This window comes from Emys orbicularis, chromosome 9 (genome assembly GCF_028017835.1).
Source record: "Emys orbicularis isolate rEmyOrb1 chromosome 9, rEmyOrb1.hap1, whole genome shotgun sequence".
NCBI lineage: Eukaryota > Metazoa > Chordata > Testudines > Emydidae > Emys > Emys orbicularis.
In genome coordinates this window covers 101,703,809-101,765,734 of record NC_088691.1, presented here as the reverse complement: position 1 = coordinate 101,765,734, position 61,926 = coordinate 101,703,809, and the positions used below count along the sequence as shown (strand labels likewise).

The 61,926-nt window shown below is 51.9% G+C and overlaps 1 protein-coding gene across 1 annotated transcript; it reads left to right on the top strand.

Annotated features, from left to right (window-relative positions):
* The first annotated feature begins 24,803 nt into the window (after positions 1 to 24,803).
* Positions 24,804 to 57,290, top strand: B3GNT7 (UDP-GlcNAc:betaGal beta-1,3-N-acetylglucosaminyltransferase 7). The gene is made up of 2 exons (XM_065411439.1): positions 24,804 to 24,871; positions 56,096 to 57,290. The coding sequence occupies exons 1-2, from the start codon at positions 24,804 to 24,806 to the stop codon at positions 57,288 to 57,290; spliced, it is 1,263 nt and encodes a 420-aa protein (XP_065267511.1).
* Positions 57,291 to 61,926: the final 4,636 nt, after the last annotated feature.

Below are 61,926 nucleotides of genomic sequence, written 5' to 3'. Positions count from 1 at the left end.
CTGTATTAAAAAGAAGAGTGGCCACCATCTATTTCACTGTGTTAATTAAATGTGCCTGGTAAGTTGTCAGGTGGTCCAGGGTTACAGTTATTGTCTAGTTAGGCTCTTGTATTGTGACCCTCACCATCGTATCTTGATTGCCTTCCTGAGGTTTGTTAAGAGAGCAGGGCAGGGGGAATGAATTGTAAACGGCTACATGATCTGTGCAGAGATTCATTTTAAATATAATCATTAAACTGCGGGAGTGAGACCTCCATCCTTGCAACCCAGAGCAGAATTGGAGCTCAGTTGGTGCTTTACACTTTTACCCTGATCAAAAGCCTAGGAATTGCCCTTCCTGATCAGACCAATGGCTCATCTAGTGAAGTGTCCTGTTAGTGGTCAGTACCTGATGCTCCAAATGAAGATTTTTCCTAATGCCAGGAAGTTAAGGATTGTTTTATTCCCCAAAGTATGAGGGTTTGTGTTCCTTATACATTTATATCATGTCTAATGTAGGATCCTGATTCAAACTGTTTTCCTTTAAGGGTCTCATGCCTTCCAAACTTTGGTCTGATGGGCACATCCTAGGGCTTCAGAAAAGTTTGTTACTTCCTCCTCCATGTTCCACGTTCCACCAGCACTTCTTGCATGTGTCCCAAGTTTGCACAATTCCAGAGTATTGATTTACACCCGCGAACGTGAAAATCCTAAGGCACTAAAGGTAAACGTGAGGAAATCCACCTGATACCATGAGATGCCTCCTTTGTGTTTATGGAGTGGAAATGCTCCTCTGTTACGATTATCAATAAATGTACACTACACAATTCTAGGGAATGTAAATTATTTTATTCACTGTGAGGCCTGACTTGTATGAAGATGTATTTAATTAAAAAAAATGACTTGCACATTGTCTTGAAGTTTTTCATCTTAAAAAGGACAGACACGTTTCATTTGGTTTGTTATTTAGTGACAATACCTACGATCATTTAATTTATAATACTGCTGAATAAAGGGAATGAAGCCTTAGCAGATAAATAATCATGAGGATTATTACTGGCAATAATACTTCCCTTGGGAATGTCTGGAAGAATATTCTTTCATTAGGAAGTATTGTAACACATTTTAGACTGTAGCCTAAATGAAAGACTTCAAATGGGAACTGAATGCTCAGCGCCTCTAAACATCAGATCACTTATTTAGGGACCTAAATAGATGGAGGTGGCTATTTTTACACATCCTCATTTGAAAATGTTGGCCTTTGTACAGACAGGCATCATTTCACACACCAGTGAAATGCAGCCACTTCTGGGGCAAGAGGGAAGTAGCCAGAAACACAACTAGCAGACAGCAGCCTGTGTAATAGTCAAGGGAGAGGAAATTTTAGCCAGGACAAATCTCTATTTTTTCTTTCTAAGTGGCCTGGGATCTTTAGTAGTGTTGAGCGGGCACTATCTGAAAAATCCACATGCAGCAAACTGCGTGGAACTCAGTCATATCTACCGAGGATGTCTGGCGGGGTGAGTTCATGAGTTCAAGTGATTTGATTGAATTTTAAATAATTGTAAATAATGCGGATCTGAACTGAAGGGCCACGTGGTCCCTTAGTCATGTCGGTTTTGCGATACGCTAGAGATCAGACTACAAGATTTGGATCTGGGTCTCCGACACCCCAATAATGTTTGCGCTTAATAATTTTCCGCATAGGGTCAAAAACCCCTAGTAGCTAAATAGCCAACACACACATCACAATTTAAGGCCATTCTTTACAAGGGAAGGGTGGAACCGGACAAGGATCCGTCTCTCTCTCTCTGATGGGGGTCATCACCACAGTGATTCTGAACCATTTCTGTCTGCGAAGATGCAACCGCTCTCTGTACTCACATTACATGCAGTCTGGCTATTTGACGGAGGCTGTTGCTGAACAAATCACTGCTCCCACTGAAATCAGTAAGAGTTGCTGGTGTCTAAAATCTCTGGCTCGCTATCTATGATATCTAAAGCGGAAGCCAGCACATAACACCTTTATCTAAAGAATGTGTCAGTGTGGCTTACGCAACTATTTACCACTTGTAACATTTGATAAGGTGGTTGCACCAGTTAGACATGGCTTCCACCTGCAGACTGTCTGCCGGGCGGTTTTCAAGAACCAGTGTCCTGCTTTGTTCCTTGTTAGGGGGCTTGAAAACACTGAGCCTTGGGGTGGCTCTGGGAAATCAAACTGTTGCTTTGGTGGGGGTGCATAAAAACCCTGTGGGCACAAAAAGGCAGTTACACCTTGTGTAAAATTAATATGGCTAATATAATGTTATGGAGGTTAAACTATTTCCCAGGACATGTGCAGTGTATATTGGAAAAGGGGTAAAAGAAATGCAAACGAAACATGGTACTTAATTAAAATCCTGTTAGGGCTCCAAAAGGAGCCATAGTAGATTGTGCTTTCTTTTTCAGATCTGTGTGTGTTTTGGAGCAGGAGATTCATAGATTCATAGATTCTAGGACTGGAAGGGACCTCGAGAGGTCATCGAGTCCAGTCCCCTGCCCGCATGGCAGGACCAAATACTGTCTAGACCATCCCTGATAGACATTTATCTAACCTACTCTTAAATATCTCCAGAGATGGAGATTCCACAACCTCCCTAGGCAATTTATTCCAGTGTTTAACCACCCTGACAGTTAGGAACTTTTTCCTAATGTCCAACCTAGACCTCCCTTGCTGCAGTTTAAGCCCATTGCTTCTTGTTCTATCCTTAGAGGCTAAGGTGAACAAGTTTTCTCCCTCCTCCTTATGACACCCTTTTAGATACCTGAAAACTGCTATCATGTCCCCTCTCAGATGAAAGTGAAAAGTAATGAGAACTCTGGTGGAAGTGGAATGTGTCCCTTTTAAGACTGTCTCTGAGCTGCTAATAGCTTTGAATCCAAAAGCAAGCCAAGAAAGCCTCTGTGTGAATGCAAGTTACCTAGCTGATGGGGGAAGGAGGAAACTAGCAGAAATCTGAAGCTGTCTCTCAGCTATTACCTGAGAATAAACTTAAAGCTTGGTACAGCAAAGAAACTATTAAAAACCTGGTCTGTTGTACAAGAGGGGAAACTGAGGCACACCACCTCATAAATTTCATAAATGACCAGTGAGTGGGGTAATTCACTAGCCTGACTATAGAACAAAATAAGGACAGCCTGGAGGTAATTCTTCTGTTTTTTCTGCAATTAGCAGGAAATTTGTAAAAGGAATTGGTATTATTATTTAGCAATAATCTGTCCGCACCAGAGGGGGTGGAAATTGTTTCTTTTGTTTTTCAGACACTCTACAAGCATGCTGGCGCCAGCGAAAAAATAACCCAGAATACCATGAATCTATGTTTTGTGTTGTTTGTCTGTGGTGTTTGTCTTGTTGCTAGCATGACGTGGGTGGGGGATGGCTTCAAAAGGCTGACCTGGGGTGGGGGGGAGATGTGTACGGGAATGCAAAATGCTCAACTAGGAGACCAGCACCTGTGTAATAGCTACCATGGTGCCTGGAAATAGAATGGCAACTAAGATGGGCCCCACAAGCCCTATGGGAATAACAAGAAGGGGAGGAGCTCGCTGGGAATCAATGAAGGGGTGTGTAAAATGGTGTAAATCCAAAGAAGATGTTTGGATGTGCCCGTCTCCTGTGACTATGGAGGAGCAGGATCAATGGCCTATGGCAGGGGTCGGCAACCTCTGGCACGCGGCTCGCCAGGGTAAGCACCCTGGCGGGTCGGGCCAGTTTATTTACCTGCTGACGTGGCAGGTTCGGCCGATCGTGGCCCACACTGGCCGCAGTTCGCCGTCCCGGGCCAATGGGGGCAGCGGGAAAACCGCGGCCAGCATATCCCTCGCCCGCGCCGCTTCCCGCCCCCCCTCCATTGGCTCGGGACAGCGAACCTCAGCCAGTGGGGGCCGCGATGGGCCGAACCTCTCATGTCAGCAGGTAAATAAACTGGCCCGGCCCGCCAGGGTACTTACCCTGGCGAGCCGCGTGCCAGAGGTTGCCAACCCCTGGCCTATTTGTTTTGCTAGAAATGTACATATTACTGGGGGACACAATTACACCAGCCCCTAACCAAACTACACACATCTACACACTGCTATCTGGACTTTGGAGCACAAATGGATCTGTAAATCTTATTGCTGTAAATAATCAAACCGGGGCATACTGCCTGATTCCATACCAAGTGGTTAAGTTGGTTTAAACAATAATAGGGTTACCATACGTCCGGTTTTTCCCGGACATGTCCGGCTTTTGGGCAATCAAACCCCCGTCCGGGGGGAATTGCCAAAAAGCCGCACATGTCCGGGAAAAATGCCGGCCGGGCACTTCCCCTCCCGCTGCTGCTCTGCTCCTCCCCTGACTCTTCGGCTCTGTTTAAGAGCTGAGCCGCCCGAGCGCTATGGGCTTCAGGCAGCCCCCTTGCCTCCGGACCCCAGCCGCCAGCCGGGCACTTCCCCTCCCGGGCTCTGGCGGCGCAGGGTCCGGAGGCATGGGGGCTGCCTGAAGCCCGTAGCGCTCGGGCAGCTCGGCTCTTAAACAGAGCCGAAGAGTCAGGGGAGGAGCAGAGCCTCTGGCCGCGGCGGCTCTGCTCCTCCCCTGACTCTTCGGCTCTGTTTAAGAGCCGAGCGCTACAGGCTTCGGGCAGCCCCCATGCCTCCGGACCCTGCGCCCCCGGCCGGGCACTTCCCCTCCCGGGCTCCGGCGGCGCAGGGTCCGGAGGCATGGGGGCTGCCCGAAGCCCGTAGCGCTCGGGCAGCTCGGCTCTTAAACAGAGCCGAAGAGTCAGGGGAGGAGCAGAGCCTCCGGCCGCGGCGGCTCTGCTCCTCCCCTGACTCTCCGGCTCTGTTTAAGAGCCGAGCGCTACAGGCTTCGGGCAGCCCCCATGCCTCCGGACCCCAGCCGCCGGAGCCCGGGAGGAGAAGCGCCCGGCCGGGGGCGCAGGGTCCGGAGGCATGGGGGCTGCCCGAAGCCCGAGCGCTACCGGCTTCACGGTTTGCCGGGCAGCCTCCAGACCCTGCGCCCCCGACTGGGCGCTTCCCCTCCCGGGCTCTGCTGCGCTGGGGAAGCACCGGCCGGGGGCGCAAGGTCTGGGGGCTGCCCGGCAAACCGTGAAGCCGGTAGCGCTCGGGCAGCCCTTTTCGCGTGGCTGGGAGTGGGAGGGAGGAGGGGGCGGAGTTGGGGCGGGGATGGGGCGGAGTTGGGGCGGGGCTGGGGGTGGGAAATGGGCGGGGCCAGGGCCCCGTGGAGGGTCCTCTTTTTTTATTTGTTAGATATGGTAACCCTAAACAATAACCCATTTCTCTGTGAACATGCAATGGACTTATAATGTAAACAAAACCATGCAATACCTGCACGGGCAGCTTGTTGCAACTGCCAGCAAATGGACACATTAAATTCTTAACTCTGTCGAAGGAGGAGAGGCAGTGTTTTGGTGGTGGCTCGAATATTGGACCATACTGCAGTGGTCAGGACTCGGTGTTGCTGTAAATTGTGTATTGTTAACTGTGCTTGTGTTATGTTGCATATAAAAATAACCTATAAGTAATGTAGTAAGCCCTCTTCACCCCGCAGTGTGCAAGACAACCCGGACCCAACCTTCTCGGGCCCACTATAATGGGAAGTCTGGAACACTAATTAAAATAGGTGTGGTATGCCCGTATGAGAGAAGGTGCAGGGCACGGTACTACACAAGGGGCAGTGAAACAAATGAAGTATCAACACCAGGGCCGGCTCCAGGCACCAGGCAACCAAGCTGGTGCTTGGGGCGGCACCTGGAGGGGGGCGGCGCGGCGCTCGGGCCGCCGGGGAGAGCGGGGCCACAGCCGGGCTCGCCGCCCTGCCCCCGGCGCTCTGGCCGCCCTCCCCCCCGCTCCCTCCCCCCGGCGGCCGGGGGGAGAGCGGCGAGCCCCCGCCGCCAGGGGGAGAGCCGAGCCCCCGCCGGGGCTCGCCGCCCTGCCCCCGCCGGAGCTCGCCGCCCTCCTCCCAGGGCTCCGGCCGCCCTCCCCTCCGGCGCCCTCCCCCCGGCCGCCGGGGGGAGAGCGGAACCCCCGCCGGGGCTCGCCGCCCCCCCCCCCCCCCGCGGGGGGGGGGGGGGGGCGGCGCGGCGGAGGCTTTTTTGCCTGGGGCGGCAAAAAAGCCAGAGCCGGCCCTGATCAACACCTTCCACCTTGATGCCTGGCCCTATCAGAAAATGTGTCACCATATGTCCTATGCTTTTCCAGGGATACCTGGACAGGAGGATCCCAAAAGAAAAAGAAAAAGAAAAAAAAAAAGGGTGGAGTGTTAGGATATAGATATTCAGGCCTGTCTGTAAAGGCCTATACTTTAAGAATTTAGGTGTATTCTTATCACTAAGCTAGTTATAGAGGTATAAAAGAAAGACAATGATTTTGATTCTATCTGTGTCTCTCACTGTGACAGTCTGAGAGAGGCTCTGTTCTTAGGCTAAGGCCTTTGGCTAAGCCGCAGAGGCAGCCATAAGCTGAGAAGTGAAGGGTCACATCCTCACATTCCAAACTAGTCACATGGAAATAAGGTGCTATTGGGCTGTTAGGAAGCCAATCCTGTCCTGATATTCCTGTCACCTCCAGAGAAAGGAAATAGCCTAGAAGATGTAAAAGGAAACTTAGGTTGATAGTTTTCTGTCTGGTAAGAACTCACTTATCAATAGACACAGCTGGAAAACTCTTATGTCTGTATAGATGTAGTTGTGAAATCCTCACTTCTGTATTGTTTTGTATGTTTATTTGCATGGTCTCTGTCTGGTTCTGTGATTGTTTCTGTCTGCTGTATAATTAATTTTGTTGGGTGTAAACCAATTAAGGTGGTGGAATATAATTGGTTAAATAACCATGTTACAGTATGTTAGGATTGGTTTCAGAGTAGCAGCCGTGTTAGTCTGTATCCTCAAAAATAACAGGAGTACTTGTGGCACCTTAGAGACTAACAAATTTGCATCCGAAGAAGTGGGTTGTAGCCCACGAAAGCTTATGCTCTAATAAATTTGTTAGTCTCTAAGGTGCCACAAGTACTCCTGTTATTTATGTTAGGATTGGTTAGTTAAATTTCAGTAAAATGATTGGTTAAGGTATAGCTAAGCAGAACTCAAGTTTTATTATATAGTCTGCAGTCAATCAGGAAGTAAGGGGGGGAATGGGAACAGGGAATGGGGGTGGGGAAATTGGGATCATGTTTTGCTAAGGGGGGAATGGGAACAGGGATGGCTCTGTGGTGTCAGAGCTGGGAAGGGGGACACTAAGGAAAGAAACTGGAATCATGCTTGCTGGAAGTTCACCCCAATAAACATCGAATTGTTTGCACCTTCGGACTTCGGGTATTGTTGCTCTCTGTTCATGCGAGAAGGACCAGGGAAGCGAGAGGGTGAAGGGATAAGCCCCCTAACATTCCTGGCTAATGATTTACTGTTGCTGTTGTTATTAATATTCCAGTAGCAACTAGAGGGCCCGACTGAGATCAGGGCACCATTGTTCTGAGTGCTGTGTGAACACCTAGGGTAAGGCAGTCCTGGCCCCAAAAAGCTCACAACCTAAATAGGCAAGTCAAAGGGTGGGAGGGGAAACTGAGGCACAGAAAGGGGGAATTGACCTGCCGAAGAGCACCCAGCAGGTCAGTGACAGAGCCAGGGATGGAGCCCAGGTCTCCTGAGTGTCAGACCAGTGCCTTAGCCATTGGACCACGCTGCCTCTTTGGTTGATCCATCTGTCAGAATGTAAGACTCTTTTCCTCTTTCATCTTCCCTCCCGGCACTCCTGCTTCTGCAGTCTTTGTTTTGATCAGAGCAAGTTCACGCCAGGGCATGTGCTTCTGTTCAGTCGGGTGCAGGCGGAAGAGAATTTGCTCTCCGCCTGTCAGATCCTGCAGTTAAGGCTGGACTTTCACAAGTGCTCACTGTTTTTAATGGGAGCTTCTGGGTGCTGAGCTCTTGCAAAAATCTGGCTCTTGGTTCTGTAGTGGAGTCTTTGCTGAGTGCCTCCTTCTTGTTCATTTCCTGCCTCCACTTCACTCCCCCTCCTCTCACCTTTATGGTGGGAATCATTCTAGGGAGCTGCATCATGCTGATGTGCCCAGCACCTGGGCTAAGGATAGTTCAGAAGTTGTTCGCTATGACAGAGTTGCCTGGATCCCACCAGAGTGGGGTGCTTAGTGTGTTATTTGCATGCACCAGTACCCAACATGCAATCCAGCTCACACCTATTTCACAGCAGGGCTGAGATCTGAACCCTGCATCATCATACGTAACTAACGCTTTTCTATTTCAAGACAGAATTGTGCAAGATTCTCCCCCACACACTCCTCCTATTCTTCATTCCTTTATTGTGCTTCTCCAAAGATAGGAATCTCTCATTAGCCTTTGTTAATCTCTGACGCCAGCATTTGATTGAAAGACATTTACAGCACCTGTTTTGAGTCACTGAATATTGTTTCTAAAGCCTTGAGAAAAACTTAGCAGTTCAATCATTAATCTTAAAATGATACATCCATGTGACAATGGCTGAGGGAGACCTTAGCAGTTAGACACTAGCCTTAGAATGACGACAGACAATGTAGATTCATAGATTTCAAGCCAGAAGGGACCATGGTGATCATCTAGTCCAGTGGTTCTCAAACTTTTGTACTGGTGACCCCCTTCACATAGCAAGCCTCTGAGTGCGACCCCCCCTTATACATTAAAAACACTTTTTTATATATTTAACACCATTATAAATGCTGGAGGCAAAGCATGGTTTGAAGTGGAGGCTGACAGCTTGCGACCCCCCCATGTAATAACCTTGCGACCACCTGAGGGATCCTAGGGTGACCAGATGTCCCGATTTTATAGGGACAGTCCTGATTTTTGGGTCTTTTTCTTATATAGGCTCCTATTACCCCCCCCCCCCCCGTCCCGATTTTTCACACTTGCTGTCTGGTCGCCTTAAGGGGTCCCGAACCCCAGTTTGAGAACCCCTGATCTAGTCTGACCTCTGTAGAATACAGGCCGGACAACGTCCCCCAAATAATTCCTGGAGCAGAGCTTTTAGAAAAACATCCAATCGTGATTTAAAAACTGTCCATGATGGAGAATTCACCACGACCCTTGGTAAATTGTTTCAGTGGTTAATGATGCTCCCCGTTAAAAAAGGTACACCTTATTTCTGATCCGAATTTGTCTAGCTTCAACTTCCAGCCATTGGATGGTGTTAGACCTTTCTCTGCTAGATCAAAGAGCCCATTATTATTGGTTCCCCAGGTAGATACTTAGCCTGGGATCAAGTCCCCCGCCTTAACCTTCTCTTTGTTAAGCTAAACAGATGCAGCTCTTTGAGTCTCTCACTGTAAGTCATGTTGGCTAAGCCTGGGACCCGTGGCACATATCCATGCGTGTGGTACCATTGCAGTGTTTGCTCCCCTGGTTCTCCTCTCTCTGGCACAATCTTGCTTATTTCTTTCTCCCTAATCACCTGTTACCTTGTCAGGTGAGTCATAAAGTCAAACGACTGCCTTTTCTTTGCTGTGACACTAATTGGCACAGCTAGCTGGCATGGCTACCAGTGTCATTTGCCAATGCAAAGAACGCTGGCACTGCCTTGAGAGTGACCTTCCTGTGCTCAGAGGGTGTATTATGTACCTGGAATGCATTGTGTGTCCTTGCTAGAAAATCAGGTCCTAGGAGCAGGGGGAAATACCATCCCCTATTTGTACAATGCAGGGAGTATGCTGAGGGTGCTCAGTAAATAATGTGGAGGGCTTGTCAGTCCTGCGCTGTGGGGGACAGATGGTTTTCAGCATGATTGAAGGAGATGGATGGGTGGTAGCAGCGTCTATTGAAATGCAAACTGGCGCAATAGCTCTCTGGGTCGCTGAGTGCAAGCAGTGGAGGGCCCTGGCGTTATGGAAAAAGAAATAAATGTTCCACTGATTCAGCCTCCTTCAGTAGGGCCCTGAGAGGACATGTCTTCACTCTGTTCCTTTTACACTGACTCTGAGCATCAGGAGTTATCACTTCCCCAAGTCCTACTGCACTGTGACGGGCAGCACAGCTGATGGTGCCCCTCCATTTCTAGCGAGGCCTCCAAAACGCATATCTGCCCCCCTGAGCAATTCAAACAGCAGGTGTGAAAGGAACCTCATCCAGCACCTCTGAACAGGGCCCTCTGGTGTTTCCATTCTCTGAGCAAAGCCGGGACAGCCTTTCAATCTGCCATTCGGCATCTTGGGGGGATTCATTTCCTTGTTCATTTTGTCCTATGGTTGGGGAGAAACCAAGAAAAAACCAAGTCAAAAAGAAACATCAGTGGAAAGAAACTTTCCAGCAAAGTTCAACCGAAAAATATTTCCACTATTCCATCAACTCTTGTCTGTTCAGTCTTCTATCTATTCTTGTCTTCCCTGGTTTGCTGGAGGGCTGACATGTGTTCTTCTTCAGCCCTGAGTTGCAGAGGCAGAGTATTGAAGAGAGGTTTTTCTCCTGAATCTTTGGCAGGAGTTGGCGCTACAACAAGGACAAGTCTGTCTAAACCTTCCTTCACTCACAGTCACTCCATTTTCAGTCTTTTGCTGTGCCACTGTCTCACTAGTTCTCCAGTCCTCCACAGAGACCTCCAGCTCTCAACCAAAAAAAAAAAAAAAAAAAGGGAAGTCAAAAGACCAAATTCCTATCGGAATGGCTTGTCTGCATGGAAGTTGAGCTTAAAATGGTCTGTTAAACAGATGCAAATTTGTGTGCGGACTCTCTTATATTGGTTTAAAATTGATTATATTGGTTTAGCTTGCACATCTGTGAATTTACATGCATAAGACTGCTGTAAGGCAGGTTGCAAGCAACGTAAGTGTCTACACACAAAAATAAACTGGTTTAATTTAACCAGTATAAAATCACACCTTTAGTTTTATGGTACAACTTTGTGTGTAGACCAGGCCTAAGAAGCCAGCAGAATAGAAATCTTGAAACACATAGAATATTAGGGTTGGAAGAGACCTCAGGAGGTCATCTAGTCCAACCCCCTGCTCAAAGCAGGACCAACACCAACTAAATCATCCCAGCCAGGGCTTTGTCAAGCCGGGCCTTAAAAACCTTTAAGGATGGAGATTCCATCACCGCCCTAGGTAACCCATTCCAGTGCTTCACCACCCTCCTAGTGAAAAAGTGTTTCCCAATATCCAACCTAGACCTCCCCCACTGCAACTTGAGACAATTGCTCCTTGTTCTGTCATCTGCCACCACTGAGAACAGCCTAGCACCATCCTTTTTGGGACCCCCCTTCAGGTAGTTGAAGGCTGCTTCAAATCCCTCCTCACTCTTCTCTTCTGCAGACTAAATAACCCCAGTTCCCTCAGCCTCTCCTTGTAAGTCATGTGCCCCAGCCCCCTAATAAGAACATAAGAATGGCCATACTAGGTCAGACCAATGGTCCATCCAGCCCAGTATCCTGTCTACCGACAGTGGCCAATGCCAGGTGCCCCAGAGGGAGTGAACCTAACAGGTAATGATCAAGTGATCTCTCTCCTGCCATCCATCTCCACCCTCTGACAAACAGAGGCTAGGGACACCATTCCTTACCCATCCTGGCTAATAGCCATTAATGGACTTAACCGCCATGAATTTATCTAGTTCTCTTTTAAACCCTGTTATAGTCCTAGCCTTCACAACCTCCTCAGGCATTTTCGTTGCCCTCTGCTGGACTCTCTCCAATTTATCCACATCCCTTCTGTAGTGGGGGGCCCAAAACTGGACGCAATACTCCAGGTGTGGCCTCACCAGTGCCGAATAGAGGAGAATAATCACTTCCCTCGATCTGCTGGCAATGCTCCTACATGCCTGACTCTTTCTCCCTTTCCCCCCACCCCCTCCAAGGCCGCCTTTATAAATCATAAAAAAGCCAAGAAGAGTGCAAACACTTCGCCCCCTCCCCCCCCCACACACACACACCCTTTTTGCTGGTCACTTTTAAGTAGAGGACAGACTACATGGTGAGACAATTGTCTCAAATGCAAATACTCCTTTCAAATGCAATAGGTTAAAATGGCTCCCATTTAGTTAAGCCCCAGGCAGCCTGTGTATAGCCTGGAACCTGGCTGTGGCTGGGTGTGCTGACGCTGGGATCCTCTCTGTACATTGGGAGGATATGTGAACTGTGCCTTGTAAATCTGTAGCAGGAAGCCAGGGGGTAGGGTGGCCAGACAGCAAGTGTGAAAAATCGGGACAGGGGGTGGGGGGTAACAGGAGTCTATATAAGAAAAAGACCCAAAAATCAGGACTGTCCCTATAAAATCGGGACATCTGGTCACCCTACCAGGGGGATGGGAAAGATTCTAGGCACACAAGCCCTGCACAAAAGCAGATAGGGACATAGTGGAAGGGATAATCCTGTTTTAATAAATCCGTGTTCTACTAAAGATCCTTGTTCTGTGTTCGAAGAAAGCGACTCTTTCAGAGATCCAGCGTTGGAGTCCTGTCCAGACCGGTGCTTGTGTAACTTGTATCGCTCAGGGGGGTGATTTATGCCAACGTGAGCTGTAGTGGAAACATAGCCTCAGTGCTACGACTGCAGTATGGCCAACCCCACAGGTTCAAAACTCCTAAGCCAGACCTTGCCAAATCAGGAGACTGGCTTAAAAATCATGAAATTTCTAGAATCACCAAGGTCGGCTCCTGTCCATTTGCCTTCTGATTCTTGAGTTTAAGGATCATATTTTCAAGCTTTTATTCCTGACAACGAGGGCTAGAAACTTCCTTTTCTTTTTTAATGAAAGCTGCGAGTCTCTTGTAATCACCTGACTCCAGGGAGCTGGGGCTTTCAGAAAAAAACCCAAATCGCATGAGACTGGCGGTCCAATAGCAAGAGTTCGCGGTGCTGCGTCCGTGTAAGCGTAGCCGCTGTCTTGTCCCTTCCTGTTTGCTATCCTCAGGTAAAAATAGACTAGCCCTAAAGCCAGACCCCCAGGTGGCATAAATCAACATCGTTCCTCTGAAGTCAATGGCTCTATGCTAGTGGCTCTCAAACGTTTGTACTGGTGACTCCTTTCACGTAGCAAGCCTCGGAGTGCGACCCCCCCTTATAAATTAAAAACACTTATTTATATCTTTAACACAATTAAAAATGCTGGATGCAAAGCGGGGCTTGGAGTGGAGGCTGGCAGCTCGTGACCCCCCCCCATGTAAGAACCTTGTGACCCCCTGAGGGGTCCCGACCCCCAGTTTGAGAACCCCTGCTCTAGGCTGGGTTACACCAGCTGGGAAGCTGGCCCTTCCACTGCATCTATTCATTGGGGGGGATAGCTCAGTGGTTTGAGCATTGGCCTGCTAAACCCAGAGTTGTGAGTTCAATCCTTGAGGGGGCCACTTAGGGATCTGGGGCAAAATCAGTACTTGGTCCTGCTAGTGAAGGCAGGGGGCTGGACACAATGACTTTTCGGGGTCCCTTCCAGTTCTAGGAGATAGGTGTATATCTCCATATAAAAAAAAAAAAGAAAATGCTGGGACTGCTTAAGCTCCAGGAGGTGACTTTTCCCCCTTCCTCAGCCAACTGGAGAGGAAAGGATACAACAGAACTGCAGAGGATGCTTTCCTCACCCTTGCACAAGGAGGACGCGTGTCTGGGGAAACAGTGCATTTTTGCTCACCTGGGCAGTTGGCAGAACCTCTGATAATTGTCGGGATTCAGCAGACATCCTGAGGCATGTTGCTGGGGGATTGTTGAAATGATACAAGGCACGTGGGAGCTTTTCCTTTCCACGGGGCTGCTTGGTCTCTCAGTCAGAGAAATCGCTCTGGGAGTAATTCCCAGCTCAGTGAAGGGGAGTGGGTTACAGCAGGTGCCGGCTGGCAGGGTTAACAGGAAATAAATTAAAAATCAAGCTCCCCAAACTGGGGACAGGGGACTTCTCCCCTCCTGCCGCTTAGGTACAACATGTCTCAGAGGAAAAGGAAAGGAAAGAGAAGATCTTTCCTCTGGTCCCTTGTAGAGAAGTTTGTTACCCAAAGGAAGTAGTTAGCAGGATGTAATTAAAGGTAATTTCACTCAGGAATACAGGAGTACTTGTGGCACTTTAGGGACTAACATTTATTTGAGCATAAGCTTTCGTGGGATACGTGAACTGTGTGATGAGGGACCCACCTGGGGCTCAGTGACTGGCGTGTGGTGAGGAACCTGCCTCAGGGGGCTCTGTGGCTGGCCTGTGGTGTGGGATCCAACCCTGCGGGGGGCTCTGTGCCTGGCATGTGGTGTGGGATCCAACCCCGGGGGGTGGGCTCTGTGGCTGGCGTGTGGCGTAGGATCCGACCCTGCGGGGGGCTCTGTGGCTGGCGTGTGGCATGGGATCTGAACCCCAGGGGGCTCTGTGGCTGGCGTGCGGCGTGAGACCCGACCCCAGGGGTGGGGGTGGGGATCTGTGGCTGGCTTGTAGCATGGGATCCATCCCTGGGGGGGTGGGGTGTCTCCGTGGCTGGCATGTGTTGTGGGACCTGACTCCAGGGGTGGAGGGGGCTCTGTGGCTGCCATGTGTTGTGGGACCCGGAGGGGGGGGTGTCTCTGTGGCTGGCGTGTGGCGTGGGACCCGTCCCGTGGGGGGAGGGGTGTTTCTGTGGCTGGCGTGTGGCGTGGGACCTGACCCCAGGGGTGGAGGGGGGGGCTCTGTGGCTGGCGTGTGGCGTGCTTTCTTTTTTTTCTTTTTTAAAATCTTGTCCATCTGCCACTCACCCAGGGTTCTTCCCACTCACTTGCTCTTCATCACAGCATCCATCCTGCTCCTCCAGCCCTTCCCTTCCCCCTGCCCCGTGTTGTTCGTCCCCTGTGAATCCTGCATGCTCCATTGTGTCAAACCTCACTACCCAGAGATTCCCTGGGTTCCCCCCCCCCCCTTCAAGGTTTTCTCAAGTGAGTGAAGAACACAAACGCTGAAGAGGGGGTTTTCTCCTTTCCTGCCTGAAGACACCTCGGGGGAAGCAGAGAAGCAATGCAGGTGAAGGCCAACCGGGAAAATCAGCAAAGCAAGTAGCAAATACAGAACCATGGGCTGGGCGGAGTGTCGGGATCTGAACACTTCAAGTGCGGTTCCCCAGCTGGGCCAATCAGAGCACTGACTGACTATTGAGCATCAGCTCTACGAGCTTGTGCCCATTTTCAAGCACTGTACTTTAGGCCATTACAAAGCTTGGGAAGATCCGGCCTGTTGTTTTGCTCGGTCTGATGATTTTCGAGACCACTGATGACGGCCAGGCTTCTCCTTTGAACACTGTGCCCATTACTGTGGGATCTCAGCATGATTCCTTGTGGGCAAAGCCACAGCACAGCACACTGGGGCAGCTTTGTTATTCAGAGAGGGGCTCAGACCAAAATCTCAGGGGTGAACTCCTGTAAACCAAGGGAAACATTGTATCCTGCTGTCGCTACTACAGCTCTGCTCTATAGTCTTGTGATTCAGGCACTGCTCCAGGACTCAGGAGATCTGGGTTCATATCCCATCTCTGACACAGACTTCCTGTGTGTCCCTGAGCAAGTCACTTGATCTGTGTCTCACCGTTCCCCGGTAACCTGGAGATGATTATCCTTGCTTTCTCCCCAGCTTTGTGTTCTGTTTTTCACCACGTATATGAATGGCACCTCACACAATTGGGCCCCTGATTTCAGATAGGGTTGCTAGGCGCTACTGGAATACAAATAATAAATAAGCAGCACATAACCTAGCAAAGCTGTCTGAACTGCAGTTCGTATAACCCCAAATTGCCCAACTAAAGCTATCGAGTCCCATGAGATAAGGTGAATTTGTTACACCCATTTCACCCTTTTAGGAGTTTAGAAGATCCCTGTCAGATTAAAACACACATCATAACCCCCCTGCCTCCAAACCAGCCACATTTCCTGCCCTCTATTAGTGTCAGCTGCTGCGATTATTGAAAATGGAAGAACTTAAAAAACCATTTTGACTTTTCACCCCCCATGCTGATTCCTTATATGTTGCACATTAATGACTGTCTTATTTTTCTCCCTGGTCAGTTTCACGCTACGCACTGATAGCGCCAAGCTGAACAGTTTGGGTTGCCAAGACACCATAGCTCCCTGTCCGATTCGGCTGCATCACGCCAACCCCAGGTCTTCGGAGTCACAGGGCTGGATCCTCAGCTGGTGTACAAGGGATGCTGCTGTATTGAAGTTGGTTTATCTACACCCATTTACAGCAGCTGCGGATCTGGCCCCGAATCACTAATTCCATGAACTCATTTTGCAGCTGCCCTTTGGGTTTAGGATCACTTTCTGTCTTGAGGAGAAGGGGCAGTTTGTACCAGAGGCATCCATCCATCTGCCAGCCGGGAGAGGGAGAACAGAAGAGTCTGTTCTGAATTCCCAGATTCCAAAAATTGGACAGAGCACGGTTGTTGCGGATGGACCAGAGAAAGTTTGGTGAAGGAAGAAGAACGGAAAGGAAACCTGGCAGGTTTCACCTATGTGAGCCAAGAATTGTCCCATTCGGAGCATGTGATTTTATAAAATAGATATTTTTACAGACTTTTGGTCTTTGCTCAAAATACCTTGATCTGTGAGATTGCAAGCTGGTTGGCTGGCTGGCTGATGCTTGCCCCAACCCAGAATGCACCAGGAGGGGCTTTGAACTCTTTGGTATAAGAGCGGCACTCTTTGGGAAAGCGCGCGTGCCCTCTTGGATGGGATCCTGTTCCAAGCGAGCGAGGGTCAGGGAGGGAGGGAGTCCCTGGACTGCTGAGCTTGGGGAAAGGAGGAAAAAAGGGCTTAGTGTGAACTACGTGCTTGTGTCTCCCCAGGGTCTTGTAGTCTGAAGACTGGGGCAGTGTTCTGAGCTGACGGTGCCTGAAAGGCTGCACTGTGTGGGTTCCCGCGTGAGTCACTGAGGCCGGAGCGAGATCCAGAGAGCGCCAGGAGCCAGCTCCGAGCAAGAGAAACAGAGCAGCACTGCGGGGATGGCAAGAGACGGAGCCCGAGGAAATTGCAGGGAAACAAATATCGTTAGTCTCCAGTGGAGGAAGACGGGATTAAGGGAGGCAGGGGGCATGCAGAGAGTGGGAACAAATACTTTTAAGGCCCATGCTTTGGAAGGCAGCATGGTAAAATGGGTAGGGCACGGGGTTGTGAATCAGGAGGCGGGGGGTTATTCTTGGTTCTGCCGCTGGTTTGCTGGGTGGTGGTGGACACGTTACTTAACCTTGCCGTGCCTCAGTTTCCCCAGCGATATGATGCGGGTAATGATACTTGCCTTCCTTCGTGAAGCACTATGGACAAAAAGCCCTAAGGCGTATTAGTAATGTGGAGACTTCTCCAGCCCTGGCGGGGGCCTGCCACTCATGGTGTCTCCTGTGAAACACATTCCCTGAACATAAGCACAGGCTGTTACGCCTTTCAGCTCTAGGCTTAGATTAGCTTCATTATTTGGTGTTTGCTTTGCAGCTGACACCTAGCGGTCTCACCTGAGATCAGGGCCCCATTGCGCTGGGCACAGCACAGACACAGAGCTTACGGGTAAGACGGAAACAGGAAGGGTCATTTGACCCGTTTTACAGGTGGGGAGCGGAGATGCACAGAGCCGAAGTGACCTGTACAGGGTCACGCAGGGAAGTCTGTAGCCGAGCCCGGAATGGAACACGGGTCCCCTGGCCCTGGCCTTGGCCCAGTGAGTGGCTTAGCCCAGGACCGTCTCTAACTTTTTTGCCGCCCCAAGCAGCAAAAAAAAGCACCGCCCCGCCGTAAACCCCCCCCCCAGTGCCGCCCCGCCGAAACACCCCCCCACCAAGTGCCGCGCCGCTGAAACCCCCCCGCCGAGTGCTGCGCCACCGAACAGCCCCCCGCCGCGCTGCTGAACACCCCCTGCCCCCCACTGAGAGCCGCGCTGCTGAACCCCCCCCCCTCCCGCGCAGAGCACCGCAAAACACCCCCCACGGAGCGCCGCACCGCCGAACAGCCCCCGGCCCCCGCCGCGCTGCCGAACAGCCCCCGCCCCCCGCCGCGCTGCTGAACCCCCCCCCCCCCCCCGCGTGGAGCGCCGCAAAACACCCACCGCGGAGCGCCGTGCCGCCGAACACCCCCCACGGAGCGCCATGCCGCCGAAACCCCCGCCTCCCGCGGAGCGCCGCGCCGCGCCGCCGAAACCGCCGCCGAACACCCCCCCACCAAGTGCCGCGCCACCGAAACCCCCCCCACCGAGTGCCGCACCGCCGAACAGCCCCTGCCGAGCGCCATGCTGCTGAACCCCCCTGCGCAGAGCGCCGTCAAACACCCCCCACGGAGCGCCGTGCCGCGGAAACCCCTGCCCCCCATAGAGCGCCGCACTGCCGAAACCGCCGCCGAACACCCCGCCCCCGCGGAGCGCTGCCGAAACCCCCGCGGAGCGCCGCGCTGCAGAACATCCCTGCTGAACACCCCCTGCCGAGCGCCGCCGAACCCCTCCTCACCGAGTGCCGCCCCGCCTGAACCCCCCCCCCACCGAGCGCCGCACCACGCTGCCCCCCGCCACCCCAAGATTGGCTGCCCCTTACCAGGTGCCGCCCCAAGCACGTGCTTGGTTGGCTGGTGCCTGGAGCCGGCCCTGCTTAGCCGCAGGACCATCCTTCCTCTCCTCAGAAAATCAGACACTGCTGCATGTGGTTCGGTGACCTGACACCCTGAGAGTTCACTGCCCCCGACTTGGGCCCTGTTGGATCTAGTCTTTCATTTTGCCCAGTGTGGTGATTTGGGTGAATTCTACCCAGCAGTGGCAAATGCCGCCCCTTCCCTATGGCTGACTTTCCAGCTAATGCCAGTCCCAGAGGGCAACTTGTGCGGAGAAATCCTGGCCCAGATGTGTAATGCATGTTTGTTTGGGCTCTGTGTTCCTGAGAACTGGATTTCAGATCAGGCCCCCATATAACCGGGCAGCTGGAGCGCTGTGCCTGATCTTGCTAATGAGTATCATCTTGTTCTTGTCTATAAACTTGTGCTTAGACTGTAACCCCCCCAGGGCAGGGGTAGTGCTTTGTTATATATTTGTACAGCGCCTAGCACCCTGGGACCACAGCACAGACGTGCAAGGCAGCTGTCGGCCGTTTGACCCAGAAAATGACTTTTCATTGACGAAACTGATGTTTTCGGAGTCCATCGAGCGATGTAAAGAACTGCCACCGGCTGAGTGAAATTCAGCCCAGCTCTGCCAGTCAGGCTCCATCTGGGCTCGTGAGGAGATTGGTTCCAGTCCCAGCTGGGCACCATGCAGGAGGGTGAGTGCAGCCGCTGGCTTGGGGGACACTCCAGGAACTGGTTAATTTGACTCCAGTGTTCAGCCGCCAATGTGTGGCCCCAAGCGAGGGGTCAGTCGTGACCCCCATACTCTTCCCAGCATGCACTGCGAAGCGGACGTGAGCCACTGTGAGGAGAGTGAAGGCGTCTCACCTGATGCTCACCACAGATCGGCTCTGCCAGGTAAACAGGGTCATGGGGCTGTGACGAAGTGGGGGATTTTCTTGTTTTTTCTCGTTTTCGGTGGGGTTTCAATGGTTTGCATGCGGAGGGGGTGGGACTCAGTTTCCCTGGGTGTTACTGGTTTAATGAGGTGAAGGGAGAGGGAGTTTGTTGTTACAGAGGACCGGAGAGGGAACTTGGGACCCCAGCCAATGGCCTGGAGGATGGAGACCCCAGCGATCGGTGACCTGAGACCCCGACCCGGAGACCCAGCTCAGGAGTTGCAGCCGGTTCTGGCCAGTGGGAGAACAATGGGCTGCAGAGTGAGGACCCAGTGACCTAACCAGCCGGTTCCAGCCAGAGGACAGAAGCGAGGAGAGGAGGCCCCGGTTTACGACCCTGTTTACCTGGAGAGAAGACAATGGACAGAGGCGGGGCTTGGGGCCGGGGAGCTCAGATGCCCAGTGGGAAGCAGTGGGGCTCGGGGCTGGAGAGGGGGAGCAGGCAGAGCCCACCTGGATGCAGAGAGACTGGGATGTGCTGGGCTGAGGGAGGCCAGGCCTGAGGCCCTGAGAGTTTCCTGTGCTGTGTTCAACTCTCAATAAATCCTCCTGTTTTATGCTGGCTGAGAGTCACTCCAGTCTAGAGAACAGGGTTGCATCAACCCCTTCGGGGGTGGAGGCCCGGGGGGGCCCAGAGCGAGTGGACTCCCTGAGGGGGCCCACGGCAGAGACAGACGTGCTAAGGCTCAGAGAGGTGCGGCTCCAGGAGGTGGTGGGGCCTGACCCCGAGAGAGAGTGGACCCCCGAGAAGGGCTGTCGCACTGAAAGGGGCACCCCCCCACGGACCGCACGGGGCCAAGAGTGGGCATGATCTGTGAGTCCGTGACAGGGGCCTACACATTTCCCCTCCTTGGGAGCTCAGCGGGAGTGAGGGAGTGAAAGTTCATAGAACAGCAAGTGTTGGGGAAAGGTACGACAGGGAGGCAAGAGACGGAATTCATCCAAACAAAAAGGCCTCCTGGTACAACTCAAGGCCTAGGTTAAGGTCCTGACTGGTCAGCAAGAAAAGTGTGGAACCAGAAATCAGTGAACCAAAGTTGGTGTGTCAGAAACTGGGCCTCATTCGTGGAAAAATAATGAGGAGCTGGGCTCTTCCACCCACCACTCCCTTTGGGGGTCCCTGAAGAGACGGGTGGGGGCAGGGAATTGGCTACTGGAGCAAACTTCACCATCCTGGCTGCCATCCCCACCATCTCCTGGGACCCCGGGTCTTCGTCATCCTGATCCTGAGCGAGATCCTGGCCGGGCCAGGTCTCAGGTGGCACCGACACTTCCACGCTCCGGCTGAATCCCAGCTACCCCCGGGGATGAAACGGGTCGGACTTTAACAGCAACAGCAACAGCTCCAACCCGCCTCACTGACCGGCTTCTCTTTCCCCCAGAAGGACAGTTATGGCCATCGAAGAGACGGTCACGCAAGGGGGAGTTCCTTCCCGCAGCTCTCCCCCACTGAACGGACCGGGAACGGGGGACACTGTTCCTTTATTTCGTGCCTTGCACTGCAAATGCTTTCACTGCTTTTTCCATCGTTTCTCTATCTTTAATAAAAGGTTAAAGGGATTTGTAGCGGGGTGTTTGCCATGGTCCTGAGCCAGCTGGGGTCTCTGGTACCAAATCCCGCCCCTTGTTTAACGTTGGCCAGTGACTGGGTTATGTTCACACCTCTGGCCCGTCCATTGCATCTAAATTCAGCCCCCGCAAGAGGCAGGGAGCTGGGGGGGGGGGGGGGGGGGGGCGGGAAGCATCATTCGGCCCAGTGCAAAGGAGCTCAGGAGAGTGCTTCCTGGAACACCAGTGGCTGATCCCAAACCACAGGCCTAGAGTCAAGACAAAGCGAGAGGGAGCTGGCTGGAAAGGCCAAGAAACCCTTTTTGTTCCCACGGCTCCGTCAATGGAGCAGTCTGGCTCCGACTGTGACCAGTTGCCGGTAGCCCCATTAGTCCAGATTGCAGGAGATTTAAATGTCAAAGGGATTGAAGAGCAGCGATTCTGCTAAATGCCCCTGGGGTGGGTGGTCCGAGCCCTGGGATAAGGGAGATGCTTTCCAATCATACCAGTGGGACTTGAATATCCCCTGTCTAGTAGAGTAGAGGTCACCTGGGCTGGCATCCCACAGCTGCCGGCCTTCACTTCTTTTCCCTGTTCATTTCTAGGCGGGTCAGGAACTTTTCCCAGGCATGTGAGACTCGGCCACCCAGCCCCTTTCCAATCTGAGCTCGACGTTTTCCACCCTTCTCTGGTGGCCCTTGCACCTCAGCTGACTGGTGGCTAGGCTGCGCGGCACACGATCTATACCTTTAAGAGCAGTACCTCTAAAGTTGTTCCCAAAGAGACCAAAGCCATCACGCTGGTGATAGACGGATTTGTGTTCTCCCTGGGCGTGGGAGCTGCTTCCGTAAACAGCATGCTCTCACCCAGGCTGAGAAAGCTGCCTTCTACCACCCCCCCCACACACAACTATTGCACGTGTCCCAACCCTTCAGCCTCGTACAGCCAAACTCTGCTGTTACTTACTCTCGGGTAAGCCAGGAGCCAGTGGAGTAAGTGGACGAAGGATCAGGCCTGTGCTCTGCCCTGGGGCATTGTGGGGTTTGACTCACTGAGCGGTTTGTAACCAGCACTCGGTCTCCTAGCAGCATGGCAGCTCTGCGGGGCAGCGTGAGCCCCCTCGGGGAGGATGCTTTGGGGGAGCTGGGAGAATACAGTGCACTGCCCAGTTTGCCAAACTCCCAGCCTCCTAGCCTTGGCCTCCAGCGGGGTGTTCCAAAGGCATCCTGTGCTCAAAATGGCCCAGCCTCTAAACGCAGGACGTGTCTGTTTGCCAAACTCAACCCAGCGCCTTTAGGGGACGGGACAAAGGAAAGATCAGAATAACCCCAGAGGCACCTCCAAATACCTCTCTGCAGCTTCCAGTGTGCCCTGATAATGTACATCTCCGAATGCCAGTGCAACCCTGGCGCATTGGGTAGCATTAGAGTACTCGGCAGATGCCCGGCGATGAGCAATGTCAGACTGATGATGTACCTACACCAGAGACGGGGTGGCTGGTAGGGAATCTTTCCTTTCCGGGGCACTTGTTCTCATTCAGTCTGAGAGGGTGGTGAGCAAACGTCATGACAGCTTGTTGTTCTATTAGCCTCAGTCCCAGCGTCCACATCACAACCGATGCCACTTGGTCTCCTTGTTTTTACACTCGGGAAATCCAGAATAGGATCGGGAGTGAGTGGGCTAAAGGGGGAGGACAGAGTGGGATGAAGTGAGCACCGAGACGCTCTGGGTCTGCCAATGCCTCCCTGTGAGGATGATGGAAGGGGTTTAGTTCCTAACAACATGTTAGGGCTAGATCAGCTTGTTTAGATACATCACTAAGCCTATGGCTTCCTTATGGGGCCAAGGACGGAGCTGTTTATTCGAATACTGGGCAGCTGGTGCAGAGGAGAGGTGAGGTGAAGCGGTCTGAGTTTGCCAGCCAAGGAGCCACTGCCTGACTGCATCAGCCCTCGGCAGCCAGAGGGAGATGGACGCGGAGTTGTGAGTCCGGTGGGGCTGATCCCTGACTGGAAAGCAGCAGCGTTTCCAAAGCCAAAAGAGAGGGGGTGGAGTAGGCTGGGTGTGAAGGTTTCTCCTTAGCGAGCTGGTGAGGGAACTTCCAGAGTGAGACGCTACGTCCTCCTTGATGTTCTGTTCCTTCGCCTGTTAGGACGGCGTTGGTTTAGTCTTTGCATCCATCACATTCCTTGTTCTGCTCTTACTAAACTAGTTAGACTCTGGTTCCCCTGTCCCCTGCCCCCTTGGGGTCTTTCTCGCACCAGGGTGCATCTCCAAGGCTTGTTTGCACAGGGACATTTTCTCACGGTTGTTGCTCCTCCAGCGTTAGCAATGATGGCCTGGACCGGGGCCTGCCGTCTGCCAGCTTTTTGAGCCCGTGTTGCAGAGAGCAGGGTTAGCTGACACAGTACGTCAGGTGCTGGCAGCCACCCGCCGCCCTGTCTGGACTTGAGCTCCCGTTACGGCTTCCAGTGTTGGGGCCGAATCCATGGTAGCAACCGCGGGCAGTGTTAGCAAAAAATAAAAATTGAGGTAAATGAGGCCTGAAGTGACTCACTGGAGGAATCGGGTTCATAGATTAACTCACTGGCCGTCGCAGCCCACATCATGACTTCACTGCGTGGCCAGGCCAACAGGAAAAATCCCACCCTGGAATCCAAGCCTCAGGAATGCAGATGTCTCCAGTCTCCCCTCCCGAGGGTTTCTTCAGGGCTGGAAGAATTCTAGAAGGTCACAGGCTAGTGGTTTGTCATTGCCACCTCCTTCGAGGAGCCACTATGAGGAACCAGGAGTTTCCTCAGCCCAGGTACAACCCCCCCCCCTCCCCTCCCAGGGATGTGTAGGTGGAGGGTTCACCTACTGGGAGGGAGAGAGGCTGTCCCTAACTTCCAGGGTTTCAAAGCTGTGTGCTGCATGATCTCTTGAAGGATCTGTCCTTCCTGAGGGCATCTGCCCTTGGAGATCCTCCATTTGTGGCAGTGAAGGAAAGACTTCCTCTTGTAGATCAATCTCCTCTGTTCTAAGGGGCACAAACAGGGTGACCACTGCAAAGGCTTCACCCCAATGGAAGGCCCCTCTCCTTCAATCCAAAGTGGATCCACCCCACTGCTGTTCTCCAGCTCCAAGAGCGATTCAAACATCAGTCTAGGATCCTGGCAGCTATATACCTTGTTCTTCAAGTGATGGTCCCTGTATGTATTCCAAACACGGTTGAGTATGGCGCAGCGATCAGCTCAGAGCTGGATGCGAAGATGCGATAGGTAAGGCCTGCTGCAGGACCACCTGGCCCACGACCGCAGCTGCCCACTGGTCGATGGCTTAGTGCGCCGTGCAGGTGTGGACGGAGCACCAGGTTGCCGCATGGCAGATCTTGTGCCAGGAGACTTCCGCCAGGGAGGCAGAGATGCTTGCGTGCGCCCTCGTGGAATGGGCCGTGATCTTGCCGGGTGGTGCAGCATTTGAGCGCGCATAGCATTCTGTAATGCATTTAGAGATCCATTTGGATATGTGCTGGGAGGAGAGGGCCTGACCTCTTGACCATTCCACAATGGCCACGAAGGGACATGGGGAGGCGCAGAATGCGTGAGTCCTGTCCAAGTAGAAGGCCAGTGCCCTGCGGACATCCAGAAGGTGCCATGTCCTGTTCTCGGGCGTGGCGTGCGGCTTCGAATGGAAGAGCGGGAGATGGATGCACTGGCTGAGATGAAACTCGGAAACAGCGTTTGGGAGGAACTTAAGGTGAAGGCACAGGGAGACTTTGTCCTTATGGAATTTCATATACGAGGGGGGTCAGCCACCATGGCCGCCAATTCGCTGACCTGCCAGGCGGAAGTCATGGCCACAAGGAAGAGGACCTTCATGGAGAGGTGGGCAAGGGAACATGTGGCCAGTGGTTCAAAGGGAGGCCTGGTGAGGGCAGACAGCACAAGATTAAGGTCCGAAGTGTGTGTGGTAGGGGTAAGGACTGTCGGGAAGCAGTTTGTTGGGCCCTTCAGAAAGTGGGTAGCGTTAGGGCGGGTAAGCACCAACTGTCCGTCCATTGGAGGGAGGAAGGAACTAAGTGCTGTGAGGTGGACACGGATCACGACCTGAGGGCAAGGCCCGAGTTCTTGAGCGCTAGTCCAGGATGACGGGAACAGAGATGGTCTGGAAGGGAAGGTGGTAGCGTTGCGCCCAGGAGGTGACGTGCCCACGTGGAGTCCCGCCTGCTGTGCGTAAGCATGTGATGGACAGGTGGCGAACAGGCGTTGTCTACATGCGAGCCCCATCCAAAAACCAGGCCGTCAGTTGAAGCGGGCCTGGGTGGGGGTGTCGAACCCTGCCGTTATCCCGCACACCATCCCCTCTGCTACGGACTCTCTACTCAGCGGTAAAAGGGAGACCAAGGGCAGGGCGCGTCGCCCCGCACGGCCTCTTATAACCTCGCCTGGAGCACGTGGCAACGCAAGACGCCTTTGTGGGTAACAGACACTGCTGCTGAAAACATCCAGCTCCGGCCCATGGCGCGCATGCGGCCCCGCGTTTGGAATACAAATAGGGAACCACACATCTCAAAGAGCCTCCAGTTACAGGTAAGTAACCTCCTCTCGTGATGCCTGGTGTGTCATGCTGTGGGCACTAGGAGGCTGCCGGAGCATGGGCTGTGAAGAGTAGACCCTCCACACCTTCATACAGTATGTAGGCAGGGATGCCACAGGCTAAGCCTACACAGCAAGCAGGATCCCACGCCAGCGAGTCTCAGGGCCCAGTCTTGCGGGGCTCACGCGACTGCACTAAAAATAGCTTGTAGATGTTCAGGCTCGGGCCGGAGCTCGCCAATGTCCCTAGGCTTCAGAGCTCCAGTCTGTAAACCCAGGCTCTGAGACTCGCCACTGCGGCTCCTGCTTGCAGTTGTGTGGATGTGCCCTCGCTCGCCTGTGCCTCTCGCACAAACCGATCTGGCCAAATAAGGAAACGGAGGGTAAGGATTTCTGTGTGTTAAGGAGCTGGAAGGGGCCCAGAAGTGGCACTCCGCCGGGTCTGTATATTTTTCCACTTAACTAGGAAAGCTGGCTCGTGCCCAGCCGAGCGTTGGTGTTCAGGTGACTTGCGAGCCTGGCTTTCCATCTGACTCATGAGAAAGTTGAGAAACTCCCCCCTGCCCGATGGAAATACATCATCTTTCATCCCTCGGTCGGCGGTTCAGGGCCAGCCCTGGAAGGGAGTGACCAAAAGGCAGCAGCATCTGCTGGCTGTTCAAAGATGTGTGTGTGATGCATTTGGTAAGTCTGGATCCAGTGTCTAGAGGGATCTAACATCACAAAAATCCCTCAACCCACAATGGCTGGTAGGCTCAGCTGAGAGGCTAGTGGGTGAATGGGCCAGGGAGAACGGACTCCCCTCTCTCCCCGGGGTTGGTCCCTGCACTGCCATTGCTGGCTTGATGTCATTCTGTGCATATGCAGAGGCCTCCAGTTCCAGGACAGTGGACTCAGCACCTTTCCCCAGGACTCCAATTCTTTAACAAACACCCAGCAAGTGGTTCCTCCCGGCTTCCCTTCTCCCTATCCCTCCCACGAGCTTATTCTTGGATGGGGTCAAAAATGAGAACCACCAGCTGTTCTCTGGGCTAGGACAGAAGAACCATGTGCTGAGCGCATGGAGCATGGCACAGTCCGGAAGGAATCTTTGTCTTCTCCTGCTGTAGCCCCGGGAAATGGGGTCAGCCTAAACCCTCCCGTTGCTGAGGGACCCTGCCTTGCGTGTAGCCACACTGGCAATTGCTTTGACTCTTTGCATTCCTTGGAGCCCACGATGTCGTATTTAACAGCCCCATCCCTCTGGCTGGAAGCTGCGGAACGGGCTACCAGCCCCGAGTACGTAACTAGCATCTCTGATGGGCGTGTCCTTAGGGTGCTAGTCCTTCCCTCGGCCGTGGCTCCGGTCTATTTTTAGAGAATTTACCCGATCAGAGCTCATGTGGGTACGTCTCCTTGACCCGGGAAACACCCCCAGCTCCACGTATACATATCCCCGGTGAGCCTGCGGTAGTCTTGTTGAAGGAGGCTCAAGAGACGCACCGCAGCTGAAACACGACTCAGTGGATCCCCCTGTATAGGGTGAAAGGCTTTTACTTTGTCTCACGCTTCACCTGGCTCGAGCACTTTCCGCTAGAGGATCTCAAAGCACCTTACCCGCACCAATGAGCTGAGCCTCACAACTCCCTCATGGGGTGCGCTAGGCGTTCACCTTCTTGTGTGGAGGAAACTGAGGCACACAAGGGGCACGTGCCTTGCACGAGGTCACACAGTGAGTTGAGCCAGACACCCCAGAACTCCTGGCTCGAGTCCATTCTAGGCTCAGCACTGGGCCTTGCTGACATCCAGCGTTCCTGTGGCTGCTCCGAGTGTCGGTCCCTCGCTGCCTCTCCACTGTGCTAGCCCGGCATGGGGCTGGTTTTGATCCGTCCGAGGGGAAGTTGCTTCATGTTTGTGCTCCAAGAACCAATGTGAGTCCAATTTCCCCTGCCCGCGGCAGCCAGGCGCTGGTGGGGCTGTCTGCGAGCCGCTGGAAAATGAATAAAACGACTCCGTAATGCATGCTGCAAGGGTCACTGGCAGTCACAGCGGCAGGCCAGGCTGAGGATTTAAAGGGACAATGCTGCCAGGTTGGTATTTCTGAAGAGAGCAAGGAGGCGGGGGTAGGGTGACCAGACAGCAAATGTGAAAAATTGGGACAGGGGATGGGGGGTAATAGGAGCCTATATAAGAAAAAGACCCAAAAATCGGGACTGTCCCTATAAAATCGGGACATCTGGTCACCCTGGGCGGGGGGGAAATGGCCCCCTGAGAAGAAGCCAGGCCCCACATGTCCAGGCTCAATGTCCCAAAGGGAAACGCCCCCAGAGAGCAGGCATGCTGACAGGAACCCCAACACACCCGCCGTCAGGGGGAATGCAGGAGAACCAACCCCCGAGAGACCTCATTCCCTGAGGAGGGAGCCGGGCTAGCTCGGCCCTGCCTCTCTGAGGTACCTCCCCTGCCCTGGGCTTGCCTTGCCGGAGCAGACCCTGTCTTGGGTCAGGCTTCTGGGCCCTGCTGCACTTTATTCAGCTGCCCAAGATGCTGGAGTGGGGGAAACTTGTTCGCTGCTTCAGGTCCAGGGTGGTCTGGACCAAGACACAGAGTGCCTGAGAGCCCAGCCACTGGGGAGGAGAGCCTGTTGGGAGCGTCTTGGCCAGGCACCTGGGGCTCCTTATCTCCTGTGAACACTTGGGAAGCAGCCACGGTTTCCTAGTACAGTAAAAGCTTCGTTATCCGGCATGTTGGGGGGATGGGGGGTGCTGGTTAGTCAAAAATTCCAGTTCACTAAGAGTTATACTTACCCATGGAGGGAGGGAGTTTGGGTGCTGGAGGGGGTTGGGGCATGGGGCACGGGCTCTGGGAGGGAGTTTGGGTGCTGGAGGGGGTTGGGGCATGGGGCACGGGCTCTGGGAGGGAGTTTGGGTGCTGGAGGGGGTTGGGGCATGGGGCACGGGCTCTGGGAGGGAGTTTGGGTGCTGGAGGGGGTTGGGGCATGGGGCACGGGCTCTGGGAGGGAGTTTGGGTGCTGGAGGGGGTTGGGGCATGGGGCACGGGCTCTGGGAGGGAGTTTGGGTGCTGGAGGGGGTTGGGGCATGGGGCACGGGCTCTGGGAGGGAGTTTGGGTGCTGGAGGGGGTTGGGGCATGGGGCACGGGCTCTGGGAGGGAGTTTGGGTGCTGGAGGGGGTTGGGGCATGGGGCACGGGCTCTGGGAGGGAGTTTGGGTGCTGGAGGGGGTTGGGGCATGGGGCACGGGCTCTGGGAGGGAGTTTGGGTGCTGGAGGGGGTTGGGGCATGGGGCACGGGCTCTGGGAGGGAGTTTGGGTGTGTGAGGGGGCTCGGGGTAGGGGGTTGGGGTACGGGAGTGGGTGCAGGCGCGGTGCCAGATCCGGGCGGTGCTCACCTCAGGCCGGGCGGCTCCCTGCAAGCAGCGACCTGTCCCTGCTGCTCCTAGGCAGAGGCACGGCTAGGCGGCTCTGTGCACTGCCTCCGCCCGCAGGCGCGGCCAATGGGAGCTGCGGAGCCAGTGCTCGGGGCAGGGCGGGGGCAGCGCACGGAGCCCCCATGGCCATTCCTCCACCTAGGAGCAGCAGGGAGAGGTCGCCGCTTCGGGGGAGCCACACGGAGCTAGGTAGGGAGTCTGCCGCCCCGCACCAACCGGACTTTTAATGGAGATCAGAAATGCCGGTTTCTAGAGCTTTCTGGTTTGTAAAGCGCCGGATAACACAGATTTTACGGTACCTGCCTGCAGCTGGCTCTTGTTTCAGGAACAGCCCATGGCAGCGTGACATTCCCTCCCCTCACCCCCCAGTCCTATGGCATCCCGATGTCCCCTAATCTCCTGTGACAGTGTGATGTCCCCCACATCCTGTTTGTTGTCTCCCCTCTCATCCCCTGGCCATACAACATCCTCACCCCTCCCCTACCATCCGCAGCAAAGCAACCTTCCCTCCTGGCCTGTGGCAACCCCAAACCAGGCATGGGTCTGTTCCTGGGCGTCTGGCTTATCCGAACCAGCAGAGTTTGAGGGAGGTTTCAGTTCTGATCCGTTTTGTGAGGAAACCATGAGAAACTCGGGGTGGGGGTGGGGGTGGGGGCAGTTATCCCAAAGTGGGCAAACATGTTGGTTTCAGCCAGGTTTTGCTTTGATTTTTCAGCAGGCCACTCCCTGCTCCTAATGCAGCTCGAGGAATTCCGCGTAGGAGCTGGGTTTGAATGCAAACACCCCAAACTCAGAAAAATGCATCCCTCAACACCTTGTGACCTGAGCTAATTCCTTGCCAAAGACTGAAGGGACTGGCAGGAAAAGGCGCTGGCACTGGGGCTGTTAATATGTAAAAGGCTCTCGTGCTTTGGTTCCATTTGATGGAGTTGTTAATGATTGGCAGATAGAAAAATGTTTCAGTAAAGATGTCTGTATTTTCTTGACTGTCATGGAAGAACCTGCTCAAGGGTGATGTCTAACCCAATTTCCAGGAGGACGTTTTGCAGATGATACAAAACTACTCACGATAGTTAAGTTCAAAGCAGACTGCGAAGAACTACAAAAGGATCTAACAAAACCAGATGAGTGGGCAACAAAATGGCCGATGAAATTCAACGTTGATAAATGCAAAGTAATGCACATTGGAAAACATAATCCTAACTATACATATAAAATGATGGGGTCTAAATTAGCTGTTACCACTCAAGAGAGAGATCTTGGAGTCATTGTGGATAGTTCTCTGAAATCATCCACTCACTGTGCAGCGGCAGTCAAAAAAGCAAACAATGTTGGGAATCATTAAGAAAGGGATAGATAAGAAGACAGAAAATATCGTATTGCCTCTATATAAATCCATGGTACGCCCACATCTTGAATACTGCGTGCAGATGTGGTCCCCCCCATCTCAAAAAAGATTATATTGGAATTGGAAAAGGTTCAGAAAAGGGCAACAAAAATGGTTATGGGTATGGAACAGCTGCCGTATGAGGAGAGATTAATAAGACTGGGACTTTTCAGCTTGGAAAAGAGATGACTAAGGGAGGATATGATAGAGGTCTATAAAATCATGACTGGTGTGGAGAAAGTAAATAAGGAAGTATTATTTACTCTTCCTCATAACACAAGAACTAGGGGTCACCAAATGAAATTAATAGGCAGCAGGTTTAAAACAAACACAAAGAAGTATTTCTTCACACAACGCACAGACAATCTGTGGAACTCCTTGTCAGAGGATGTTGTGAAGGCCAAGACTATAACAGGGTTCAAAAAAGAGCTAGATAAATTCATGGAGGATGGCTATGAGCCAGGATGGGCAGGGATGGTGTCCCTAGCCTCTGTATGCCAGAAGCTGGGAATGGGCGACAGGGGATGGATCACTTGATGATTTCCTGTTCTGTTCATTCCCTCTGGGGCACCTGGCATTGGCCACTGTCGGTAGACAGGATACTGGGCTAGATGGACCTTTGGCCTGACCAAGTATGGTCGCTCTTATGGTCTTATGTTATTCCAAGGCATCTGAGCCCCCTAGTAACAGTCAAACCTGAGCTAGTAATCATGCTGCTGAGCACTTAGCTAGGGCTTGTCACCCATGGAGCGCAACGTGCTTTGCACTGGAAGATGAGCACCACTAGCCCCATTTTGCAAATGGGGAAACTGAGTCACCGAGCGGGGAAGTGATTTGCCCAAGGTCACACGGCAAGTCAGAGGCAGAGTTGGGAATAGAACCCAAATCGGCCGATTCCCAGGCCAGGGTTTGGATCGAGAATCTCCGTTATATTGAGGCTTGTAAGAAACTGATACAGGCTTGAAGCTGATGGGCAGTGTGAGGTGTTGTCCTAATGGCACAAAGTTGTAGAGATTCATTCTGCTTGTGCTTTTAGCATGGACCTATGGCCATGGCGCTGCCATCACAGACCGGGCACCAGCTGACAAGGTGCCCAGACTAAGAACTATAAAGCTGATACAAGGGGGCGTTCTTAGGCCTCTTCATTGCCGCTGGTTGCAGACGGTCCAAGACACATTAAAGTAAGTCTAAATTCCAGATATGCGAGTCTTTGCACTAGCTAAATAAATAGGGACATCCAGGTGCATGCGAGAGCGTATGAAGTATTGGAAGCGTGCCCATAAAACACCAGCCATGTTAGAAAGGAGAGAGAGTCTTAAATTAACCAAGACATAATTAGGCCCAGTGATAAGGGTGGCCCAAAATTCTGAGCTCTCATGTGCCACAGGATGCGAGGCAGTAGATAAAAATCCCGGAGCACCAGATCAACATTTTTTAATCAATGAAAACATAAATGGAGTTTAAAATGGTCATAAATGCTGGAAAATGCTTGCATGTACCAGAGCATGTTAGACCGGAGAGAGAGCGCATATGTATGTGTGTGTGTACACCATTACCTCCCTCTACTCGATGGAATCAGAACTGCTCACCCGCGTGTCACAGGTCCAGAACTGCTCACCTGCCAATAGCTCCTTTGCCCAAGTGGAAGGAGCTGGCTTGAGCTACATGAGAAAGCGAACCTATTGAAATGCTGTTCCACTCTGGCATGTCCATCATCTGCCTTGTCCTGAGAGCGAGCTCTGGCCCCAAGGCCAAGGGGTCGTGCTGGTGACCAGCAGAGGAAGAGGTTAAATAAGTGATTTAGAAGAATTCTGTTTGTGCGGAAGCTGGTGGTGGCCACATTCCTGCATGGAAACTTACCGCCCCTGCTTTGAATAGTGAGGGAAGGAGGAACCACTCCAACCAGTTCTGAAGAGGCCAGGCCGGTGGTGGCCACATTCCAGGTTCAGTCCCGCCTGGCCCAAGTGCTCCTGTCCAGAGCACGGAGTGGGTTTGGGGAAGAGCGCCAGCCGTGTGACTGAGCTTGGATGGCTTCCACCTGTGCAGGGCAGCTGCAGGCCTGCTTCTGCGGTATAATGCGCCCTACACCTGCTGCCGGAAAGGCACCGTGTGCAATCCCCAAGCCAGCCACGGCGCGTAGCTGGGGCACCTCTCCCCATCCCCCCAAATGTTTGGGGAACTCTAGGGTGGCCATTCTGTCTGGGATCTGCTTGGGGCGGGGAGGAGACTCCCGTTCCCCCTCCTCATCCCGCCCTGGGATCTGCACAGGACAAGCCAAACCCCTGGATGTAAGTGCTTCAGGAGAGACGAAGTCAAGCGGAGCTCCCCCCTCCCCAATGCCCTTCCCCTCAGACAGCACCCCACGGCTTTGGTCCCAGCCTTTGCATTGGGTTTGCAGCCCCACTCCTTTGTCAGGTCCGGGGGTTCTGCTCGTGCGGCTGCAGCCGGGAGGCCCAAGGCCCAGGTGATGTCGGCCCTGCCCCCCCTTGGCTATCGGGGCCCAGTGGCTCTGCTGGAAGCCACGATTTTCACTTGCAAACCCGGCCGCTCCTTCCAGTGCTGTGGTGGGAAGGAAAGGTGCTGGATTGACATCCCTGGGACTTCTCTCCCATCAGCCTGCCTCCTGAGTACCTCCTAAATGTGAACCCTACTCAGGCAAAAGGAGAATCTCCATTAGTTGTTAGCAGTACGGGGCCTATGACACACAGCTGAACTGTTCTGATTCTACCCAGCAGAGGGCAGCATTAATGTACCCACTAGCCAGCTCATTGTTACCCTGAATGCATTTAGAGGCAGACATCGTGATCCTGACCAGTCTCTATCCAGATAGCTCCCCCATGGGGATTTTCTCCTCCCATCCTTATCTCATTTGAGTTCACGGCTCTATATTTCCTCTAGATTTTTCTGTCTGCAGGAGAGTATTACAGCTCTCACCATGACTGCGCTGACCCAGGGTGTCTCTCCCAGTCCCTCGCATGCTGAGATGTATTTTTTTGCAGTGACATTGCACTGCGAGCTCCTGTCCAGTTTGTGACAGTCCGGAGATCTGTCACCCCACTTGCATTGCTGCTACTGTGTGGGGGCCCCTCCCTAGAACTATGTAGTCAATCCCCCCGACATACAGGTGGCCTGTTGTTCTAATCTCCCCTCATCATGGCTCAGCAGCCCCTAGATATTCAGGGGGGGTCTTTCCCATTCTTTGACTGCTCAGGAACAAGTATTTACTGAGTGACTCACAGGCCAGGAATGCCTGCTACAGCTCCCTCTTGCATAAGGTCCATTCATTCACCTGCCCCAGGGGAGAAATCAGGTGCGACTATGTATGAGCTCAGAGCTCCATGCAGCTGAAGGAGCATTATCCCACCTGCCCATGCATAGGGGCACAATCAGGACATGCTAATAGGATCTCCTCCAAGCTTTCAGATAAGTGTGGTTTGCACATAGGCCTGAGAACTCTTCCCCTGAATTTCTTTCTGTGCCCTTTGCTGGTTGAACAGGCCAGGGGGGAATTTCCTGATTAGGCTCCTCTAAGGGTTCTTGGAATTCGGATGGAGGAGGGGGGCTTGCTTTGGTTTCGCTCTCTGTGGGTGTGATCTCGCCCCTCTAGGGCTTGGCTTGAGCAATCTGCCCTTTGGGAAGAAAGAGGACCGAGAGGATCAGTGAAGAGGGCCCTGGCTCATGGCAGAGAGGGCTCTGGGAGGGCAAAGGGCAGTGAGCTGGGCCAGGATGGGAGTGAGAGCGAGGGCAGAGCCCAGCCACCTCTGCTGCAGAAAGGGGCCTATGTCCTTGCTTTGGGGTGGGCCAGACCACCCCAAAAGACCTTCTTGTTGGCCCCCCTCCGTAGGCCGCAATGTTAGCCACTTGCATGGAAGTGGCCTTTCATTTACTCCCCTAGGTGAAGGGGAGAGGGGTGGACGCTGGTCCAGGGCCTCCTTCCACCCAGCCAGGCAGCAGTAGTGAGTTCTGCCTGGCCCTGCCGCCTTCTGCCCAGCCTCAGACTCACTGATCCCCCTGGCTCCATGTGACCTAGGTCCTACGAGTCCAAAGCTCCTATCATAACCAACCCCAACATAATTGGGGAAATCAATTAGGGCAAGGGCTATGGATGGGCTACTAGGCTCATATACTAATGCAGATCTGGGGCCACACAGCAACTCAGATGTTGGTTTGAGGTGACCCAGCTTAGCATGACAGACACCTGGAAATCTTCATGTACTGCAGGGAAGTGTTCGTAAATTACTTCCACTTAAACAGCCTTTCATACAAGATGGGTAACAATAACTCACTAGATAACTCTGCAGTGTTATTTAAGTGTCAGACATGCCTAAGCGCATCAGATTTGTTTGTGTGTTAAATGTTGCATGCATCAAAGGATATCCTGGCCTCAGTGAAGAGTTTATATAGCGGTGTGAGTATATTGGCCCACACAAAAACACTACGCTGTGTAACAGTTAAGGTTGTTCAAGGACAAAAACCATTTACCCAAACATTAAAAAAGTAGAAAATCCAAAGTTATGGCAAATACATGACAAAGCAACCCAGCAACAACTTAGAGAAAGCCTAATCTTCAATCATTTCTATCTATCATACTCCTATGCAAACACACTACCAAAACAACCTTAACTCTGCCCCTATCATTATAACACCTGCAGTCTTTCTTACCTAGAGGCAAAGGTTCTATAAACATGGGATCAGAGTGTTGCATATGAAAGCACACTGCAGGTCAACCCAAATCCTTTCCAGTACATCTAACCCAGAGGTTTTCAAACTGTGGGGCATGGAGGAACGTTCGGGGGGAGGGGATGAGAGATACCAGGTGGCTGGCAATGCCCTGGGGCTCAGGCCAGCCCCGTGCAGTGGGGCTTAGGGAGGGAGTGCCACCTCTACCCAGGGCTGGCTCCAGGCACCAGCATTCCAAGCAGGTGCTTGGGGTGGCAATCTGCAAGCAATGTTCAGCTGCCCACGGCAGCAATTCGGCGGCTTCTGTCTTCCGGCTGAAGACAGAAGCTGCCGCCGAATTGCCGCCGCCGCCGCGGAAACACGCGTGCCTCCCTAACGGCACACGGACTGCCCCCGCCGTCCGCAGCGGCAATTCGGCGCGCTGCTTGGGGCGGCAAAAACAGTAGAGCCGGCCCTGCCTCCACCCCCGACTCACCTCAGTGGGCCACCTGTCTGGGTTGGGGGGTAGGGGGGCTCAGCTCAAAAAGGGTTTGAAAACCGTGGCTCTAACCCCATTGTGTATCTATCTGTACTTCATGAGTTGGCAGAAAAACTATTTAATAAGTGTTTTAGACAGTTCATTTTGAAATCCCTCTCAGAGATTGTTTTGTTTGAAATTTTTCACCAAAATACTTAATTTTTCTATGAAAAAAAGTCAAATCAAAATGATCTTTTTAAATTGTAAGGTGGAAATTGTTATTTTATTTTATTTTTTTGAAAAATAAAAAATTTCAGATTCTGATTTCCAGGTTGGGGTGGGGGGGGGGCGGATTTTTCCCCTCTCTTGCCATTGTTTAAAATGTTCTTTCTTTTTATTCTGCTGGAAAGGGGGAGAAAGTTTTACAAAATGGAGAAAAAGTGATGGGAAAAGATTTTTTTTTCTCATTTGTATTTCTTACTGCCTTTCCCTTTTTTCCTTTCCCCCCCTTTCCAGTGAGGGACGGAGGAGGAAGTAATCAAGCGGAGAAAGGGGGAAAATACTCAACATTTAAAATAATTTTTGTTTTGGCTTTCAAAACAAAAAAAACGAAACGTTTGATTGCAAAAATGAATTGAAACAAACAAACAAAAAAAACCCCATAATGTCCTTTAGAAAATGCTGTGGTGAAAATTTTTTGGCAGAATCAAAAATGTTCCATAAAAATGTTCGATTCTGCTAAAAAGACAGTTTTTTTTGTCAAAAACAAAAATTCAGCGCCTCTGAAGATTCGGGGTGGTTTGATTTAGGGGACTAATTATGGATCATGTTTGGGGCACTCACTCAGGTTTGAATCCTTTCAGACATTTTAGATCATGTGTAGCGGCTCCCACAGATGTCTGATCGTCCCTCTGGTGAACACAATCCTGCCATGACTTGGCTGCTTCACAGCTAGATGGTGTGTTCCTGTGCTAGGTATTAGGATGATGATCAGATGTCAGCGCCGCACTGCGAGGCCTGAAAGACACGCCTGATTCGCTCCTGGTCCGGCAGGGCGACGTGAGCACAACGGAGCAGGCACGGTAAGGCCATCGATTCATCGCCTTTCAGGCCAGATCAGCTCATTATGATTATCTAGTCTGACCTCCTGCCTCGCACAGGCCATAGGCAGAGGGTGCAATCTAGAGCAGCCTTCAGTTTGCTGTACCCTGCGCCGGGGGTTGAACTGCCCCAGAATAAAGGTGGTACAAAGTGGGCACGAAGTCCCTCCCCCTTCTTGTGCTGGGCACAGGCAAGAACAGGGGCATTTCCTGAAAGTGTCGTGACCCCCCATCCCCACTGCCTCTCTCAAGCAGGAGCAGGGACAGAACACTGTAGCTAAGGACCACTGAATAGCACTGGCCTTGCAGTGAGTGCCCCAGCTCCTAGAGGTGGGGTGGCTGTTTCCCAGCTGTCTGGCTAAAATTGAGCCCAGAATCAGTTTAATAGCTGAGCGCCCGCGGCTGAGAGGGGCTGGGCTCTCTAGCGCTCCAGGCACCGAGAGGGGGAGCAGAGTCTCACCTGGCATTTCAAGTTGGTCAGGTTCCACCTCCTCCTTTCTCTCTATCCTGATCCCCTCGGGCAGCTGCCTAGAGCCCTGATCCTTTGCATCCCGCCGCCCGGTGAGGCCGGGTGTGTTAATCATGGCCCCTGGGCAGAGCCAGGAGAAGAGAATGACTGTGCTAATGTATTGCGAGGGTCTCCTTGCTACGCGTGGTGTTTGGGGCTGGTCCCCCTGGAACGGAAGTCCCATTCCCACGCACATTGAAGGGAAATCAACACATCACTGTCGCATCTGGGGACTCCCCTGCTCATGGGGCTCTGCTCTGGGGGACGGGGCCAGGAGGGATCCACTCCCTGTAGGAGGTGGGATGGGGGGGTGCATGACTGGAGTGGCAGGTGCCTTGATGGAGTCGGGGGCACTCCCAGGGCATCAGCTGGGGGGGCGCCTCTGTCTCCTGTTGGGTACTGACCTGCAGGTCTTGTGAACAATGGCCCTGCTGTTGCCATGCAGGAATGGCTGGCCGGGGTGTGGTGTGCACACTGTGGGTGGGGAGCAGGGGCTGGCTGTGGTGTGCTGAGCACACACTGTACCTCGCCTGCCAGAGGCGAGTGCCCGTTGCTATGGTTAAGGTGGAGTCACTTGTTCCATTATACACCTAGAGTTTCAGGGGGTTAGATTTCGGGGGAGATTCCAGAGTGCCACTCTTCTGGGCTGGCTCACTGTTTAGACTAGGGTGCAGCCTTCGGGAGATCTGGCCTAAAGCAAGAGGAAGGTGCTGTTCGGTCCCAGGCCACTGGTTTGCTACTTCAGTTCCTTGGGGGTTGAACTGCAGCACATGTGGCTTTTTATCGACCTTGATGACGGTGCACAATTAGCTTGTGGAACTCACTGCCACTGGAGGTCACTGAGTTGAGTGGGGCTCAAATTGAGTTAAACGTTCATATGGACAGCGAGGACACCCCCAGTTACATTAGATGGAATGAAAAATGTGTAAGGAGTCCTGACCGTTCTCGGAGAAAAGGCGACAGGACTTGCTAGGCCACTGGTCTGATTCGGCCCGGCAGTTATTTATGTGCAGGTTTGTAACACGTTGCATTCACCCACAAAATGTGGTTACAGGCCACACCAGTCCAAGCCCTTTCCCCGTATTACAATGAGACTTCTGCTAAATCTAAGTGTGGTATTAAAGTGATAATCCAGAGTTTGCTCTGAAGCAGGGAGAGAGAACAGGTCTGGCTCAAATAACAACACCCTGTAACATTCCTCCCGGTCTCCCCTCTGCACCAAGCTGCCAGAAGTGTATGTTCCCCTAGGGCCCCGTGACCCATCTAGAACCTCCCCATGACCAGGTGGGTCAGGACCCACGTTTGGGAAACGTTGTTCTCAAGGGACAGGGCTTTCAAACCAGCCTTAAATTGAATCCACACAGCAATCTCCCTCCTGCTAATGAGGTGCAGTGGGATTGCCGGACATTGGGAGAGACGTGGGTAATGTTTCTGCTTTGCTGTGTGGAAGTTCGGAACCCAAAGGTTGCTCTAAAGGGGACATTTGGGTAACGTCCCAGCAGCGGCCTTTCTCCTGGAAACAAAATGAAGGAATGAACAGCAAAAGCCCCTGCCTTCGAATAGTGTGAAAAGTTATGCCACAAAACTAGGGTGACCAGATGTCCTGTTTTTAAAGGGACAGTCCCGTTTTTTGGGAGTTTTTCTTATATAGGCGCCTATTACCCCCCACCCCCTGTCCTGTTTTTTCAGTTGCTATCTGGTAACCCTACACAAAACCACATGTGCAACAACCCAAAATCCCCAAACAAGACACTCCATTGCACATGGGTCTCTCCCTGGGGAGATTTCAGAGTAGCAGCCGTGTTAGTCTGTATCCTCAAAAATAACAGGAGTACTTGTGGCACCTTAGAGACTAACAAATTTATTAGAGCATAAGCTTTCGTGGGCTACAACCCACTTCTTCGGATGCATCCGAAGAAGTGGGTTGTAGCCCACGAAAGCTTATCCGAAGAAGTGGGTTGTAGCCCACGAAAGCTTATGCTCTAATAAATTTGTTAGTCTCTAAGGTGCCACAAGTACTCCTGTTATCCCTGGGGAGAGGATGAGGGAGCACACGGGACAGCTGGTAGTCACGTGACTGGATTAGACACCTAACTTCCATGGATTTCAGGTAAGCACCGATATAGAACAGAGTATGTTATTAGACACACTTTCTAGTCAACCACCTCTCTAGCCCCTTCTCTCCACCATCTCTCTTTGTCTCTCTGTCACACACTCTCTCTCTCACTTGAATTCAATGAGTCTTTTTTTGGCCAGGCAAGCTTGAATGGAAATCGTGAAGGTGTAGAAAAGAAACCCCCCCAGATCTTTTGTGTAGAGGTCGGTAACATCTGCACTCTCAGGCATAGGTGCTGGATCTAGGGGTGCTGCTGCACCCCCTGGCTTGAAGTGGTTTCCATTAGATACAGGCTTTACAGTTTGGTTCAATATGGCTCTCAGCACCCCCACTATATACATTGTTCCAGCACCCCTGTTCTCAGGGCTTGTCTGTACTTACAGCTCCGCTGTAGCACTTATTGAAGATGTCGTCTACGCTGACGGGAGAGCTTCTCCGGTGGTACTCCACCTCCCTGAGAGGCAGTAGCTACGTCCATGGCAGAAGCCCTCCCGTCACCATCGCGCTGACTACACCGGGGGTTAAGAGTGGCTTTTCCACACCCCGAGTGACATAGTTATACCTACATACATTTGTAGTGTAGATCAGGACTCAGACGCTCACATGTACGCACACAGCGTTCCAGGCAAATTACCTTTCTCTGATCACTGCCGTTGTTTTATAGTTACTTAGGGGCTTGCTTTGTTAGACCATTACGTATGAACTTGGAAATGAAACCCGAGTCAGTTTCTTGGTCACATATTTGCTTATTGCACAGTAAAACTTTGCCAAAGCTTGGATTTCAGTTCAGCTCTGAGGCATTGTTTCCTGGTGTGAGGTTAGAGAGAGATCAGATTAGATATACACACACAGGGAGAGAATGCACATAATAGCTATGGCTATGCTAGTGTAAAGTTAGTCTCACGATTGGTTTTGCTTCATTGGGTGATGGCAACCATAGAAACACTAGTGTAGATAAGGCAACTGTATAGGTGACAGTCAGACCGATTCAGTGGTTAAACCCCACCCTGGGAGGAAAATACAATAGAACTTTTCCCTTACAGATAATAACAGAAGAACACAGGAGCTGCAATATTGGATCAGACCATGGTCCATCTAGCCCAGTATCCTGTCTCTGACAGTGGCCCATACCACAGCTTCAAGAGGGACTGTACAGAACAGGGCAGTTTTGGAGTGATCCATCACGGTCTTCCACTCCTGGCTTGTTTGTACTCAGTCTAATTGCATCAGGTGACCCCAGGGTTTTGTATTGTGTGAAAGGGTAAATAACACTTCACTATTCACTATTTTCACACCGTTCGTGCTTTTATAGACCTCTATCATATCCCCCCTGAGTCATCTCTTTTCTAAGCTGAACGGGCCCAGTCTTTTAAAACTTTCCTCATATGGAAGCTGTTCCAGACTCCTAGTCAATTTGGTTGCCTTTTTCTGTACCTTTTCCAGTTCTAATATATCTTTTTTTGAGATGGGATGACCAGAACTGCATGCAGTATTCAAGGTGTTGGCTGTACCATGAATTTATATAGTGGCATTATGATATTTTCTGTCTTATTTTCTATCCCTTTCCTAACAGTTTCTAACGTTTAGCCTTTTTGACCACAGCTGTGGATTGAGCAGAAATGTTCAGAGACCTCTCCACGGTGATTCCAAAAATCTCTTTTGTGGGTGGTAATAGCTAATTTAGACCCCAGCATTGTGTATGTATAGCTGGGATTTTTTCCCCCAAGGTGCGTTACTTTGCACTTCTCAGCATTGAATTTCATCTGCCGTTTTGTTACCCAGTCACCCAGGTTTGTGAGATTTCGCTGTAACTCAAGATAGGTTATCGCTAAAGAGAGGCTCAAGCCACAAAATGTGGATCCAGATCCCGGCTGAGATTTCAGACATCCCCCCAAATTCATGTGTGTTTGGCAGTAGGATTTTGGCTTGGGGCCCGTTCTAGTGATATAACAACGTTGGATTGTTAACTGTATTGAAGTACATCTCTCTGCTATAGGTGGGGAAGTTATTTAAGATGCCACCACCTTAGACCGTGTTTCCGATGGTGAAAAGATATGGTCGGTTTGACAGCATGTTAGTCATTCCCAGTCTGAATCTATTTCTGATACAGTCGCCGTGTCAGGAAACTGGACACACCGGGAAGATTTTAAGTCTATGCATGATACATTTTAGGATCCATGGACAATGCCACCATCACTCAGGCCTGGAAGCTGGGCGTTATCGTTGACTCAGACCTCTTCCCTAGAACTTTGCATCCAGGCGGTGTCTAAGGCTAGGTCTACACTACCCGCCTGAATCGGCGGGTAGAAATCGACCTCTCGGGGATCGATTTGTCGCGTCCCGAATCGACGCTCTTACTCCACCAGCGAAGGTGGGAGTAAGCGCCGTCGACAGGAAGCCGCAGAGGTCGATTTTGCCACCGTCCATACAGCGGGGTAAGTCGGCTGCGATACGTCGAATTCAGCTACGCTATTCGTGTAGCTGAATTTGTGTATCTTAAATCGACCCCCCCCTGTAGTGAAGACGTAGCCTCAATCTGGCCCTTTCTTTCTGCACAACGTCTCTAAGGGCTGGTCTACACTAGAAAGTCACTCCAGGGGTGTGGAAAATCCACCCCCTCCCAGAGATGTAGTTAAGCCCACCTAAGCCCCAGTGTAGACAGCGCTAGGTTGCTGGAAGAATTATTCGGGCGGTTGTTCTGATGGGAGCGCCTCCCAGGAAGTGATCCACTTGGGGACGATGGGCCCCAGCCGTAAGTCTCCTGGCACCCAGCGGGCGTCTGCGGCCAGGAAAGCAAAAGGGCAGGACGGCCTGGTGTGGGGAGCTCGTTCCCAGCGACTGAGCGATAACCACCAATGAATCCTGGCCCATCGCCCTTTGACATGGCGCTGCCCAGGCTTTCGCTGGGACAGGGGGCAGAGCCCGTTGGCGGCCTTGGCCCCGGGGCAGCAGTCCTGCCAGCCCAGCAGCTGAAGAGTTAAAATACCTGCAGCCCAGGCTCCACCTCAGTGAGTTGAGGGGAGGAAAGAGGCAGCTACTGAGCAGGAGGCCAGTGAGCATAGAGGCCTCTGTGTGCAAGCGGCAGGCAGGGAGGAGGGCCAAGCCAAGCCAAGCCAGCCTGCCCTGTGAGCTCCCACAGCAGTGTAGCCCCAGGACGAGGAAGGAGGGAGCCTCTCAGGAGAGCAGCCGGTTCCAGCAGCACCGCTAGCTCAGCCCCCGCGCCCAGCATGTTCCAGTGGTGAGTGCGCCTGGGCTTTCTGCTGATCTCCCACGGGGCTGGGAGGGAGATGGGGGGCAGATCCGCGCCCCCCACTTTTCTCTCTGCTGCAGAGAACTGGCTGCTCAGCTGGGCCGATCTGGGCTCTGCCTCCCCGTGCCCCCGGAGCGGCTCGGGGCGAAGCGCTTGGAGAGGCGCGTTCCGCCGGGGGTGAGCTCCGGGTACCGAGTTCGGGGGTGCCCCTCGGGGGGGGGTTCCTGCGCCCCCCCCCCGCAGGTACAGCGGGGAGCGCGGCCATGCCATGAGTGGCTGCAAAGGGGGCTGGGTGAAAATGGGGAGCCAGGCTGGGGGACTCGGCATGCGCGGCTCGCCTGTCCGATTCCCCCGGGGCTCGCGTGCTTCTCCCTCGCCTCCATCCCCAGCGCGGCGCGGCTCGGCCCCAGAGCAAAGCCCCCCAAGGGACCTGGCGGAGCCGCTGGTGCTGCTCCCTCTTCGGGACCAAAGCTGGGCTCGGGTTGGGGGGTGTTTGGCTGATCGGTGCCCCTGTGTCCCCCCCGCATCCTAGCAGCCGCCCAAAGGCGCCGTGGAGTTTCCCCGCGGGCTGGCGCTCGGGGCAAGGTAAAGGCATGGGGGGGGGGCAGTGTCCAAACCCAGCCAGCCCCCACCTGGCTTCCAGCGGCGCCTCAGCAACCAGCGCTCAAGCGATCCGTACCCCTCTGGAGAGAGTTGGGGGGGGGCACATCTCCCCCTCCCCCCAGATCAGCACAGCGCTCGGTTGCTGAGATTTTATTTTTTTTCTCCTTCGTTGCAAACTGTACCGGCATTCATGTGGGACCGGGGCGCGGCTCTTCAATGCAGGACACTGCTGCCCATTAGAGGAGTTGGGGGTGGGGGGGGATGGGATCAACCCGCCCCGCAACAGTGGCAATTAATTGGTTATTCCAGAGCTCCGTCCGTGGAGCCGGGGAGGTGCCGGTGCGGGGGCCCCACTAGGACTTGGTTTTCCTGACTTTTTTTTTTCAGCGTCAAATCTCTCTCCCTTCATTTAACCCATGTCAGCAGAGAGCCCTGGAGTACTTGTGGCACCTTAGAGACTAACAAATTTATTAGAGCATAAGCTTTCGTGGGCTACAGCCCACTTCTTCGGATACATATAGAGTGAAACATATATTGAGGAGATATATATACACACATACAGAGAGCATGAACAGGTGGGAGTTGTCTTACCAACTCTGAGAGGCCAATTAAGTAAGAGAAAAAAACGTTTGAAGTGATAATCAAGATAGCTCAGTACAGACAGTTTGATAAGAAGTGTGAGAATACTTACAAGGGGAGATAGATTCAATGGATCTCCTCTTGTAAGTATCCTCACACTTATCAAACTGTCTGTACTGAGCTATCTTGATTATCACTTCAAAAGTTTTTTTTTCCTCTTACTTAATTGGCCTCTCAGAGTTGGTAAGACAACTCCCACCTATTCATGCTCTCTGTATGTGTGTATATATATCTCCTCAATATATGTTTCACTCTATATGCATCCGAAGAAGTGGGTTGTAGCCCACGAAAGCTTATGCTGTAATAAATTTGTTAGTCTCTAAGGAGCCACAAGTACTCCTGTTATTTTACGGATACAGACTAACACGGCTGCTACTCTGAAAAGAGAGCCCTGGGTTACCACTAACCGGCTAGCCATCACGGGGCCTGTCGGCAAGTCATTGCCCCTCCTGGCTTCCGCGGAGAGGAAAGGGCATGAAATACCCTCACCTGCCGGGCCAGGAGCCAATGGGACTCGAACTTCTAGTCTGGAACCCTTGGGTTCTAGATCTGATCCTATGAGCTCCCCAGTCCCCAGGTGTGATTGGCTGGGAGATCCTTGTGTTCTCCAGGGCAGAGCCCGCTTGATAAGTGAATCTAAACGAGGAATTAAAAAAGAGAGAGATTCCAGTCCAGTCAAAGGGGGGTTTCATGGCAATGGAAAGCCTGCCTGTCTCCCCAGAGACTTTATTTTTATGGATGGACTCTCTGCGGGGGAGGAGAGGGAGAGTTTCCATTCCATACAGGGCCAGCATCCATAATGGGAACTATTTATTCTTAATTAGGTAATTAGACTGATAAAGGCTCGGACTAGATGCCGAGGTGGCATGACTCACCCAAAGGTGTGTCCTACAAGCTGGTGTGACCTACAAGCTGGGGGAGACCAAAGAAGAGGCAAGTGAGAGCTGAGTTTGGCCAATGTAAAGCACCCCTTCCTGGGGAAGAGTTTGATCTCAGGTGGGTTTCCTACTGGTGTGGCTCCATTGACTTCAGCGAAGCTACTCCTGAATTACTGGGGTGTGAGTGAGATCAGAATCCGGCGTCAGGTAGCAGCTTTTCCTGCTCTCCCTCTCCCTCCCTCAGTGTGTGAGTTTCGCCTGCACAAAAACAACCCGGAGTCCGGTGGCATCTTAAAGACTAACAGATTTATTTGGGCATAAGCTTTCGTGGCTAAAAAACTCACTTCTTCAGATGCATGGAGTATAAATTACAGAGAGAGGCATAAATATATATTGGCACATGGAGAAAGGAGTTACCTTACAAGTGGAGAACCAATGTTGAAGGCCAATTTAGTCAGGGTGGATGTGGTCCACTGCCAATAATTGATGTGGAGGTGTCGATACTAAGGGAAGGGAAATTGCTTTTGTAGTGAGCCAGCCACTCCCAGTCCCTATTCAAGCCCCAATTGATGGTGTTAAATTTGCAAATGAATTGTAGCTCAGCAGTTTCTCTTTGAAGTCTGTTTTTTAAGTTGTTTTGTTGAAGGATGGTTACTTTTAAATCTGTTATTGAGTGTCCAGGAAGATTGAAGTGTTCTCCTACTGGCTTTTGTATGTTACCATTCCTGATGTCTGATTTGTGTCCATTTATCCTTTTACATAGAGACTGTCCGGTTTGACCAATGTACATGGCAGAGGGGCATTGCTGGCACATGATGGCATATATCACATTAGTAAATGTGCAAGTGAATGAGCCTCTGATGGTGTGGCTGGTGTGGTTGGGTCCTATGATGGTGTCACTAGAGTAGATTTGGGGACAGAGAAGGCAATGGGGTTTGTTGCAGGGGTTGGTTCTTGGGTTAGTGTTTGTGTGGTGTGTAGTTGCTGGTGAGTATTTGCTTCAGGTTGGGGGGTTGTCTGTAACTGAGGATTGGCCTGCCTCTCAAGGCTTGTGAGAGTGGGGGATCATTTTCCAGGATAGGCTGTAGATCATTGATAATGCGCTGGAGAGGTTTTAGCTGGAGGCTGTACGTGATGGACAGTGGTGTTCTGTTATTTTCCTTGTTGGGCCTGTCCTGTAGTAGGTGATTTCTGGGTATCCGTCTCGCTCTGTCAATCTGTTTCCTCACTTCCCCAGGTGGGTATTGTAGTTTTAAGAATGCTTGATAGAGATCTTGTAGGTGTTTGTCTCTGTCTGAGGGATTGGAGCAAATGCGGTTGTATCTTAAGGCTTGGCTGTAGACAATGGATCGTGTGATGTGTCCTGGATGGAAGCTGGAGGCATGTAGGTAAGTACAGCGGTCAGTAGGTTTCTGGTATAGGGTGGTGTTTATGTGACCATCACTTATTTGCACTGAAGTGTCCAGGAAGTGGATCTCTTGTATGGACTGGTCCAGGCTGAGGTTGATGGTGGGGTGGAAATTGTTGAAATCCAGGTGGAATTCTTCAAGAGCCTCCTTCCCGTGGGTCCAGATGATGAAGATGTCATCAATGTAGCGTAAGTGGAGGAGGGGCGTTGGGGATGAAAGCTGAGGAAGCGTTGTTCTAAGTCAGCCATAAAAATGTTGGCATACTATGGGGCCATGCGGGTACCCATAGCAGTGCCACTGACTTGAAGGTATAGGTTGTCCCCAAATCTGAAATGGTTGTGGGTGAGGACAAAGTCACAAAGTTCAGCCACCAGATGTGCCGTGGCTACATCAGGGATACTGTTCCTGACAGCTTATAGTTCATCCTCGTGTGGAATATTGGTGTAAAGAGCTTCTACATCCATGGTGGCCAGGATGGTGTTTTCAGAAAGATCACCAATGCATTGTAGTTTCCTCAGGAAGTCAGTGGTGTCTCGAAGATAGCGATGATTGCCGGTAGCATAGGGTCTGAGGAGAGAGTCCAAATAAGCAGATAATCCTGCTGTAAGAGTGCCAATGCCTGAGATGATGGGGCGTCCAGGGTTTCCAGGTTTATGGATCTTGGGTAGCAGATAGAATACCCCTGGTTGGGACTTTAGAGGTGTGTCTGTGTAAATTTGTTCCCGTGCTGTAGCAGGGAGTTTCTTGAGTAGATGGTGTAGTTTCTTTTGGTACTCCTCAGTGGGATTGGAGGATAGTGGCCTGTAGAATGTGGTGTTGGAGAGTTATTTGGCAGCCTGCAGTTCATAATCCGACCTGTTCATGATGACTGCAGCACCTCCTTTGTCAGCCCTTTTGATTATAATGTCAGAGTTGTTTCTGAGGCTGTGGATAGCGTTGCATTCTATACAGCTGAACGCCCCACCATTTCAGGCCCAATCCTCGCTTACAGACAGCCCCCCAACCTGAAGCAAATACTTACCATCAACTACACATCACACCACAGAAACACTAACCCAGGAACCAATCCCCAACAAACCACGTTGCCTTCTCTGCCCCCATATCTACTCTAGGGACACCATCATATGACCCAGCCACACCATCAGAGGCTCATTCACTTGCATATCTACTAATGTGATACATGCCATCATGTGCCAGCAATGCCCCTCTGCCATGTACATTGGCCAAACCGGACAGTCTCTACATAAAAAGATAAATGGACACAAATCAGACATCAGGAATGGTAACATACAAAAGCCAGTAAGAGAACACTTCAATCTTCCTGGACACTCAATAACAGATTTAAAAGTAGCCATCCTGCAACAAAACAACTTCAAAAACAGACTTCAAAGAGAAACTGCTGAGCTACAATTCATTTACAAACAACACCATCAATTGGGGCTTGAATAGGGACTGGGATTGGCTTGCTCACTACAAAAACAATTTCCACACCCTTGGTATTGACACCACCTCATCAATTATTGGGAGTGGACCACATCCACCCTGTCTAAATTGGTCTTCAAAATTGGTTCTCCACTTGTAAGATAACACCCTTTTCCATGTGCCAATATATATTTATGCCTCTCTCTGTAATTTTCACTCCATGCATCTGAAGAAGTGGGTTTTTTTACCCACAAAAGCTTATGCCCAAATAAATCTGTTAGTCTTTAAGGTGCCACCGGACTCCTCGTTGTTTTTGTGGATACAGACTAACACGGCTACCCCCTGATACTTGTCGCCTGCGCAGATTCTCGTAGTTTGTGGGCCAGCTTCCAAAAGGACGTAGAGGACACATCAATGAGCAGGGGAGAGTTTAAGGGAGTGCACTTCGGTGTTATTTGCGACCAGCAGAAGTTAACACGGAGACTATTGTTTCCTTTACGTGCCCGTCCCTCCCCATAAAAGCAGATGGTAGAAAATTCTGGGTGATCTCTGCAGGGAAAGGACTGTGGCATGAACATCCCGGGTTCAGGAATGTTCAAAACCAAGGTTTGCTTCAGGCCTAGCTCCAATCTCTAGTGATTATTTCTACCCTGCGGTGAGGTGGGTGGAAGGAGCTCCCAGTCTAGGGGCCTAATGCTGCACTCCCTGCTCAGTCTAATGCCCATTGAGTTCACTGAGAGTTTTGCCTGGCTAAGGCCTGCAGGATTGGATCCTTGGTCTGGACAGACTGGTGTGGATACACTCACAGCAGTTCATACCAGCTGAGGATCTGCCCCCAGTCAGTCTGTTTTGCCTCTCACCTAGGGAAGTTTCACACTTGTAACTCCTTTGGCTCTAACAATGAGGAGTCCTTGAGGCACCTTAGAGACTAACAAATTTATTTGGGCATAAGCTTTCGTGGGCTACAGCCCACTTCTTCAGATGCCTGGAGTGGAAAATACAGTAGACAGGTATAAATATACAGCACATGAAAAGATGGGAGTTGCCTTACTAAGTGGGGGGTCAGTGCTAACGAGGCCAATTCAATCAAGGTGGATGTGGCCCATTCCCAACAGTTGACAAGAAGGGGTGAATTTCAACAGAGGGAAAATTACTTTTACTAGTGACCCAGCCACTCCCAGTCTTTATTCAGAGGTAGATAAATATTCCAATACCATCACAGTTCATACAGTCTCAGATAAATGTATACATATAAAATATCACATACAATATCTATCCACCTTCCCATAACTGTTTATTTCCATACTCTTAGCTGTAACCAGAGCTACTGCGAGGTTTTTTACATTATTAATAGATAGAACGAAGTTATAGATACTTATAAATGACCAGCTTTGGGGTTTTCATTAGTTAAAAAACAATTTGATTGTAAATCTTCAGGTTTTGCATACAGTTAAGTGCCATTTAATTAAAAAAAAAAAAAACATAAAGAAGAATTATTTACAAAATCTGGCATTATCGTTTGATATAGTGACAGGTCCCTTATAAAATCTGTCTGGCCTGACAAGCATTTCATAAAGTTTATTGTGGGTAGGAGGAAGCACAAGAAAACTGGGAACTCTGCAGATCATACCTAACGTGCAGAGGAAGATGGAGCGTCGTCCAATTTCTATTGGGCAAAGAGAGTCAAGGGACATTATAGAAAGCATGATCTCTGCACTGAGCGATGGGAATCCAGAGGCCTTATAGAGCATCTAATCTCTGCAGTAACCCTATATAATTTATAAAAACAAAGACATTCTCACAGCAAAAATGTTAACGAAGTTCAGGTTATTCCCATGGAGTGTCACAGCCAGTGTTGCCACCTCTCGTGATTTTATCCCATAGCGATATTGGATGTTTTACTGAAAGCCCCAGCTCCTGGAGATAAGTGATGACACGTGAATTGCAGCTTTAATTTAAAAAGTACATTTCTAGCTCATGGCTGTGGAGAAAAGCTTGGAACTGGGACCTGAAAAGGTACCCAAAATTGATTTTTTAAAAAGCTCATGATTTTTAAGCCAATCTTGCGATTTTGAGAGGCCTGATATGTGATTTTTGTATGCAGTGTGTTGAAGCCATGTTGGTCCCAAGATATCAGAAAGACAAGCTGGGAGAAGTAAGATCTTTTATTGGACCAACTTGTGTTGGTGAGAGACACAAGCTTTCGAGCCACACAGGCTATCTACACACACTACAGCCTACATCAGTACAAGTTATGTCACTCAGGGGTGTGAATAAGCCACCCCTCTGAGTGACATAAGTTACACTGACCTAAGCGCCAGTGTGGACTGTGCTATGTCCGGCCAACAGAGCTACTGCCGCTGTTCACTCACAGGTGTTGGGGGTGTTTTTGTTTTTTACCATTTTCCTGTGTGAGTTGATTCGAGAGCGTGGTGATTTGTCTGGTTTCACTCGCATACTTGTTATTGGAGGATTGAGTGCACTGGATGAGGTACATCACATGTTGTGATAGGCACGTGTAGGACCCATGGATCTAGACAGGTGTGTTCTGGGGGAGTATTCATCATTGCAGCAGTGGAGATAGGTCTGCAGGCTTTGCATCTGTTATTCTGGCAGGGTCTGGTGCCACTTTGAGTTAGTGTGTCCTGGTCTGTGGGGAACTAGCTACTACTGAGCTTGGAGAGACTGGGGGGTTGCTTGAAGGGCAGAATTGGGGGTTCAGGGAAGATTTCTTTCAGAATAGGATCCCCATCAAGTATGGGTTGTAGTTGTTTGATGATACCCCGTATCGATTCCAGTGCGGGGTGGCAGATCTTGCAATCTTTGAACACTTTGGGGGTAGCGATACTGAATTTCCCTCAACCAGCCAATAATTACATACAAAATAGGCCCTACCCAGGAACAGGCCCCTCCTTTGACCAATTACTTTGAAATTTTCCAGAAGAATTCTCACGTACCGTGAAATAATCACGGCAATGCTTTTCCTGCTTTATACGGGCCACGAATCAGACACTGCTGTGGTTAGTACGTTCGAAATCCCATAGCTACCGCTTATGAGATAGCTTGCTTGTGATCGTAACTCCAGAGCTACTACTGAGTAGTCAAAGCATTTCCTTATTGCTGCCGTTTTCCCCCCTGCAACTTTAAGGAAATGCCCTCACTGGCGATCCTGCAACAAAATCCATTGTGAAAATCAAAGAGCGCAGTGGAACCCCGGAAAACTTTGTCTCCCAAACCACAGGCTGCTACTGCTTGAGCTAACGAAGCCCCCTTGTTCCAGGTTACAGCCTAGCCGGATACCTAGGTTTTCCCTATGCTGCAGCCAGCCACCAGACGGCAAACTGCTGGGTTTGCGAAGGCCACACAGGCCGCTGGGTGGCTCTTCTCTGTTTGTAACATGATAACTTTTGAACGGCGCACCTGATCCATTCCAAAATGTCAGGGAATGTTCTAGGCATCCCAGGCCAGAATCCTATTGATTTTGGGGGGAAATCAGAAAAAAATGAAAGGGGAAAAACGTGAAACACGTGAGCCCCCTGCCATCTGATTAGCACAGCCATAGAGAGGTGGGGCACAAACACGCCTGCTGTGGAGAAGAGAATGGGGGATCTTGGCATGGGGGGAGGCGGAATGAAGGGCACACAAAAGCGTGTCTGTGTGGATTTTGGAGGGTGCTGGTATAGGGGAGGATGGAATGGGGGGCACACAGGGGAGGGGAGAGTTGTCCCTGACAAAGAGGGGGCTGGGAGGGTGGTACAGAGGCAGATTGTGGGGTGCAGGACGCAAGGAGCCCCATGTCTGTGCAGTGAACTTGGCCTACACCAGCTACCAAGTGTGCGACCCGCTAGTAACCGCTTTCAGTTAGATACAATGGCTAATAGTTTGGGCTATAATGATGTTCTTCAAACATGGGTGGCGCGTGAGTTTCCAAGGAGATTTTAACGATGTGTCAAATTGGCAGGGAGTCGCAACCAGCTTCAGAGCTAGTGGGACCCCAAGGGCCTAGAACCAAACCAGTATTTCCAGCCCGGGGCCCGTTTTTAAAACGATCTGTTACCTGGAATGAATTTGATCAATTTTCTTCAAACGTGGCAGCAATGTTCGCCTTCGCCTTCAGCAGTAACCTGCCTAGTCTCAGCTCAAACAAACCAATTCTGCCAAGCCGAGTTCCGGGGGTGAGGGATAAAAGTCAGGCATTGAGGGTTGTCATGCCATAATGCAAGAGCGATGGAGAAACAGATTGGGATATTGTGGGCCTCAAGCAGAACCTTTGTAGCATTCCAGAAATGCAATATTGCATTAGCGCAGAGAGAGGCAAGAACCCTGAAAGCAAGGACGAGCAGGGCAGGGATTTGAAGGAGTGGGGAGCAGTGATGTCAGGTTGACAAGCCAGGAAGAGACCTGGTCTTGGATAGAGCCCCATGGGACCCCCACAGAAGGTGGGAAAGGGTCTGCCAAAAGAGCGTCTGGTGCAGTGACCAGAGGCAGAGGAGGGAGGAGGACCGCAGAGGATGGTATTTGAAAGACCAAGAGAAGAACCGATGTCGAGGAGGAGGATGTGATTGGCAGAGAGGGGACGAGGACGGAGGATGGCCGAGGCTGCTGGAGACCAAGTGAGAACAGTCTCAGTGGGGTGGAGAGGATGGAAGCTGGACTTAGGGAGGGGAGGTCCAGGCTGATGCTGGATGAGAGGGCCGTGAGGCAGCAGCTGTAGATGGTGTGTTAGATGAACTTAGTGATGAGAAACGTGGGTGGCGGGTGGAGCCCCCCTTTGGGGAGCCTAGCCCCCAATTTCACCCCTTTCACCCCTTCCGCCTGCCCCCCAGCAGCCAGAGCCCCGAGACTCCCTCTCCTCTCACCCCCCCCCCCCCGCAGCCACAAGTCCCCCACCTGGAGAAGCCCCGAGCGCCCCCCTTTCCCCCCGGCCAGAGGAGCCCCGGGCTGGCTGAAGCCCCGCGACACCTCCCTCCCTCACACACACCTGCCCGGAGGAGCCCCGGGCTGGCTGAAGCCCCAACCCCACCCCTCCCCCGCAACCACCTTGCCCAGAGGAGCCCCAGGTCAGCCACAGCCGCAGCCTCCCCTCTCCTCGCTAGACCCAAGCTAGCCTGGGAAAGCGTCTCTTCGAAGACGCTTTTGATATGCCCCATGCAGGTTCCGGAGTGGCTGAGCAGGCGGTATTTGCTACTCAGCTTCCTGGGTTCCTCAGTAATCTCCTTGGAGTCGAGGGAGCTTACTGAGGAACCCAGGAAGCTGAATAGCACATACTGCCTCCTCAGCCGCCCCAGAACATGCATGGGGCATAATAAAGCAAAATCTTTGCCCCCAAGCCCCATAACCCGTGGGGTCTGGCGGCTGCAGCAGCCTCCCCTGGCCTATTATACCCGTCACCCATGATGAGAAGGGAGATGGGGCAGCAACTGGGAGGCCGGGGGGAGGTGGGGAGGTCAGCTTTTGGAGGGACATGGAGGAGGTGAGCAGGAGGCGGCCAAGGAGGGGGAGGGAAAAGGGGAGAGATGGAGAGCAGGGGAGAAACCTCGGTGTGGGAAGAGGGAAGGTGTTAGAGGGGGTGGAATGGGGTGAGGGGTAGCACAGCGGATCTCACTGATCTTCTCTTGGGAAGAATTAGCCTGCATTGGGTGGAGGGGGGGAAATGCGGGCTACAGAACGGGAGCTCGTGTGACCCGGACGGGGCTCTGGGCAAGGTTACCGGCCGTATAGGATGCACCGTCTCTGGGAAACGCTTTCCAGAGCAGCAGCTGCTCCCCAGGGGATCCCACCAGCACAGCACGCTGCCTGTGCGTCAAGCTCGATGAAATCAACCGCCCCGATGCCACATCCATTCCCTGCCCCCATCCACCAGACGAGCCTGCGCCACTGCCAGCTCTGCTCGGCCTCTCACAAACTGCCTTGTTTTTGGAGAAGGTGATGGGGTCCTGCTGGGCAAACAGGTCATTGGCTGGGGGAGAAGCCCTGATATGCATGGGACTGTGGGGCCGGAGGAAATTGGAGAAGATGTGAGAGCAGGAACAGCAGGGCCGGAGCTGGGGTTTGGGAGCTACGGAGCAATGCAAATAACCGCAGTTGGGTCCTGTTCTCAGCACAGACAACATAAGAATGGCCATATTGGGTCAGACCAAAGGTCCATCCAGCCCAGTATCCTGTCTACCGACAGTGGCCAATGCCAGGTGCCCCAGAGGGAGTGAACCTAACAGGTAATGATTAAGTGCTCTCTCTCCTGCCACCCTCTGACAGACAGAGGCGAGGGACACCATTCCTTACCCATCCTGACTAATAGCCATTAATGGACTTAACCTCCATGAATTTATCTAGTTCTCTTTTAAACCCTGTGATAGTCCTAGCCTTCACAACCTCCTCAGGTAAGGAGTTCCACAGGTTGACTGTGCGCTGTGTGAAGAAGAACTTCCTTTTATTTGTTTTAAACCTGCTGCCCATTAATTTCATTTCGTGGCCCCTCATTCTTATATTATGGGAACAAGTAAATAACTTTTCCTTATTCACTTTCTCCACACACTCATGATTTTATATACCTCTATCATAGCCTGCCTTAGTCTCCTCTTTTCCAAGCTGAAAAGTCCTAGCCTCTTTAATATCTCCACATATGGGACCCGTTCCAAACCCCTAATCATTTTAGTTGTCCTTTTCTGAACTTTTTCTAATGCCAGTATATCTTTTTTGAGATGAGGAGACTACATCTGTACGCAGTATTCAAGCTATGGGCGTACCATGGATTTATATAAGGGCAATAAGATATTCTCTGTCTTATTCTCTATCCCTTTTTTAATGATTCCTAACATCCTGTTTGTTTTTTGACTGCCGCTGCACACTGCGTTGACGTCTTCAGAGAACTATCCACGATGACTCCAAGATCTCTTTCCTGATTAGTTGTAGCTAAATTAGTCCCCATCATATTGTATGTATAGTTGGGGTTGGCGGCGCTTAGGTCTTTCCCCCGAGGGAGTGGGAGGAGCGGGGACACAGTGCGCTCAGGGGAGGAGGCGGAGAAGAGGCAGGGCAGGGGTGGGAACTTGGGGAAGGGGGTGGAATGGGGGCGGGGCGAGGGCGGTGCAGGGGCGGGAAGAGGCGGGGAGGCAGGCGAGCATCCACCAGGCAGAGGGGAAGTCGGCGCCATAGGGGCGAGTGGTGGGCGAGCGAGTGTGGGGGGTGAAGAGCCAGCGGTAGGCCTGGGGATGAGGAAGGGCGCGGTGGGGGGGCCCTGAGCGGGGAGGGGGCGGGACCTGGAAGGAGTGGGGGCGGAGCCTGGAAGGAGTGGGGGCGGACTATGGGCAGGGCTGATGGCACCCCAATGTGTCCCGATATTTTACTGTTGTGATCTGGTCACCCTAGTTGCTATGTCAGGGATAAATTACAAGGAGCATGTGAAGGCGGGAGGGGTTTAACATGCAGTGTTTTGAGAGTGCAAATGTTGAAGACTGAGAAAAATTTGCCCCAAAAGTTTGAAAAGAAATGTTGGTGAGAGCCATTCAAATAATGACCTAGAGCATCTTCCTACCCTCCATATGAATGTGAAAGTAAATCATATGTACCTAGACCTGGGCATAAAACCCACATTTTTCCCATGAAAAATGTTGGTTCACGTTTTTAGGTTGAAAGGTTCCCCTTCTTTCCCCAAAGGGAGTTCAGAACTGTTTCAAAACGGATATTTTTGTTCAAATCGCCATCTTAAAATGAAATTACAATTTTCATTTCATTTCAACTTAAAATTATAGGGGTGAGGGCAAAATATGGAGGCGAGGGTGGGGTTGGTTCCTTTTCCCCCTTCAGTTTAAAAAAGATCTAAACAACATTTTAAGTGGAAATGGAATCCGATCTTTCAAATTGACAGTTCGACATAAAATATCGTTCTGATTTGCTTCCCCCCCCCACCCCAAAAAACCAAAAATGTGAAACAAAATGACATTTTAAGGCACTTGGAAGTGAACATTGATTTTAATATTTATGGTGGAAAAATAGAAAATTTTCACTAGAACTGACTGCAAAAAAATTCAGTTTTGATGAAACCCTATATTTCAGCAAGAAAACTTTCTGCCCTCACTGTTTTAATGATTGTCGTTTTGTGTCTGATATTTACATGGTGAGAATTTGTAAACCGGCTAAAACTTCTTAAATGAATAGACAAAAAACTTCAATTGGCTTTACACGTACCCTGGAGTGGGGCTGCCTTTCCTCCCTCTCCCTTAACCTATCCTAGATAAGTTCATGGAGGATAGGTCCATCAATGGCTATTAGCCAGGATGGGCAGGATGGTGTCCCTAGCCTCTGTTTGCCAGAAGCTGGGAATGGGCGACAGGGGATGGATCACTTGATGATTACCTGTTCTGTTCATTCCCTCTGGGGTACTCGGCATTGCCCACTGTCGGAAGACAGGATACTGGGCTAGATGGACTATTGGCCTGACCCAGTATGTCCATTCTTATGGTCTCTCTACTTGTCACGCTCAGTTTCCTTCTCTTATGTAATAACCATTGTCTGGCATTTGCATTGCAGTGTCTCTCTGATCATAAGAATAAAAGATTCTCGCACAGAGTGGGCTGACCCCTGAGATTCTACCCTTGCTGACTGCATCTTTGCCTTAACCATACATCTTGTCTCTTTAGGAAGAAGACAATCTACAAAAGTGTCTGCCTGTCCTTTGTGCTGGTGATCATGGTGACGGTGCTGCAGAGGGGGATGACTCCTAGCCATTTCATGCAGGGCCAGCAGCAGAAAGAATTGCACCAAGAGCCCGTGAAAGCTCAGAAGAGAGATGGCATCTTCTCCAAGACCGGAAACTTCTGGAAGAGCAAGAAGGAGAAGACCCACCTGGAGGCGGAGGGAGTCACCGAGAACCAGGTGAAATCCTGGGACGTCACCACTATCAATTGCACGGCCAACCAGAACATCAGCAAGTTGGACTGGTTCAAGGGGCTGGAACCCAACTTTCGGCAGTTCCTGCTTTACCGGCACTGTAGGTACTTCCCCATGCTGATCAACCACCCGGAGAAGTGCAGGGGTGACATTTACCTGCTGATTGTGGTCAAGTCCATCATCACGCAGCACGACCGGCGGGAGGCCATCCGAAGGACCTGGGGCCAGGAGAAAGAGGTGGATGGGAAAAAGATCAAGACTCTCTTTCTGCTGGGCACGGCCTCCAAAGAAGAAGAGAGGGCCAACTACCAGAAGCTGCTGGATTATGAGAACCACATCTATGGGGATATCCTACAATGGGATTTCCTGGACAGTTTCTTCAACCTCACCCTCAAGGAGGTCCATTTCCTAAAGTGGCTCAACATCTACTGCGACAGCGTTCGCTTCATCTTCAAGGGGGATGACGACGTCTTCGTCAGCCCCAACAACATCCTGGAGTTCCTGGACAACAAGAAGGAAGAAGACCTGTTTGTGGGGGATGTCCTGTACAAGGCCAGGCCGATCCGGAGGAAAGAGAACAAGTACTACATCCCCAGCGCCCTCTACAACAAGAACAACTACCCCCCCTACGCGGGTGGTGGAGGTTTCCTCATGGATGGGCCCCTGGCCATAAAGCTCCACAAGGCCTCGGAGACCTTGGAGCTGTACCCCATCGATGACGTCTTCCTGGGGATGTGCCTGGAGGTCCTCAAGGTGGCGCCAGTCAGACACGAGGGCTTCAAGACCTTCGGCATTGTGAAGAACAAGAACAGCAAGATGAACAAGGAGCCGTGTTTCTACAGGAGCATGATGGTGGTTCATAAACTGTTGCCCCTGGAGCTGCTCCAGATGTGGAACCTGGTCCACAGTAACTTAACCTGCTCCAGAAAGCTCAACGTCCTTTAGCGTGTGGCTTCCCTGAGGATCTGTGGCAGGAAGGGCTGGAGCATCTAGAACCTTGTCCTGGGGGGCGAGGGGAAAGAATCTAGAACCAGATGAAGGCAACAAACTATTCTGGGACTACTCCAGAGCCTTCCCTTCCGGCGACGAGAAGAGAGAGACTATGGTCGGGGGGAGGGAAGGTTTCTAATGGGGTATTTTTGTACTGTACTGCGTTTTTTATCCCCAACTGGGTTGGGGGGTCGCTGAAAAAGAAAAAGGAGGATGAGAGAAAAGAAAAAGAGAGAGAGAACAGGGATCATCTTGGGGAAAACTTCTGGGTGCTACATTTCAGGAAAGATGTGGATAACTCGGGGAAAGCCCAGAGAAGATTTGGAGATTTTTAAGAGCAGGTTAGACAAACACCTGTGAGGGATGGTCTAGATAATACTTAGTCCTGCCCTGAGTGCAGGGGATTGGAATAGATGACCTCTCGAGGTCTCTTCCTGTCCTACGACCCTGACTGACTGGCACATGCCCTGCTCCGCAGTGTCCCTGTGTCATTCTCTCCTCCTCTTGCCTGGGAGCCCCTGAACAGAGGAATGCGCCTGGTGTGAATTCCTCAGGGATTTCTCTCTCCTAGGGGGAAGGGGAGGAGGGATTGCAAATTTCAAAACAAGCACACAGTGAATCTCAATTCGGTCTGGCCAGTGCAGCCTCCCCAGAGCAGTCACACGCTGCCCCAGATCAATAGGCTGTAGCACCCCCATTCTAATGGCTTCATTTGCCTATGGCTCATCAACCGCCTTGGACAAGTACCCTTCTAATGCCAGTGCCTGCTGGTCACTCCGTTGTCTCTCCAGCCAAAGGCGGCACGGCCTGGAGTCATCTACCAGCGATTCTCTCCCCTCCCCCTATGGTTTGCCAATTTTGGTTGGCTGTATTCCTGAAGGTTTCATCACCTCACATAATCTTCAATTCCTGGAGACTCCAGGACCATCCTGGCCCCAGCCCTGGGAGACACGACCCTCCCCCCAGCTGGTCGTGGTGCCACCCACGAGCTTTGTGGTGCTAGTTCCACAGGATTTTCATTTCCCTCCCTGTGCCAGCGACTGTGGCCCAGAGACTTCTCTGGGACACTGCCAGCTAGCTGCCTGACAATGGCACCGCTCCGGGGAAAACTCTGTAGCCAGGGGCGGGAGGCCATTTCGTGGCTGGGTCGGGCCTAGCAGCAGCCGTGTCACCACAGCAACGGGTGCTAGGCTTCTCTCCCACCTGAGCAGAGGGCAGGCTGGAATCAGGGCTGGAGGTCTACAGCCCCCACCCCTGGCCCTCAGTGGAGAGAGGGAATGGGACATTCTGTTCTAGTTAGAAGTCAACATTGGGGTTAACCCCAGTGCCAGGAAAACCTGCCTTGAAAGGTCCACCGGTAACACACCAGCAGGCAGCATGGCCCCAGAAAAAGCAACATCCATGGTGCAGGAATACACACGACCATGCACTCTCACCCGTTACCCCTGGAAAAACACAGCTGCATACCTGCAGACGCGGGTGCACAGACATGTCCATGCACAGCCCCACGGTGAGATGCATCTCTACACACATGCGCAGGCCCGGTTCACAGGCGTGCACATGCCCAGCCACACAGTCATGTGCACACCGGCGTGTTCATGCACATACATGGGCCAGAGCAAAGCCGACGGAGTGAGCACAGCACGTTGCTGCATAGACACAACGGTACATACGGTGGTGTGCACCGAGACACGGGTGGGCGCACACACAGCCACCCCTCTCTCCCTGGTGCCAGCCATTGAAAGGAAAGCACTCCTACTACCTCAACGGTCCCCCTGTGCAGCACCTTTTGAATGTGTCCTGGAAACGTGTCTGTTTCATTCTCGCCAAGGCTGTGCATTCCCCACATTAGAAAACAAACAAGAAAGGGGGAAAGCCAGCCAAAAACGCCAACCTCATGCCAGGTCTCGCCACTTACCCTTGGCCTGTGCCCACCTTCTGATCAAACGCCTTGCACATTTGGAAGCGGGGGGACAGCACGTGGGAAATCCAGCGCTGTTGAGTTCAGAACCAGGTGGCCAGGCAGACAGTCTGCTAGGGTTCAGGTCCGGAAAAATTTGTGTTTTACTTAGTTACTGTGAACTTTTATTTAAGGTGGTTTTTTTTGGTGGCAGGGGAGGGTGGAAAAAGAAAGGGGCTGGAAATGGACAACCCCCCCCCCTCTCCCCCAACAAAACCGTGCAAGTTCCACTCCCACACCGTCCCCGTCCCGTGTGCAAACATACTGCGTGTCTGACGGGAACTGCAGTGTCGCTCCCACCCTCTCTGCTTCTCCCTGCAGAATCCAGAGGCCTCCTTTTCTGAACGAACGTACACAGGGGCACTCTCACTATACGTGTCTGGGTAATGTATGTCGGGGGTCCAGTAACTCTGTATGTCTATTTATAGGGTATACCGTAGACAGCGATATAGCACATGCATGTGTAAGGAGAGTATTGACTGAGTACGTGAACATCTCAAGGCTGCTTTTTGCCGTGGTGGGAGCTGTACAGACAAATATGGTAGGTTTGAGGACTTTTAGTTTCTAAATAAAGATTTTTTTAAAACATCACCTCGAGTAATTCCTAGCAGCTGGGGCTGCCGTGGGATCAGCAGTGGATCATGGATGTGTCTCAATGGAAAGATCATTTTGCCTAGCGTTGACCTTAGACTTGGTGGCCTGAAGATTTGATCTATGACCTCTGATTTGACCTATGATCTTGGCATCACAGTGTTTTGGCTCAGCCCCAGATAGCCCCGCTCCCTGATGGTTGCCTCTCTCCAGCCTGTGCTGTAGCTATTCAGGGACGCAGCAGCTAGTATCTACGCCACAACGGCCACCTGAAGCAGGGGTTCTCAAACTTCATTGTGCCACGACCCCATTCTGACAACAGTTCCTATATGACACCCCCCCTACCCCCAGGGAGGGGACGGTGGAGCCCGATCCCTGCCGCCCCCGGGTGGGGGGAGCTCGGACTTCAGCCCCGAGTCCCAGCAAGTCTAATGCTGGCCTCGGTGACCTGGGTTGTGACCCACTTGGGGGTCCCAACCCATAGTTTGAGAACCTCGGCTCACACTCTGCACCTCTCACTGTTGATTTCTAGAGCGAGAGACTGGCCCAGGCCAGAGGGCCCTGAACCACACACGGGCTAGTGCACAAGCTGCTAGGCTGGGATTCGGGGCAGGGGGACCATGGAGTACACACACCATCACTGGGAGCAGCTTTCTGGCTGCCACACTAGCGCCACCTAGTGGTGCCAGGCTTGTCCCTTGAGCAGGGCAAAGTGCTGGGAAAGGGGCATTGGGCCTGTGCATTTTGTGCTCTCTCTCCCTGGCACTTACCAAGCCCCATGTTACCAACACAGCCCCAGCCATGTGACCAGCATGTGGTCTTATCTCCTGCTGGCCCCCCAGCTGTGTGCTGGTGCAGCCATTTGCTGTGGGGCGTGGCGGGGGAAGGGGGGTAGCATTTCTCTGAATTCTTTCCCGCTGCCAGGGGCAATGCTCTTTGGATGCCTTAGGTCAACAGCCCGAGATTGTAGCTGTCTGACCGCTTGGGGCTTTTTGCTAGCTCGCCTGGCCTGAGACACAGCAAGGCACCTGCCCTAGCGCCTATGAATTTCTCAACTCCTGCATGGGTCAGCAGCTGGGTCAGTTTCCTTGGCCCCATCATGGTTTGTCAAGGCAGCCGCCCCTTCATGTCCGGTGGGTGATCACAGAACAGGCCACTTCCCCAGAGGCAAGTGCAACCAAATTGCTGGACTGTTTGGCTCATGGCGTAATAGTTTAATGATGCTCATGGTGGTAGGGCTTGGTGCATTGCCCCATACACACATTCCCCACCACTCGAGTTACCGCCCCTGCTGTTCGGCCCTCGCTAGACCCCTGAACTGTGTTCCACGCTGCCAGGCAGGCATGTGCATTACACAGCGTTCCTCGTGCAGCCAGACAGCCGCTTGCGCGGCTGCGCGGGTGAACTCGCCCTCCTTTCTGAGATTGTACAAGGGCTTTGCACCTCCGCTGTTTATGTAAAGCCCTTGTGAAAACAAGCGCAATGGAACTGACTGGCTGAGGCGGCACCTGGGTGTCAGGATGCCTGGCTGCTCTTCCTATCTTTGCCACTGCTTTAAGTGGGTGACCTTGGTCAAGTCACTTCCCTGCACTGTGCCTCAGTTTGCTCAGTTGGAAAAAGGACCTCCTGATACTGACCCTCCTCCCAGCGTCAGTGTGCATTGTAGAGCAGGCCTCTCATTGATTAAGATTTAAAAAGGGATAGTTGCATTATATGGCTACCAAGCAGGAACCCAACAGCAGCAATTAGATCCTTAGGGATGTGGAGGAGGGGCATTCCTGCGGGATTGCCCCTAAACTGAGCTCAAGCCACGATCATGTTGGGTACGAGCTGAGTGGCACGAGCAGGACATTTTTCTCACCCACGGAGCGGGAAAGGGAAAGAGGGCACCAGGGCCATAGCTAGGGAGTGGGTTGGGGCTAAGGGGCGTTATGGAGAGGACAGAGAGTGGCACATTTCAGAGAGCTGGCGAAGGCACCAAAGACAGAGGAATTGTGACTGACGGAAATGTAGGGGAGCAAAGACGCCATGATGCTGAGC

What these genes read in the sequence shown, in the direction of transcription:
- B3GNT7 (XM_065411439.1), top strand. Translation starts at nt 24,804, where the DNA reads ATGGCCGCCAATTCGCTGACCTGCCAGGCGGAAGTCATGGCCACAAGG. An exon ending in AAGAGGACCTTCATGGAGAG is followed by an intron (nt 24,872 to 56,095) that starts GTGGGCAAGGGA and finishes TTGTCTCTTTAG; the next exon opens with GAAGAAGACAATCTACAAAA.